Below are 65282 nucleotides of genomic sequence, written 5' to 3' on the forward strand. Positions count from 1 at the left end.
TGTGATCTTCTGTAAGGTCGAGGAACTACCCCAGTCGGGCTGCTCCATATTTTGAGCAGGAAATTCCTGCTGTGCCCTACCTCAGTTATATTTTGTGAGTTATCCCTAATAATATGTATTGTACTACAGCTGTCGATGTAATTATTTTTTCTAAAAAACCTTAGCTTACTTAATATTAAGTAATAATAATAATTTTATATAATTATAAATCATGTCTTCAATTCAGGATTATTATTGGCTTATTTGTATACATATAAACTTAATATAATTAATTATTATTTCAATATAATACGAGTATTTTAACAAAAAATAATATATTGAACTTATAGTCAATAACTACTAGTCTAGAACTTAAAGTCTTTAAATACAGTAACTTAAAAATTCAATTTAATTGAAGTACGTCTGTGTTTGTGAACGCTAGAGAGAGCAGCTGAGCAGATGGAAAGCAAATCGCAAAAGCACTAATCACAGTTGCGATATCCCGTGTAAAACTTTTACAATGACATGGTGGCAAATCCAGGATTTTTTAGGTAGTAACCATAATTCCGAAATATTAGTATTCGTTAACTTCATAGATTTTTTTTTAAATTTTAATGTTATTACACTTTATATCATGTGTAGGTATATTTGTCATTCAAATTTCAAGTGCTTACAAGGAAGTGTAGAATACTGAAGTATTTATCTTTATAACATTATGTTAGTTGCGAAATACACACAAATAAGTCAATATGTCTATACAACGTACGTAATTGTCTAATATAGATAGATAGTAGATACTTAGAAAATGACGAATTGTGTTTCTATACTGTTTATAACTTAGAATAATAGGTTTCTATCTCAATCTCAAGAAACCATTTTGCTATCATTACTCGTTACAATTCGTTTTTGTACGATTAACTTTTTCTTCTTGGAGTAACTTTGCTTCTGCCTGTAACATCCCGCTGTGGGCATAGATTTCATTCTTTATGAAGGATAGGAACTTAATTCACTACGCAGCTCCACCGCGGGTTGGCGGATATATTCCCTACTATAAGTAACGATTGCTATCAGGTATCTTTGATATCAACAGGGACCGACAGCTTAACGTGCGTGGGGAGACTCACAAGGACAGACACCCAGACCGGAAATAAATTCAGAGTAGCAATGTGTGGTTATTCTTACTAAATAAACTAAATAAAATTAAATTTAAACTAAAAACAGACCTATTGTAGATATCACTTTCTCAGCTACAGTGAAAGTATAGCTTACAATTATCTTTATAATTAATAGCCTCTTTTTAAAGTGAATGTTGCTCTATATTTATATCAAACTACAAATTTAAATATTTTAACTGCCTACTTAAAAACATAATAATAAATGTAAACATACTTTTCAGTGATAAGAAACAGGGCACATACAGTACGAGGGAGTGTTCGGTGACTAATAATGACGTAGGCTTCTGTGTAAATACTTTTTTTCAGATAATCGCGGGCCAGAATATTGAATATAAACAGACAAACGTTGCTAGTGGTTCATAAGTAGATTAATCCGCTAAGTGTATCGTTGTGTTTTCAGGCAAGACATTACATATCAAATCAAGTAAGTGCCTTTTTGTTAGTACTTATTAGTAATAAATAATTATTTATAGTCTGTTAAGAGGAAATAAATTAAATTGTTAGTATTCCTCTTTCCTGTTATCAGAAAATTCTATGTAATAATATGTTTTTGATAAAAAATCCTTATCCAGTGATGTCATCAGTAACAATTACATTATAATTGTTTTATATCGTTCTAAATTTAAAGATATGAAAATAACAATGTCGATCAGTTTTGGTTATTTACTTGTTTTTGCGGCTTTTTTATTTCTTCTATACAATATTTTGAGACCAGAAAATATTAAATTTAGTGCTTTTTTTAATAAGTACCAAGTTAATTTATAACATTTTCAACCATATCAGTACATTTTTTACGAATATTTGATAAACTGTAATCTTATTAGACCGCTAATACTGAATGGGCTGATAAGTGAAAAGATAATGCGTAAATTTATTATATTATAATAAGTTTTAATTCAAACTATACAAATAGAAAAATAAATATTTCCGTGAATCAACAATATGTAAATGTCGTAATTATCATTTAGCAAGAATTTTACAATTTAGTATTGTTTTTAGAATTTTATACTTATTTACTAAATATAAATTAAATATTACTATTATAGTAGAGATACTTTTAGTCGAATTCGGTGTTTAAAATTTTTAAATGAACCCAACTTAATTTAATTCAATAGCTTGCTATTGATCAAATCAGAGCTTAGCTAGGTATTTTTTTTTTTTTTTAGTAAATCGTGCTTTTTGGAAATCATATTTCAATACGAATTACATATTAATAAAATATGAATAATATTTTTCGATCTCACCGACATAAAAAAAATATGACTGGTTATTTAAATAAAAAATCACGAGTGCAATTAGAAAAAAAGGGGGAAAATGATCGATTTGGAGACATGAGAGTTTGAACATTGTAATTAACGGCGAAATTTACCTTCGTATTCTAATAATATTGTAGCAGTTTTTCATTATCCGAAAACACGAACAAAACGACATTTTCTAAAAATGAATTCTAGCTAGATCGATGTATCGCCCCCGAAATAATATCGCATACTTAATGTGATTCAGATTATATACACACAAGAATTGCTTTTTAAAGGTATTAGATAAAATTAAAAAAAAATCGCTTTCTGAGTATAATTACCGTTTCAAATTTACACAACAATTTAATTTGTTTAAAAAATATTTCTTATATTATAAATACCAACAATTTCGTTATTATGGTTATTCGCAGCCTTTTTGTAACTCAACATTTACCTGTATATTCTGTTCTCAAACCATCATATCAGGTCAAGGCCTCTATATATCTAAACATAAAAAACTTGAACCGGATACTCGCCATGCATTGTCATGTCTCCTAAGCGATTGTTAAGGCGTAATTTTTGCCATCATTACACGCGATCTTGATCCATTACTCTATTTAAATTGACGCACATTAAGAAAAAATTACATAAGTAATCTATCATTCGTTACTTTTGTAGTAAACGAGTAACTAATTTATTTATATTTTATATGTATATAAAAACAAACACAAAAAATTAACACAGTAAATAATTATTTCTAATACTGAAAGTATTTTAAATACAACTTAAAAATTAAAAACAAAAATTTGACAATTGTTCTATAGACCGGATATTAATACCGGAGTGTTCTTTTTTTTTATCTATCAAATAAAAAATATGCGCAGAATTACAATTACAAGCAGCAAAAGAAAACCATTTAGGCTTGTACAAGCCTGGTACAAAACAATTTCAAATAGAGTTTCAATAGGTTGAAACTACAAAAAAAAAAGAAACTCTTATATCTTAATCTTATATCTTTATTCTATAAGATATATTACGTTATTTTAATTTAAGGGAACAGCTTAATTAATTATTTTACTTCTTAAATTTATTTGCCGCTTAAGCTTTATTTCCCCTTTTTAAGAGAAAGTTTTAATGTTTAGACAGCAATCATAGAATTTGACAAGTGTACTATAAAGTCTTAAAAGAAAATAATTATAATTTACTATATTTGGAATCTATAATTATTTTACATATTATAATGTATGTTTGCAAATGATTTAATAACATTTCACTATCGTAAGAACGTCATATCAATGCAATTGAAGTGATTATATGTAGGTCAATCAATAAAAAACAATGAAATAAATAATCATACTACTGTCGTGATTATTTATAAAATACTTTTATATCAAAAAACATATATTATTATAAAAAAACAAGGCTGCTTTACTAAGATAAATTTGGATGCGCTATATAAGAACAAACTGGTTAAATATTTAAAACTCATATTGTATTTAAAGCTTTTTATTTTTATTTCTTACTCACATCTAACATATAGGTAGAATATAATTTATTAGACATAAAAAGAATAGGGAAAACAGGATGGTTCATAAATAAAAGCACAATGAAACCAAAACAATTAAAATAATAGAATAGAAAAAAAAGACTACACCTAACTCATATAAATTAAAAAATACGTATTGAAAATCACTATTACTGTTTAGTATATTGTTAGTTTCTATATGACATTATTAAACATATTTTTGGTAGCTAATTGTATTCTTTGGTACATATATTTTTAATTGTAAACGTAATCATATAATCTAGTATTATTTATTAACAACAATATTTTTTAATATTGAGAGTAAGAATAACCCTAAAGTAGATCTGACAGTTTCCATAAGAATCAATGTATTGCAAATTCAGCTCACTAAATATAATTTGGCCCTAATTTTTTAACATTTATCATTAACTTCGTTCGAATTGTGTTTATTTTTTATTTACTAATTTATCACTTCTTGCATAAATATAATCAAACACTTTTACGTAGTAAAAAAAAGAAAAAAACAACAGTACAGAAATAAAATTAAAAAAAAAAAGTAGTTACAATGACAGCATGCAAAGGCGGTCTTATTGCTTTAAGCAATCTCTTCCAGACAACCTCAGGTAAAAGGAGATTATTAGTAACAAAGTGCGGGATTGTGCAAAAGTAGATAAATATAAATAGAATGTTGTGTTTATATTATGTCTATAAAAGTTACCTAAAATAGAATTTAAACGTTTTAAAACCAATATATTATTTATTAATTGCTATAATATTGTAGTTAATTAAAATTAAATACATATTTTTACGAGGAAAATTTAATAATTGTATATAAATAGACCGTATAACAAGCGCACGGCTTACCTAATGCTAAGCAATTAAAAAAGCTTATAGACGCTTTCAGAACCAGAAAGCATAGCAAGCGCATTGCTGACGTTACCCCCAATCCCCCCAGGAGCTCTGGTCACCTTATTCACCACAGGAACATAACACTGCTTGAAAGCAGTATTATTTAGCTGTGATATTTTGTAAAGTCGAGTTACTTCCCCAGTCGGGCTACTCCAGATTTTAAGTTGGATATTTCGTGCTGTGCCTTACCTCACTAAATAAATAATATCATCACGTTGAACATTATTGTAATTCATTTAATAAAATTTATCATAAAAAATAACTTTGTTAGTATTACAGAATAATGGCTAATGAAAATGAACGCGTTGTTTTTCCCGATGAAGTGGAACAGACCAAAGAGAAGGTTGCGGAAGAAACGCAAGCCACGGAAACCAATGGTATAGAGCAACCGCCTGAGAAAAGCGAAATTCAGTTAAGAAATATGATCACAGTTCCAGGCAACTGTCCGCCAGGTCAACAGCGTGGCGCTGACGGCATTTGTCGCGACATATTTTGAAATTTAAGGAAATCTATCAATAAGGATTATTTAAATTTAGTCATAAGGTTTCGAAACATCTTATTCTTAAGACTTTCTAGCATTTTATGTTTGATGCATTGCCTTGTTTAAGAATTTTATTGTAAATTATCACATAGCAGTATTATTTGTTTACCTGTTTTTTTATGTGTTTTGTTTAAGTAAACTTACTTGTACTGTATTTAGTTTTTTTTGTGACCTTTTTAATTTCTAGTACTACTTTTTAAATATTGTTTTCTACATACTAAACTGATAATATTTTGAACGTTTACCATTACTTTTATTCATAGTTTTGCATTAAAACGTCAGGGTGTGTATGTAACACAGTCATGTAACACAGTCATGTAACACATAACATGTAACCTGACACTATTCAAGTACGCGTGAGACAGCATAAATAATATACGAGTACTGCGCCGTCTCTTTCAACTTATTCAGGTGAAGAAATGCTCAAATATATTCTAAGATGCTCGTTTAACCTTGCAAGTAAATTCACGATTTTCCTTTTTCTGTTGAATGTAGAACTACCTGTTTTACTTTTCTCCGTACAAGATTTTAAAAATATTTTTAAAAAATTCTTAAGAAACCTTCACTCATTCACATACTTCAGTCAATCGTAGTCTATCGCTAGACATAGGTCTCCCCAAGCTCGCGCCATCCCGATCTTAGCAGGAGTGTTCTAGAGTGGAGACCATGTGTTGACAAACTCACTGTGGGACGTTCTCCGACCCGGCGCTTTACCAACGACGATCTACGTAAGATTGAAAAAGAGTATCAACGAGTAATTAGATATGACCAAAAATACCCTTTAGATCATATTGTTTCTGCAAACTTATTATAATAATTAACATAATAATAAAAATATTTAAAACAGCCAGCTGAATTCTACGATTCGATATGTTATTAAAAATGCGAAGAACTTCGTTCAGATCAACTTATTTTGTTATTTTTTTTTTCAAAGGCCAGAAATACCAATAAAGCCATTCTCTTGCGACCCAGCCTTTGAGGCCTATTGATTGAAGTTAAAGTTGAAAATCGCTTCATGTGATGGCGCTTCTAATGCCATCTATACACAGAACAAAGAATTATTATAATATGAAATGAATGTCACAAACTGTGGTATGTTCGGAAAAGTTTAGATACCCTTTGCTACAGTTTTTTTTGACTCAAACTATGATCAAAAAATTTAATCATAATAATTGATCTTAGTTTTTGGTATTTTTAAGGTAGGGCATTGTGATTTCAAGGTAGGGCATTGCCCCACAATGCCCTCTATATTGAATATTGTGGGGCAATGCCCTCTTCCCCTAGCTACGACCGTGGTATGACTGTATTAAAATTTAAAGTACAAAATAAAAAACTGTGACCATAATTAAAAATTTATTGTATATATTATTATTAAGAGCTTTTATTTAACTTGCAGTGTATGTAAGTATGTTAGGTACATATGGTATATGTTTATTTCTAACAAGATTCCACCAAAATCTTGCAACACAATTTTGAGCAAAAATTTTGTTTACTCGTTTACTTTGGATGACATTGCATAGTAAGCTGTTTGACGTAATTCTAAATCCAGCATGGCGGTACATCCAAGATGGGGGACTAGTTAATTTTTAATACATTCCCACAATATGGGTATCAAATAAAAGGGATTGCTAAGAGTAACTCGACATATATAGTAGACATTACTCTAAATCCAATATGGAGACATGACTCTAAATCCAATATGGCAGACTTTTAAAGACGACGGACTAATTATTTTATAAGCACTCCTATAATATGGATATCAAATTAAAGAGTTTGCTGAAAATAACTGGAAGAATAGAGTGTCGTTTCTATTAATACCATATCCGCCATATTTAACTTTCAAAGATGGTGGACTAAGTTTGTAATGCTTTCTTACAATAGTGGTTTCAAATGAAAGGGCTCATTGAGAGTATACTCGAAAAATAAAGTGACTTGTCTCTAAATCCAATGTGGCAGACTTGTTAAGATGAAGTAGATACACAAAATACATATATGATTTTGTTTAATTTTGTAAAAATATTTTTTTTTTTAAATTATTATACAAAAATATTGATGCCCTGAACTACCGTCAAAATTTAATTTCAATACCCCTCGCAAACATCATAGAAAACCGATTATGTTCCTGCATCCTGCAACTGATGCCATTGAGGTAGGGCACAGGAGGGATTTCCTGCTCAAAATATGGAGCAGTCCGACTGGCGTAGTACCTCAACTTTACAGAAGATTACAGCTAAATAATACTGTTTTCAAGCAGTATTGTGTTCCTGTTGGTGAGTAAGGTGACCAGAGCTCCAAAGGGGGGGGGGGGATTGGGGATTAGGTCGGCAACGCGCTTGCGATGCTTCTAGTATTGCAGACGTCTATAAGCTACGGTAATCGTTTACCATCAGGTGAGCCGTACGCTTGTTTGCCGACCTAATGTAATAAAAAAAAAACCCTCCTTTGCAAAGATCAGTTTTGGGTACTAACTCGTCGGCTAAGTATTATTGGCATAAAATTTCAACATCTTAGAAGACAATCTACTATCGATTTACCATTTGCTAGACGCTGTGCTTTTAAGCGATGTACTTCTTGTAAGTTTTGTAGCATTTGTTTAATCGCTACTTGGATAACTGATCTAATGACTATCTACTGAATTGTGTTTAATTATACGCATAATACGGTGTTTACCTACATGAGTTGTTCACTGAAACCAAGCATAATATATGTTCCATTACGTAATGAATATTTTAGTGTAGTAACTGCTGGTAAATCGATAAATAAAGAAAGAAATAAATAACACTACTCTCAATTAGTGTTACTCGTATGTTCCTGTGGTGAATAAGGTGGCCAGAGCTCCTGGGGAGGGTCAGAGGTAGTTTCGGCAACGAGCTTGCCATCATCTGGGTCGTCCACTTGTTTAACAGCCTAGTCGTATAAACAAAAACTTTGTTTTTAAAAAAAGTTTGCAGACATCTATCTCATTTTGCTAATAATGTAGGTATTTTTATATAGTTATACGACTCACATAAATAATAGCTTACGATGTATGTAGTACTCTTAGTTGTTTATTGTTCTTAATGATATCTGTTATTCATAATAAGCTTTTTTCGGATTAGCATGGTGGTCATTACTTTAATTGATTGACAACTTTTAAATTATTTATGCATAATATCACATTACTATTCAAATCTCTTCAAGTAAGATTACATAGTTAAGTTTGAAATTATTTACTTAATAGATAAATGGCAAAAATATTACATAAATGAATGTTCATAAACAAGTAAATAGTACCCACTGATTTGATTTATATTACTTTTTATCCTTCTATATATATTTTAGTATCTATAATTGTGTCTGGTTTATCAACTTAAGTACCATCCGACAGTCATAAGTTGATTAACCGGCTTCGTAGTGCAACGTTGTGTTTGCAGATTGTAAATCGTTTATTTAAAACAAGTGAGTAGTAATTCTTTGTGTTACTCGGATTCCATTCAACTAAAGATAGGTATAGTTGATTAAGGTCTTACGTAATTAGTTAAGGTAGCGTTTGTAGTGACCCTGCTTTCTGCTCCGAGGGTTGTGGGTTCGATTCCCACCCCGAGTCTGGGTGTAATATAAATGTTTATTTATATATGTATTATTTATAAATATGATTATTGAAAAAAAATGTTGCTATACCAGCCGGCTGTTACCTATAACACAAGCATTAAGTTGCTTCCTTTAGAAACAGACGACTATGTGTGTATTGTGTAGATATTTATTTATTATTTCTATATAAGACGGGCAGCAGCGTCATCGGTGCGACAAAGCCAGCCCTTCGGTCACCAACCCGCCTGCCTAGCGTGGTGACTATGGGCAACACACTTGAGTTCTCGCCATTTTTGGTGCGAACTTGTGGAGGCCTATGTCCAGCAGTGGAATATATGTATATATATGAATGTTTGTCTGTGTGTCCTTTATAGACTCGTAAACTATGCATTTGATCATGTCATGATCTTCAGCAAAGTTAGAGTGTTTCCAAAAAAAAAAGCTTAAATAACATCGTTGACGATAGTTAGATTTCCTATATTGCTTTTTTACTCGTATGATTTCCAGAAAGAAGCGGGACTAGCTTTATAAGGATAAAATGCGATAGGTAGTTTCGGTGAATAGTTTGTAACTTTTTAATGCTTCTTAATGTCATATAACTTGTAATCTAATTTAGAGAAAATATACTTTTGTCAAGAAATACTAAAAAAAATAGAATCTACAAGAGTTTAGATATATTTGTTAGTATATTTGTACAATTATAATTTTAGTTATATTTTCTAATTGTAAACCAAACCTACAATATGAATTTTAATTAGGTAGGTACTATTTACATATACGAGTACGTATTTATAAGAAACAGAGTAAATTTCCGATTTAAGTTAGGTTGTTTTCGCTAAAGTCGTCAGGCATTATAAAAAAGGATAAATTAGATTAACAACATGAGTTTCGTAACATTTTAAGAAATAATTATTCAAATTTTGTTTTTTACTGAGAAGATTTGTAAAAAATGGTATTTTAACATTTATTATAAGACCCGTTTAGGTATTGATTAAAAATAAATAAATAAATGATTATTTCAAATTTCTATTAAATTTTTGCTTCTCAATATATCTTAAATATTTTTATGTCTTATCGGAAATAGAAATTATAGAACATGAAAATTGATTTTTTGACTTTTGATTACAATTATATATGATATGATTGCAATTATATTTTGTAATGTATGGTAAATTAGGAGATTAGTTCGTATTACTAGAATAACTTAGACAAGGACCTAAGGGAAAGATTATTTTTCGCACGACTGTTCCGTGAAGCGTGATCGAGAGCGAGCTCTGCGAGCAGTTTGGTAGTTGTAGCATATTAAAAAAGAAACCATAAATATAGTAAAAAAAGGGTCCTAAATTGTTTTAACCTTATGCCTTAATGTACCACTATACCAGAGCAGCTGTGTAGATTATTTACTTATAAATAATTATTACGTTACAGATATGGCAGACTACAATAATCGTGTGATTTATCCAGAAGAGGTTGATAAGTTGAAGGAGGAAGCTAAAAGAAAACGTAGACAACTTGTAAGTTTCTATGTAATATTTTTAGGCTATGTATTAGTATTACAGGTAATTTTGTCAAAAGTTTTCTATTTTAACCAAAAATTATAAGGACAAAATTTATTAAACTCTATAAACTTCTTCTGATCCGAATATACCTAGATTCGAATATACCTACATCCGAATATACACACAAATAACCCAACTGATTCCTTTTTTTAATATAAGTGTAGACAAACATTCGAAGCAATCGGTAGTAATAATAAAATTAGTAATAACCCTTCCCTTGCAGTCGGGTAAAAACATCAATAAATTGTGTTTGTTAAACCGCTGAACAATATTTATCCCATCAAAATATTTTTATGTAAAATGTTGGCAAGTCGAGACTTCATTGCTCGCACTCTCAAAAGGATATCAGATCTATATTAAATGATCATAGTCAAAATGTTCGGATTGGCTATTTCGTCATGCTTCTTGGTCGTCGTTGATGTCACCATTGCCTGTTTATGTTGTTGTTGACGTTGTTCCAAATAAATACCTACTGCAAATATGGTGAAATAGTGAAAATTTAATAATAAGATAATTATGTATTTACAGCAAGCAGAAACTAATTGCAACGCTATTTACTATTCTGACGAATGTGAAGAAAGTCAGCCAACAGAAGCACTAGAAACAGAAGTGCCAGAGGAAGAAGCACCAGAAATAGAAGCACCTGAAGAGGAAGCATTACAAGAAATAACTAAGGAAACAGTAAGAACAGAAGAATCCCATTAGTTCCGTAGTTAGTCACATGCAAACGTCAATGTAAAAGTGAACAATTTAATACGGACAAATTTGCTTTTGACTTCAATCGCAAAAGTTTTACAAATTTTAATTTGTCAAAGAGTTAATTATATAGAAATTAAACACTGTGGATTTAAATTAACAAAAAATTATTTGTTTACAGAATAAGGCAAGAAACAGCAACGCTGTTGTTTTTACTGACGAAGAGCATGAAGAAAAAATGTAGCCCTGTTTTAGAAGCTTGCTTAGCGAGTCAAGCTACAGAAATGAAAACAAAAAACTTGTTTTAAGTCACCGTCACAAGCCTCTTTATTTTTGTTACTACTTTCTAAATGATTTATCAAAAAGAGTTTCAGACCTTTTCAATTACTATACAGTTTCTCATAAATGTTTTGTAAAATATCAATTATTTGATATATCTTCTATACTAATAAAAGGAGAGCCGTTTTTTTCGGTTGTACTGCAAAAACTACTAAGTCGACCGGAATAATACTTATACCATAGGATGCAGCCTGTTACGGAGAAGGTTTTAGTTTATGATATGTTGGTGATTACTTATCGAGTAAAAAATATGAACAGATATATAGTCGCTATATATTTATAAATTATTTACACAACACAAAAACAGGCTTATGGCTCACACAACACAGGCTTGTGTGAGCCATAAGCCTGTGTTGCCATTACCACCATAATCATACAAAAAGCCACAAATATTAATAGATTTATACATAAATATCAAGAAATGTACCAGAACTATTTTAGAGTTTTTAGGCAGTTTAAATTCATGTCGTCGTAATCCATTTTTTTCTGTCTAGCTTAGTACGTTTTACGTACAATGGAAACTTATTTATAAATTTCATAAGAAGAGAACCTAGAATCTTTCCCTAACGAATACCCAGTTTTAGCACATATCCAGAAGACTTTGTTTCGTTCATTGAAACTTGTTCAATTATTGTGTATATTTTTAACCATCAAGCAATATCAAAGCTTCTTATGTTATCATGCGACACATACATTTATGTAATATAGATTTTGTGTTCAACACAATCAAATGTCTTTTATTAAACGCAAAACAAATCTATAGCAGATTTTTCCGAAGTATTGTATATAACTTTAAAAGAGCCATTCTGTTAAAAAACAACCATTGGTAAAAACCCTTTTGTTCACTGTGAAGTATTCCTCCGTCATGGGATATTAATGAACGCCTTTCTATACATATTATTACCGTTATTTTAGTGACAATATGTATATCTTTTTAGAAAATCAAAAAGAATACATCCCTCCTTTATACAATAGAAAAATCATTGTTTTTTCAAAATAGATAACAATGAAGACACATATTATGAAGCGTATTGAGGGGTAATAAAATAATATTTGTCGTGGACTTTGTTAAGGTATGATATAACAATTAATGTTAACGTCTAACTCACATATTATGTACTAGCGGACCCGACAGACTTCGTTCTGTCAAAAAGATTTGGAATGTAGCAGTTTTTTGTTCGTACCTATTTTATAGTCGGCGCAAAAAATTCTATTGAACAGAACCACCTGATGATAGGCGGTGTGTGTGGTCCAGCTCGGGTGACCAAAGTATCTTTGCTTCCACGAACTTTGGCCACCTTTCTGTGACCCACTAAAAAACCCCGACTGGGATATCTGCTAAATGGGCTTCAAACTAAGAGGCGAACTTAGGGTTCAAACCTGATTGGAAGATAATCTTAAGGGACAGTGGAAACCTAAAGGTAACAAATATTTAAAATTTGTGTGCCTCAATGACATAAAATAGAAATAGACGGGTTATTAACTGACATAATTGTATTTAAAAGTGGCGCAAGTCTACGTCACAGAACGCACGACGCATCGTGCCCGATCGCGCCGATTTGGCCCGATAGTGTCGTGATATTAAATTAATAATTAATGATAATAAAACTCTTTTTTAACGCGATTTATTTGACATATGTAATGACTGAAAACTGATGCATTTTATGTCACGTGCCGAAACTAAAACAAAAGAAATAATATCGCGAAGCCAACCAAAATAAAAATCAGTACTAACGATCAAGACATCTTACATTTTTTGACTATTCAATTTGGTCGGGTACGCGATATTATCAATTTTGTTGAGTTTCGGAACGGGACATTAGATCCTCCAACGCGAACACGCACACTGTTTTTAACCGACGTCCAAAAAAGGAGGAGGTTCTCAATTCGACTGTATTTTTTTTTGTATGTTAGTTACATCAGAACTTTTGACAGGGTGGACCGATTTCGACAATTTTTTTTAATCGAAAGGTGGTGTGTGTCAATTGGTCCCATTTAAATTTATTTGAGATCTAACAACTACTTTTCGAGTTATATCTAATAATGCGTTATTACTTGACGCTTTTTTCGTCGACCTACGTTGTATTTATACCGCGTAACTTTCTACTGGATGTACCGATTTTGATAATTCTTTTTTTGGTGGAAAGGGGATATCCCTAGTTTGGTACCATGATAAGGAAACTAGGATCTGATGATGAGATCCCAGAGAAATCGAGGGAAATTCTCGAAAATCCGCAATAACTTTTTACTGGGTGTACCGATTTTGATAATTTTTAATTTAATCGAAAGCTGATGTTTATCATGTAGTCACATATACATTTTATCGAGATCTGATAACTACTTTTTAAGTAATCTTTGATAACGCGTAGTTACTTGACTATTTTTTCGCCGATCTACGTTGTATTACTCTTCGATGTAATTGAAGTCGGTTTTTTTTCGTTTGCGAGCAAACACAATTATAATAGATATGATTGAATTTGAACTTTGTGCAGCGATAATAAAGGGCAAATTGACTCTTTGACGTTAGGAACACACCTACATTGCTTAGACAACAGTGAGAGCTAGTAATTTAATATGAACTTTATTGAATAGCAATAAATTTAAAATTGTTTCTACATTTTAGTTAGAAAACGTTTGTATGGGAAAAAGAAAAGGGCTGTTTTTAGGGTTTTCCCGGAAATTATTCGAATTTTTCTGGGACCATCCTTGGACTTCAACGAATATTTAAAAAAAAGAATTGGTAAAATTGGTTCAGGCGTTATTGAGTTATGCGCTTACCGACACATTTTGCGATTCATTTTTATATTATATATGATGAAGCGGGATGTGTGATAAATATTAGGTCACTTTTGCTCTAGTGAACATAGTGTCTAGCAGATGAGAGGTTCTTCCTCAGGTAGGTTCGTCCTCTCTGTAGGATAGGGTTACACTCCTGTTTAATTGTGAAGTTCATTCATAGAAATGTTCTTATACAATTTTACTGCTATACTTTACATATACTTTCGTTTTCAATTATTTTTTAAATAGTTGACAGTAGGTCCCGAACGTCTACAAACTTTCGTGGTCCGGGAATAACTGTCATACACAGACTATTACTATTATTGACTTACCATCTACTATTCGACGTCATTTTAAAATATTTATTTTATATATTGTTTATTGTTAGTTTTGTGACATTTGCTTAATCGCTATTTGAATAACTGATTTAATATTTGTTAACTATATATTTTTTAATTCGATTATTCATTTTATTATACATATTTACAATTAACAACTTCAGAACTAAATATTTACAGATAGCTATGGTACAAATCATGTCCGCATGGAATCGTGCCAAGAATCCTGACAGCGTTTCCCCATTGAATCGCTAGTCACCAGTGAAGGCAATAAGGCGAGGAGTTATCTCTTTTAAAAAATTTCTATTCCAAGGTCCAACTTTCGACTACAAACTATATTGAATTAACTTATAATATGCATATGGTGTTAACCTACACGAGTTTCGCACTTATTGTTAGATTACGCATAATATTATCCTCTGTTTTGTAATGAATGTTTCAGTGTAATAACTACTGGTAGATCAATAAATAAATCTGAACAATTCAATCATAAAGAAAGCATCTGGATGGCCTCCACTAAAATATAATATTTGACTTTCCAAGTATTTATTTGAAATGATCCGTTAGCTATTTTGACTATTCCAAAGTCGTCGATGAGTAATACCGTAGTGGTTTGCCATTGTTTACACATATTTCAAGCAATTGTATTATATATAAACAGACGGACAACGGTTAGACGTTCAAACGTAGATAAGGAAAAGCGCTAAGTAGACGTTGTGCTCTGTGCAGGCGTGTAGCAAGTGAGTTAATCATATTTTCGCATTAATTTAGTTGTGCTTAAGTGAAAAGGTTCTAAATCGTTCCCTTTCTAATTACAAATGTAATTTTTTGAAGTACAACTTCTTTACGCACATTTGACTTGGAGTAAGCTAAAAGCTATTAGTAAATGCGTGATGAAAGCGCTACGAAAAGTGTGATCGGGCGAGGTGAACGGAAGTTGAGAGGGAGATATAAGCTAGACGGAGTTAAAAAAGTTTTACTTCAGCCGTGTGGTCTAAAGTACACTCGTTTTTTTCCTAAGCACAGTGTGTCTTATTGCTAACGAGGATTTGATAAAAAAGTGGTATAAAAGTCCGAAGAACTAAATGAAATTGTTCGAACTGCTTGTAAATCATCATTAAAAAAGTTTAAGTATATAATAGAGCATTCGCATACATATTCAGGCTGTAACATCAAGGTTGCCTGGAAGAGATTGCTTTGAAGCAATAAGGCTGCCTTTTGTACATTTTTCTACTAATTATTGTTAATATTGCTTGTTTATTTTATTTCTTGTTTGATGTACAGTAAAGTGTAAATAAATAAATAAATAACATCCTAATGCTTGGCATAGGCCTCTTTCTCCATATAGTAGAAGGATTGGAGCTTAATTCACCACCCTACTCCACTGGGGATTGGCAGATATGTTCCTTACTATGAGTAACGATCGCTATCAGGTATTTATGATAACAGCTGGGACCAACGGCTTATCTTGCTTTCCAAGGCATGGTGAGGAGACCCACAAGGAGAAACATATAAACCCGAAAGTAATATTTGTATATCCACTCCGAGCGGGAATCGAACCCACAATCTGTCGGTGTTTTAGGCGAATACTCGTACAACTACACCATAGAGGTTTAATATTACAGTAACTTTTATAGTTCTATTTTGTTATGTTTTCTTTTACGTAATATTTGAGAGTTTGTTAATAAAATTAGTATCTAGTTTCCTGTAAATACTTATTATTGAATAGTAAGATTGCAGAAATATTTCTAAGTTTAAATGAATCCTAGCTATATCGATTTATCGCTCCTGAAATCCCCTGCATACTAAATTTCATGAAAATCGTTGGAGCCGTTGCCGAGATTCAGATTCTATATCTAATATATAAAATTCTAGTGTCGCGGTGTTTGTAGTTAAACTCCTCCAAAACGGCTTGACCGATTCTCATAAAATTTTGTGTGCATATTGGGTAGGTCGGAGAATTGAACAACATCTATTTTCATCCCCCTAAATGTTAAGGGTAGTCCATCCCTAATTTTTTTTAATTAATAGATAAATTATTTATTTTTTATTTTATTATGATTTGGCTTTGAAAAATACATACAACTCTAAATTTTCATCCTTCTACCACCAACCCCTATTTTTAAATAGCGTGTAGCGTATATATATATATATATATATATATATATATATATATACAAGAATTGCTCGTTTAATAGTATTAGATAAGTATAATTTCTTTAAACATAATTTTTTACCATTTTTTAATCTTCAAATTAAAGTATGAACAGTTTATACAACAAAAACGAATTGAAAAAAAAAAATAGTTGTATTGTTTTCAGTGTCTAGTACAAAGTATTTGCACCATACAGCTGATTGGTTATATGGTATTGTGGGATTTTCAGTAATTTATTCTCTGCATTGGTTGCTCTTGGTACGATTTCGTGCATCCAGTTTCTCCTTAAGCTGCTTGGTATGCTGTATAAAGCTCAGTTCAATATTATGATATTGTAGTAGTATATAGTTCACCCCATAGTAATATCGCTCGAATGTCATCAAATACTTATTTATTTAGAATAATACACTTAGCTCTATTAAACACAATTGGCTTGACGGGTCCTGGACCGTGTCTTGGCAAACGCAGTGTGGGACGTCCTCCGGCCCGTTGGACCGACGATCTACGTAAGATTGCCGGTGTAAGCTGGATGAGGATTGCGGAAAACCGGGATGTCTGGCGCAAACTTGGGGAGGCTTATGTCCAGCAGTGGACTGCAATAGGCTGAGCTGATGATGGCTTGCTATACTATACGGATTTGAGCGATAGGTTCTGTGCGCTGTAGATACTGAAGTCTAAATATTATATGATTTAAATACTCATTAAAAAGTAGTATTGATAGTTTTTCATGGTACACAAGTCATTGAAAGATTCTAATATGTATATTTGTACTAAGTAAAGGAATATTACCTTTGCTAAATCATCTTATTTTGTTAATAACGTTTATATTGTTCCCAGAAATTTTATGTACACTTGATATTTGTGTCATATGATGTCATTGTTGATATAATTTAATATTGTTTACCGTGTTTTGCTTAAGTAATGTCAAATAAGGTAAATTACTTACTAAAATGTTTTAGTTGTATGTTTAGGCAAACATATCAGTCTAATATCGTTGACACTTCTCCAAAATTATAATATTCACATGTTTTAAATCTGAAAGAAAAGCCTAAGGCATCGTAATATAATGGTCACTTATTCTATATACTATCTATATCTATACAAATAAATAAAATTGGAGTGTCTGCTTGTCTAATATTAAAATAAGCGCTTTTTACTGAATGTATATAGATGTAGGTATACACGGTACATATACTAAAATAACATTTTTTTACAAGTTTTGTCTGTCTGTCTGTTTGTTCCGACTAATCTCTGAAACGGCTGGACCAATTTTGACGGAACACTAGCAGATCATGTAATAAGGAGTAACTTCGGCTACTTTTATCTTAGTTTTGCAAACTGAACAATAACTTTTTTGTTAAATTCCACGCGGACGAAGTCGCGGACACAGCTAGTCGTAAATAAATCAATACCTGCGTTAAAAGTTGACTTACAACTAAGAAACATGATCTCACAGTTAAAATAAAGAAAATATTCTGAAATTCAGGTGTATATAATATCTACATTCATTCAAATAAATAATCTCAAAGTTATCTATAAATACAAATTAATTAATTAATAATTTATCTTTTGTAACAGAAAAATGGCAGATAAATGCGGCCGTGTCGACAAACCCGTTGAATTGGATGACCAGATTAAAGAAAAAGTAGTCGCAGAAGAAAAAGCCGCAGATATCGATAGCTCAAAAGTAAATTCTTTCAGTCAGACTAATTATGTCGTAGTCCCGGACAATTGTCTACCTGGACAACAACGAGGCGAAGATGGAATTTGCCGGGATGTGTTTTAAACAACAGATGATTTCTTAATATTCTTTCGAGTTTTAAATTTTCGGATTAATAAATTATAAATATTTTTAGAAATAAATATGTACATGTATTATTTATTCTATTGTGTTTTTGGACGCTGTTATAAAAACTGATTATGATTTATTTAAATCTAATTAAATTAAGATATCATTCAATTGTTTATTTTTATTTACCTGCCTATTGTACCTACTTATATACCTTTCCTCATATAAAACGCAATTAATTCTTTATTTAAAATTATACATATGTGTTTTGTTAAGAAAAAGTTATCATTTTTACTAAAAAATATTACAATTTATGTACATTTGTATATAAACACTAGCTGACCCCGCAAACGTTGTTTTTCCATATATGTTATTAACCAAATTAATACACCCCCACCTATAAATTAGGCGTAAGAAGATGTTGGCCGATCTTCAGACTTACCCGATTTAAAAAATCGCCAAACAAAATTTTAAAAAATCGGTCCACTCGTTTCGGAGGAATGTTGTTACTAACATTGTGATACAAGACTTTTATATATAAGATTTCGGTTATAAAATTGTCTGAAATAATGCTGGTTTTCTTTCACCGTGTTGTACAAATTCAAAAGAAAGTATTTGCGTTAGCATAATAGTTTTCATTGAAAGTAATATAACGTAGCAGTCGAAAAAAATAATCAATTCAATACGTCCTATTAGGAATTACTCATAAAGGAATCGTCAGATTTCAATAAAAATTAAATGGCAAAACACGAAAAGCACCAGCTTAAAATTAGAAAAAAGGATCATAAAAATCGGTGCATCCAGTAAAAAATTATGAGGAAGTAGAAATAAAATAATTGTGTTTACTTGTAAATGACAAAAAACCAACTTCAATTACATCGACATACTTGTCGACGTTTAGAATTACAACGTAGGACGACAAAAAATAGTCAAGTAAATACGCATTATAAGAGATAACTCAAGGCCTCGTCACAAGCACCCGCTTCCAAAATTAAAAAAAGAATTATCAAAATCAGCACAACGAGTAAAAAGTTATAGGCAACTAATACTCATAAAAATACATTTGAATTAAGAACTTCCTTCTTTTTTGAATTTGGTTAAAAATCTCATTGAAGATAGTTAATGCAGCTATTTAAAAAAAAGTATAAAAAATAAATATATAATATGAATATGACCAAAACAATTATGTTATATTGTGGTTTCTTAGATATATTGTTAACATAAATGTAGAAATCTACTTATATCGCTAATAGATGTGTAATAAAAACGGCCATTTCTAATAATAATTAACGATCATTTATTTTATTAAATACTCATTAATATAATTACATAATAATTTTAATCTAATTTCTTTATTACGAAACATAAAAGCTATATTTTTTTTTCTATAACTCACAAAATATTCTTGATATTTGTATAGATAAATCATAAATAACCCAAAGTTGCGTAAGTTTTCACAAACGGAGCGTCATTTTCACAGGAATTTCTGTAAAAGAAAATAAAATATATCAGTATCGTAAAATGAACTGATAATTTAACTCTTTAAAATATGACATATTACTGCTTATAACTTAGGAAAAGACTATTTGATTACCATTACAAAGGGTCAAAATGAATGTCCTTTTTTTTTGTAAGAGACTAACGCGATTGTCATTTAGAAAATCCTTATATTTCGACGACGTCGTAAATAACTAAATGTTTATCATAAGCAACATGTCAAAGTCCGTTATCCATTCTTTGTCTTGGGTAACTTATAAAAAACGATACGTAGAAAAGGGAAAACAAGTGTACGCAACGACAAAACAAACATAGCATACACCCAAACGCCAGAGATGCGTTTAGTTACCACTTTATGAGTAACTTCAACGTGGTCACTTTTACGCATGCTGCTGAAAGTGACTTGATTGATTTGTGTTCTATATAGCTTTATAGTTAATTTAAATGTTTCTAGGGACTAAACATACAATTTGTTATAACTTATAGTATATACCTATTATTATGTTAATATAAAATATAATCTTATCAATTAACTATCAAGAGAAAGTCAACAATAGGTACAATAATACTTATAAAAATATTATACAATAAGTTAATGTTTCCTATTCAGTGATATTTTGTACTTGATAGAATTAACCATCTTTCGTATGTACTGCAGAAACTTTAAGTAAAAATATTTTCTAATTAAATGAAAATGTATATTTAGACAAACTAGTGATCGCTCAGTGGTCGAAATTCGACCATAATTTAACCACAGACTTTAAAAATAAACAAAAGAGTATATATATACCTATGTATGTATGTGTGTGTCAATTACAAGGTAGTGTGTGTAATGTTTTTTATTGATTTAATGAATTTTTTCTCTCTATAAACTATAAGTGTGGAAAATTTCATATCCTCCGTATAAGCAAGTTTCGTAAAAAGGAGTACAAAGGTTTTGATTTACTTATTAATATATATATTTAGAGTAATATATAGATTTAGAGTAATCAATTATATTTACAACTTCTAGGAATAACAATTGGAATCGATCGTGCGACACACACGACCGGTCTGCTGCAACTTCAGACTCCTGATTGCATAGTATATATAGCATAGTCTCATTTTTAACCTATCTTTGAGAAATACTTATTGCGAGTTCCATAGCATGTTAAGTGACCTTAAACTTTTGGACTAGTCCATCGTCAGTGTCCACGTCTCTCCGCCGTATATCAATACAGACAAGACTCATTGATCGAAGACAAAATAATTCTAACTGTAAACTAAAAAAATAATAACTGTAATTAAGATTATAATTATTATAATTAAGATTAATACAAGTAAATGCCGTAACAGGAAATTTCTATCTCGTTTCGCATAAAATGAAGTGACAATTCTGTTAACATTAGTAACCGACATGTTTTATTACAATTTTTACTTGCTAACATTCTAACAGTTTGTTTGTTAAGCAAATTTTTTTTATATTTTACTCGTTTTTTAATTACTTACGTAAGTAGGTACTTTTTAATTTATCCATACAAATAAATAAAATTGTAGTGTCTGTTTGTAATATTAAAATAACCGCATTTTACTAAATGCTTATGGATGTATACACGGTACATATACCAAAATAACATTTTTTACAATTTTTGTCTGTCTATCTGTTTGTTTGTTCCGGTTAATCTCCGAAACGGCTGGACCGATTTTGACGGTACTTATACTGGCAGATAGCTAATGTAAGAAGGAGTAACTAAGGCTACTTTTATTTTAGAAATTGATTTATTTTATAACTTTGCGAATTGAAAAACAACTTTTGTTAAATTCCACGCGAACGAAGTCGCGGGCATAGCTAGTATATAATAATTCTGTTTCGATTATATTAGAGACTGTGTGATAAGTGTTACAAGTAGAAGATAAAATATACACAGATTTGTATAAAAAATAGAGTCTAATGTTATTAAGGACTATTGAATATCAATTTATAAAGGAAGTAACTTTATGCCAAGCAATATTCATTACTCGTAGCTGTCCATCAGCGTGAAACGTTAAGTGCAGCGTTATTTTCACTGAGCAAATCATACAATGGTATATAATCATCAAGTGCCACTTTTTCACATTATTTGAAAAGAGTTGTTGTGAATCTAGTAATGTGTGCTAGGAAGTTTGTTTTCATACTTCTTTTTCTAAATGTCGTAAAATTGTATGTAATATTGCATCATCATCCTGTTATATCTTTCACTTAACCTTTTTTGTTGATCTCATTGTACAAGGGTACTGTGTGGTTACGGCTGTAAGAATATAACCACACCCTCTCTTCCCGTGGGTGTCATAAGAGGCGACTAAGGGATAACACAGTTCCACTACCACATTGGAACTTAAAAAGTCGACCGATGGCGGGATAACAATCCAACTACTGGCTTTGAAATACAAAGGCCGAAGACGAGTAGCAGCATCTTCGGTGCGACAAAGCCAGCCCCGCGGTCACCAACCGGCTTGCCCAGCGCGGTGACTATGGGCAAAACACATGAGTTCACGCCAATTTTGGCCATTTTTTTAAAAATACAATTTAATTATAAAATATATTTTCCATTTTTACCATTAATCAAAGTGTGCTTATATGCCTGCGTTTATTAAATTTAAAGAATAAAAGGAACTTCTAGTTTTATCATAATATCGCGTCAATACTAGCTGTGCGGCGCGGTTCCACCCGCGTCAATTTGAGAAAAAAAGATATTAAAATATTATATTGTCTATAGCCTTCATCGGTAATTAATTAGTTAATTCTATACTTCATTATTAATTTAAAGTTTTACGTTCAGTTATTCAAATTATATTAATATATCCTTTATTTATTATTTTATTTTGTTCTTGAAATTTAGTTTTCAAATTACCAAATTTTATTACAGTTATATTGCTATAATAGTCATATTGTTTTTCCTTATGAATTAGAACAAATGAAAGCGAAGATAGCTGCAGGAAAAGGCACAAAACAAAAACACACTGTTGTAGATTTGCCTGATCATTTGCAAAACAGAAATATGATAATTGTGCTACCAAATTGCCAGCCTGGAGAATCTTTAAACGCTGATGGCGTATGTCGCGATATTTTTTAAAACTTATCTTAAATTTCTATTATAAAAAAAAAAATACAGATATCGACTTGGTTATTTTTCGCTGATCTTCAACTTAAATATTTTATGGGTATAGAAATAATAATTTAATCGATATTAAATATTAACGGTTTTCTATGTGCGTTTTCAGCACGATGCGCAAAACGACCTCTAGTCTGTCGCCGAGTGTTCAATTTCCGTGCTGATAACCGATACTTGTACCTTGGCCCGTTAATATGGCTTTTAGAAATTATTTTTATTTATTATCTTCTGTTATTAGTCTAAGATCCGAAATAGATACGTTCTTCACCATTCTGCTTATTATATAAAAATTAAATGATTACCTTCTTTAGTATGTTAAAGATAAATAGCGAAGGGGTTGGCTGGAATATTCCTGGCCAGGCTATATTATATTTAGCAAAAGCCAATCAAACCAGACTTTTAGCAGGCAATATTAAAATACGTTCTCGAAGTTGTTCTTACGGTATGAAAACAGCAGAAAATTGGAAATTATCTGTAAACAAAACTTTTTTTTCCAAGTTCGTGAAGTTTCGTTTGTTTGACAGTTTTCAAGATATGACAACATCTGTCAGGTTACTTATTAGCACACATAAATTTGAATCTTTGTGAATGCTGTATGTAACACAGTAGCGTATGAACATTACCTATAATTGTGTATCAAAATTTCTAACAGTATAGAATAACTTTAAATTGAAAATTATACTAAAATATAATAAGTTAAAGAATCACAATTTTAGGACAATTCTTGAATAGTACGTATAGTACGGAATATTGCACCTAATTGGTAACTAAGATTAAAAAAATAAGCATTATACCTCAGGATACGTACAAACGCATTGTATTCGTTTGTAGTTATACATTTTAAAGCCACGTTTTAGCTGTTGATGGTAAACTAACATATAACGATCCAATGGGTAAAAATATATGATAAACTTTTATTTTTCACCATTATTGTTCAGTTTATTTGTCAGATAAGATTATTTGTAATCTATGAATGTAAACATTGTAATTTCTTACATAAATATTGCTATTTAACCTCCTACTGATTAAACAAGTACATTTTTTTTACGCACACTTGACTTGAAGAGTAAGCTGGTGAATGTTCACCTGATGGTAAGCGAATATAAAAGCATCGCAAGCGCGTTGTCGCAAATGTCTACCAAGTATGTAATTAGTACTCACTGTATCCGCATTTCATTTGCTTTATGTTTAAAAAAAAAGATAATTAAATTGAATAAAAGGCTGAACTTTCTAATAGTTAACGATCATTTACTTCAAAGTATTCGTATAGTTACATAATTATAATAATTTAATCTACATTTTATTACTGAAACATAAAAATTATTTACTTAAACCCTGACATTACAACATTCTGATTTTTTATCTACATATATAAACTATAAGTAGCCGAGTGTAGCGTAAGTTTTAACGAACGGAGTATCGCTCTCGCAGGGATTCCTGTAAAAGAAAAACCGTATCAATTGCATGGAGCATACGTAAATACTGATAAATACTACATTTTGCTTCTATCAAATTGAAATCATAATTGAAAAGTTAATTTAATATTATGTTTGTGATACACTTACTTATCAATGGTCTAAAACCAGTTTAGACCAGAAATGTATCTAAAAAACATTTGGAGAAATTATTTTATTCATGACTCGCGCATATTAAATGTTTCTTTTAAACTACATATTTATATATTCCTTTGGTTCTGTTTCATATAACTCCACATTTTTTATAATTTTGATATGTCTTTCCCGATTTGTTCTCATTTGATTTATAAAGATGTACATTAATAAACGTATTAAAAGAGCCTCGAGGTTTGGTTACGAGGTTGGTTCTTCTTGGTTAGTTACGTATGCATAAAATATATAAATCTTGAATAAATAATACAAAAATATACTGTTTAAATAAAATCATACTGTATATTAAGGTAAAATATATTGTCAATAACAATTTTTAAATAAGAAGCATAAGCAAAATAATATATATTTTTTAATATTTTAAACAAACTGGTACTAAAAGGATAAAAACAAAACAACAATTTTAAATAAAACATTTTATACTATTATTGCGTGGTATAAAATTACTTTATACGTATTACTCTCTAAAATTATTATATATTTATGTTAAATACTCATACCATTATTTAAATTATGTTTTTTCATCCCTTAGGTATTAGAGTAGTAATAATAATATAATGAAATTAAAAATAAAACCGATACAATAACGAAACATGTTAAAATAAATAGCTAATAATGTGATACTCAAAATAAGAAAACGCAATTGGGAAAAATAAAACTATACAGGCTTGCCTAAGTTAAATTTATATGAACGTCCGCACGTTGTTGTTTTTTTTTGTTTTTTCTTTACAACGATTATTGTCAACTAGTAACTTGTAAGTCTTGGTATTTTCTTAAAATTGCAGATGTTTTGATTTTTCTCGACCTAAAAGTAACAAAGTGGCAAAAGAAACTTTTAAGATAAATTTTAAGTAACTGTTTAAGCTAAACTAACGGTTTTGTGTTAATATAGTGCATTTAACAAGCATTTCCAAAAAAAAAGATCTAAATATTAGAATTGAAATTACTTTAAGCTAATTTATATATTATTTTATTTGTCATGTGATTCACTAAACCAGTGACACTAAAATACATTATTACGAGCTTATATATATTCTAGAGTTAACCCTACCCGCGCTATACAGTGCAAAAAATGTACCAACAGTTTGACGACTAACTACATTTCTACAAACAATGATTAGCGAAAAACCGTACTTACTCGTCCTCCCAGGGACAAATGTCGTTTCGCTGCTTACGCTCACTGACTCCACTTTTACTATCACGCATAACAATATCGGATTCAGAAACCGACGACAGTTCGTCTCTATGAGCAATTTTTTTTGTCGCGTCTGACTCGGACGCCGCTTTGGAATCTACGGAGAGTCTTTGCGGTGGCACCGAAGGCACTTTGTCTACGTTGTCATCGTCGACACCGATGTCCTCGCAGACAGCAAGCGGCGCCACGGGCGCTCGCCCTGCCGAAAGGGCACCAGTTGTCACCTCCGGACCTTCCGTCTTACTACACTCCGACACCGATACAACACTCGACATAACACTTGCGGTCTCGCCTTCCTTCTCTTTCTTTTTTACTTCCTCTTCCTTTCTTTCTACAATTTCTTCCTTGCTGGTCGTCGGAGGAATATCTCGCGTCTCTGACGGCTCTCGGGACGGCAGACGTACGGACGCAACATCATCCTCGGATGATTGCGTTATTTCCTTTTTCGAGTCCGTCTGTGAATTTGCCTTTGGCTTTTCACAAGTCTTGTTCGATTCTGTATGCGAGTCAACGTTAGATTCCACCGATGCGGTAGCTGTCGGCACCTCGATAGATGACGTTCGTACATCCACGCTTAAAACATTAGTATTAGTATTGCCGGCCTCCTTAGCGTCTACAACCATCGCGCAACGTTCAGCGAATACTTGAGCAGGTTCAGTGGGCGTTACGTCTGCGGAGGCGAACACCGACGATGGCTCCTCGGAGTGAGCTATAGAGCGACGGTCGTCGGGCGAGGCTGTTCTGGTAGGTGACTCTGCCGATTCGTCGTCTGGTGCCGAACTGACGCTTATTGTGGGTGTCGGATGGTGCGGTAGTGGTGCCGCCACGACGGGTGGAGCGGGCGCCACGCGCGGCTGCCGCGGGGAGTGCGGGGGCGACGTGAGCGGCGCGAGGTGGCGCGGCTCCACGGCCGACAGGCGCCGCAGCGGCGGCGGCGCGCCCCGCAGCCCGCCGTCCAGCGTGCTCTGCTGCGGCAGCCGCCGCGTGCGCTCGCTCGCCACCACCGCCGCGCTGACGTCCGACGAGGAGCTGCCGGAATCAGCTGTCGAATCTTGTCTTCGTCTCGTCGTTCCGTATGACGTATCTCGTGTTGCACTCTCCCAAGGAAGCACGTCAGCGGTATCATCGTCGAGGGGATCCCTGAAATAATAAAACGTACATAATTATACAGCATAAAGGTTTTTTTTTAAAGAAGCTATTTACACCGAACAAGGTACGGTTAAATATTGAAATTTGGAGCATGTAGACTAAAGAGTAACCTTACCTAGATCTAAAATTTTATTAGCTTTACAAGTTATGGGCAATCTCAATCAGTTAAAATCATCAGAGGCTTAGTGAGTTAGGGCACAGCAGTAAATATCGTAATCAAAATTTTAAGCAGCCTGATTGGTGGAGCAATTCAACCTTACAGAAGATCGCAGCTAAATAATACTGTTCTTAAATAATTTGTTCTTGTTGTGAGTAAAGTGACCAGAGCTCCTGGGGAGAGCTCAGGGGTAAGGTTAAATGCTTGCGATGCTTTTGGTGTTCAAGGCATCTTTAGGATACGGTAACAACATCAGGTGGACCGTGCGATTGTTTGCTTACCTAGTCGTATTAAAAAAAAAACTCTTTCTGCACTATGTAAAGCCGTAATTTTCCGGATGAGAGGAGTGAACGTAAATACTGCTAGATATGTCTACCTAAAGGGGATATCGCAGAGGTTGGACTGGCTGTGGCTGTGAGGCGGCGGGTCGGGTGCGCGAGGGGGCTGCACCGCGCACACGGCGAGCTCGTGGGCGGAGCCTGACAGCGAGCGGTCGGAGCCGCGGCGCCGAGAGAGCGCCGCGCTACCACTGCCACCGCTGCCGCTTGTAGAACCAGGCTTCTTTTTCACCTGCCCGCCGAAATTGAAAAATCTGTGGACAAGTTTTTTTAGACATTAAATAAGATTTTTTTTTTCAGTATTGCATAAATGTATTAATTAAATTATTAAATTATTTCGCATATTAAATACGAACTTGGCTTTCTTCTGATGAACATTTCGTCCCTCAGTGAGTAGCCGTTGAAAATGGTCTGAACGGATGAAACGCGGATAGCAGTCCTTTTTGAGCAGTAGTCCGTAGACGTGATCCGCTGCGTGGTCCAAAGCATACCGAGAACCACTGCGGATACCTTCCGCTACCCGTTCCGCTGTTGCACCGTCGATGTTTATCTCGCAAGGTGCGCCTGGCTTTAGGAACTCCCTGAAAATTGATAAATATCGTTGCTAGACTGTAGAATTTATACGTGATGACAAATTTAGCACTAGTGTTGTAAGGACATAAATGTGACAGATATACAGTGCATCCCCTGTATTGAAATATCGGGAATTCAAAAATGTAGAACATGCTAAATATCCTGTTTTACGTATAAATTACAGATATACGTACCCAGTAAGCTGTACCTTTACTAAATTTAAGTAACATGGCAGATAGAAGTTAGATATCGGTACTTTATAGATCGGTTGATCTAAGTCTATTTTGTCTACCTACTTTTTTAAATATACGGTATACCGGCTGACAAAAGCAAATATATATTTAAATGAAATAGTAGATCGAGAGGTCTAGAGGAGGACAAAAATACTAAAACAAAATAATGTTAAGTTATTTTTTAACATCTTCAAAGTTCGATGATATTTGAAAGTTTTACTTACTCATAAATGTCATCGAGTTTTTTGGGAATTTGTTTAGTACTACTTCGTCGTAAATCCATTACAGCCAGCCAAAATCGAATATTCTCATGAGAATATTCTTTTCGAAGGAAACTAGTAAATTCTTGTAGTCCAGTTGGATCCGATACCAATTCTTCCATGGAAAGTGCCCATCTCTGCACGCGCTTTTCACTTGGAACTTCCACACTGCCAAAAAGTATACCATACCATGTATATAAAACGATTACTTTTATTATTATTCTTTATTATCTATTGTAAGATGTAGTTTAATTTACATAGGACTGTTGATCTGCCAGAAGAGTGTGTCGTCACTTATCCAAGGATTAGAAGGTTGTGGTGGTGTTAGCCAGGTATCGTATGCGGCGAAGGTTTCTGTGTACGCTACTAGGGCATCAAGTGCGATAGAAGTTTTTACTCTCGTACGATCTAAACTAGCTTTAAGAAGCTCGATCTGAAAAATGAAATCATTAGTTTTAGTAGATAAGACATATTTAAACATTGCTCCTAACTTAATAACTCAGAATCAGTTCCATAAATATTTATATGTAAACTATTACAAAAAGAGAAAGAAAAGGATTGCAGATAAAATACGATTTTGGATTATCAGCATAGATATTAAATCTTTATTTTTTTTTTTCATTTGGATGTTCTCGGACTGTATTGTAAACTAATTATCATATAAGTAGAGCACATTTTAATTATCGAGTATTGTTGAGAAATTAAAATCTATTGAACATTTTTAAGTCAAACGAGATTACTTTTGGTCACTATTTAACAACAAAACTAAACTAATATTATAAAGCTGAAGAGTTTGTTTGTATGATCGCGCTAATCTCAAAAACTACACGTTCAAATTGAGAAATTATTTTTGAATTGGATAGTCCATTTATCGAGGAAAGCTATAGGCTATACAATTTTTAATACGTTTTTCTTTTCAAATTAAGGCGTGTGAAATCGCAGGGCTATCGCTTCAGCCTTTACTATCCCACTTCTGGGCATAGTCCTCTTTCCCCATGTAGGAGAAGGATCAGCGCTTAATCCACACGCTGCTCCAATGCGGGTTGGCGGATATATACCCTACTATGAGTAATCGATATCAGGTGTACATGATAACAACCGGGACCGACGGCTTAACGTGCTCTCCGAGGCTCGGTGGGGAGACCCACAGGGACTGCACAAACACCCAGACCAGGGCAAACACCTGTATGGCCAATATAAATGTTTGTCATGTGCGGGGATCAAACCCGCAACCACCAGCGCAACAGGCACAATCCATGACTGTAACCGTTGCGCCAACGCGGCGTCATCGCAGAAATCGCAAAATCGCAGGGCACAGCTAGTTAACTATATAAAATCAGTTTTATTTCTAACCTCTCGTGTAAGTTGCTGCATCGAGCGCTTCTTGAGGCGCGGATGTCGAGCGCGCACCGGTACGGGGCAGGGTTCGAGCGCGCTCGGCACACCGGGCGGAGGGCGCGCCACTCGCCAGTAGGCGCGTTCTTGACTGTCGCTCACTATCTTGTCACCTTTCTTCCGATCTTTTGCCAGTCGAACCTAATTCAAAACATACTTATGATTTATTTCATACATTGTGTTCTTTAATGTTCACCAAAAATTAAATACAAACAACAAAAACAAAATAAAAAGATGTAGAAACTCGGTCTTATCAATAGTAAAGCATTTTTTTCGAAAAAATTTAGGACACGACATAAATCAGTAATTAGCGTATTGAAAATTTAGTTTTTAAATAGGAAGCTTCTGAGAGCAATATGTTTATTAAAATTCTAATGATATAAATGGAAAAGCGTGACATATATTTTCTCGTAAAAAGTTATTTGGTTTGTAATTACATTTAACCTTTATTTAATAGTGACTAACAGTAAATAAAGAAAGTTAGTCCACATCTGCAATGAATTATATGTACCTACCTAATAACTCTTTATTTTGAGTTTATGTTAGTTAATTATCAATTATTTTGTTCGTTTTAGATACAGTTACAAAATATATCATTTAAAGTCAAATAAATCTCTAGCGAAAATCATTAAAACGATTGCGATGAATGTTAGTTAATTCCTATTTATATAGGTTTGGAAAAAAAAGAAAAGGTCAACAATCCACGACAATCCGCTAGAATCGTATAATTATTCTGCTCTATAATATCACCTGCTCCTCCGCCTGCATAGTAATGAAGTCCCATTTGGCGGCAAGGTTCTTCTTCAAGTTAGCGAGCGCTTCTTGCTCATAGTCTTCAAGACCGTGGCGCTGTTTGTTTCGTAGTGTGCGCTTGACGAGGTAGATGGCGTACTCCACGTTGTCGGGCCCGAGCGTGGGCGCGCTCGAGCCGGCTCCCGCAACGCGTGGACCTTGCCATGGCCAATAGTAAGGACTCTAAGAAATACACAAATTAAATATAAAAATGTAACATTGTAAAAATTCGCAACTTCTGTTTTTATTTAAACTAACCCAAACTGTTACATTTAACAAATAAGTGCAAGAGAACAATATCAAAGTGTTACTTACTCGTGATCTTTTAATACTTAAGAATTATTCTCAGTACATAGTTCTAAAAAAAAGACTGCACTCCAAATGGGAAATAGTGAAGTACATGCAGAACATATTACAAAAATACGAAACGATATAGGGGACTTAGACTATCTGTTCAGATGTGTTGAAAGTGTTTATGCCTGGCATTGTTATATTTCTAATTATACTCACTTGAAATCTATAAAGAGAAGAATCATCCTTTAACACAAGGTTTTTCGAATCGTTGACAGGAAAGAAGTAACCATATTGACATAGTTGATTGGCTAAATGTATTGCTTCAACTGAAAAGGAATAAAATAGTTATTGATGAAATGATACAGTCCTACGATTTTTGTAATATACATTTATTTCTAAGGGTATCACATCAGCCAAGAAGTGGAAGAACCAGATTAATTTTAGGATGGAACATCTAATAGTACTGAAAAATACTATGATGTTTAAAGAAAGGGTTTTACTTACCGTTACTAGTTTCATCTAGGTTAAATCGCTCCATAAGCCATTCAACAAGATCATATCCTGAAATAAAAATAAGCGTATTTAATTTTTTTTAATGGCTTTTAGTTAGAATACAAGAGGGAAAAAATTTGGTACTTATTCTGTAACATCGCTTTCTACAACAAACTTTTTATAACATAACATTTTTAATTTGTAACATTATTCAATACATACTAGTGTAAGTTTAGTCATTTAAAAAATATAAAAATTGGTGACATATACGTAGGTATAGTAACAATTTTTTGTGGCATCATAATATCAGTAGAATTGAATATCATATCAAAAATTGACCGCTCCAGCGGGGTTCGAACCCGCGTCTCCGACGTACCGTGTCGGCGCTCTAGCCAATTAAGCTATGGAACGATGCACCCGCTCGAGCGAAATTTTCGATATGATACTTTTTAATTTCGGTTTAAGCGAACCGTGGCGCCGTCTATAGTGAGCTCTTTACAGAAACCCGTAACTATTCAAAGTTTCATATTACAATGAAAATCTTTGACAGGAGACGACACCGTGCTATTTTTAATATCTAAGATTTTTATTATCGATTATATTAAGCGGGTGTATCGTTCCATAGCTTAATTGGCTAGAGCGCCGACACGGTACGTCGGAGACGCGGGTTCGAACCCCGCTGGAGCGGTCAATTTTTGATATGATATTCAAAAAAATGTTTAGAATTCCTAATGTGGGTAACACAAAAATAAAAATCTTAGATATCAGTAGAATTGTTTTATACTCAGTCTGTTTATAACAATAAATTAAGAGAATATTATTATTATTGTATTTTAAAATAAAAAAGCCAATTCTTAAAAGCAGGATTATGAGTGAATATTAATAAAATTTGTAAAAATTGTTTTAATTTTGAAAAGTTTACGCTAAATATTTAAATCAACTCTTATCTGATTCGTTGAACAAAGAAATATTGGTTTTGTAAATTGAACATGAAATGACGCGCGAATCACATCACACATCAAATAATTTACATTGTCTATACATTTCTTAATAATCAATGCAATCCAGAGTAAGAAATCATGTGTGCGCGTCTCGGTGAATGTCCGACGCAGAATGTCGATGCGTTCACTATTGATTTTGCAATTAGACCCCGCAGACAGTATTGAGACTTCCACGCAATGCCTAGACTAAGGCTTAAACAACATATTTATTTCATATCGATTTAATAAACATAATTCATTCAAAATTCAAATCAAGTAATTATAATTAAAATTAATTTATTACAACATAACGTTTTGGCAATGTAGGTATAGTTTTAATTACTGAATTATTGAGTCATCTACGTTTTTTGTCCTCTTGTTGAATTGATCTGTGGGTAAATTTTACGTAAATAACCTATACTTGCATAAACTACACATATATCTGTAGTCGTTTTACTGCTTTTGTCTCTCCTAGCTGTTAGGTGTCAATTGTTTAATTATTTAATTTATTTTTGTTACTATATTAAGTAATATAATATATACTTTACAGTCAGTATTTATAACTTATTGATTTTAGATAAATAGGTAATAGTATAAAAAATAAAAATGTCTTACCCATAAAAGCCGAAGGTATAACACTAAGAAACAATTTTTGACTCCGAACTGGTACGCCGGTTTCTGGATCCTGCATCTCTTTTATCAAATTTTCCATCTAGAAAAAAATATTGCTCATCAAAAAAAGCTACGAAGCCTTTTTCTCATTTAACGATGCGTTGGCGCAATGTTCACAGCACTGGCTTGTAGCTGTTGCGCTGGCGGTTGCGGGTTCGATCCTCGCACATGACAAACATTTGAATTGACCACACAGATGTTTGCCGTGGTCTGAGTATTTGTGCAGTCCTTGTGGGTCTCCCACCGTGCCTCGGAGAGCACGTTAAGCCGTCGGTCCCGGTTGTTATCATGTACACCTGATAGCGATTGTGACTCATAGTAGGGAATATATCCGCTAACCACATTGGAGCAGCGTGGTGGATTAGGCATTCTCCTACATGGGGAAAGAGGCCCAGAAGTGGGATATTATAAGCTGAAGCGAAGCGAGGTACTTAGAATATCGAAACCCACAATTGCATTTCACATCGAGTTTTGTTGCTATACAATATGCAGGGTTTGTTAGTTAGGAGTCGTCCATTTATGTCTCAAGGAGCGGGAGGGGCAATATTGAGATATCACGTGGTTTTATTTTCCGTTGAATACCTACGCGATTTCTAAATAAAAAAAATAACAAAAACAACTAACAATCCTGCATCCTGCAACTTTAAAATTTACATCTCGATAACTTAATTATAAGTAATTTTTTTTGTCAAATCTACCTATTTAAAGATAATAAACAAAAGTATTTTTTGTACAATGTATTTCGAAATTTCAAGAATATAATTTAAATGCTTTTATGGTTATGGGTTTTTGTGTACATGGGTTAGCCTTAAACCTCAATACTCACATAGGGGGCTTAAAAAGTTTGCTATAAATATCACCCTTACCTAGGACACTGTGATATCTCCATGAATATGATGTTAAGGAATTGAGTAAAAATTATTAGTTATATGTATATTCGTATTTTATACGTCAAACCACATTATCTAACAACTTGATATACTTCAAAAAGATTATATTCATAACTCGCTGTGTTGGTTCTTTTGGTTCCGTCATAATAATAACTAGCTGTGCCCACGACTTCGTCCGCATGGAATTTAACTAAAAAGTTGTTGTTCAGTTCGCAGAGTTATAAAATAAATACATTTCTAATATAAAAGTAACCTTAGTTACTCTTTATTACATCAGCTATCTGCCAGTGAAAGTCCCGTCAAATCGGTCCAGCCGTTTCAAAGATTAGCCAGAACAAACAGATAGATAGACAAAAATTGTAAAAATTGTTATTTTGGTATATGTTCCATCTATTCATCCATATGCATTTAGTAAAAAACGATTATTTTAATATTACAAACAGGCACTCCAATTTTATTTATTTGTATAGATTACATTTAATAGAGCTGTTTGATTAATTGTCACATTTATGACCATAAATTATACTACAGCACTATACAAATCACTTTTATGGACAAAAAAAAACTTAAATAAAAATAAAGCCGACTTAAGTACGGAACGACGTCAATCATTGTATATATCCTTTGGACCCGAGTTGAAGAGAGGCCTAAAGCAAAAGGCTGTCTCTTATGATCATGATAGCCTCTCAAGTCAATAAGACTTCACAATAGCGAGGACAATGATGTATCACTCTCGATCTATAAATATTTCAAGAACCCTTACTGTAGCCGAAGGTTAAAAAAACTTCATAAAAAGTAAAATTCTCTGGTCGAATGAAAATTTTTAAGAAAAATTCTTTCGTATTTTTCTTTTAATTGAGAAAAGATTATTATCACATTTTCGAGAGCAGAGTTTTATTACTTATTATTTTTTTAATGAATGATTTGTTTTTATTGATTATTACTTGAATAAGAAGAATATTTAATATAAACCAATATCTAGTTTCAAGTCAATTTTCTTTCTAAAATACATGTATAATCTTAAATCTAATATTCCCATATTTAATTTTAGGTGACATGGTAGGGCGTAGAATAAATTTTATTTACAAAAAGTTTTGTAATAATTTAATAAACGACAAATTCGCAGAGATATTCGTAGCATGAAAGTAGCGTTTAATATTTCTATGCGCAATATTCTCGCTTCTAGCGTTGATAGGAAATAAGAGGATCGATAGGAACGCGCAGAAGAAAACCAGCTGACTCATATCCACCTCCTGATCTCGCGGAAAATTTAGCAGACAAATAGTGAATAGTTGTAAAGTGATCTTTATTTGAGAAGGATTTAGTTCAAAGTAATAACTGAAAACAGTTAACAAAATTAATGTTATAGATAATAATCGTTAAAATTATGAGGAAGTCCCGAATATATGAAAAAAATTATGAAATAAAAAATTTATATAATAATAAAAAAATTGTCAAATAAATGATGACTTTTTCAATTTTTGCGTGATAAAAAAGAATTTATACTTTTTTTGGGTAAACAAACAGTATTAAAATAGGTATAAAACAATCAGCGTTTAACGCGGATTAAAATACTTGTAGAAATATAAAGAAAAAAAAATCTATTTTAAAAGTTATTTTTTTCTGTTTTTACTAGCGATAATTAGGATGAATAAAAATATTTTCTGCGACTCAAAAACTAACTATGAAAATAATTATTTTTGTCTTTATTCTATAAAATAATGTTTTAGGATTTAATGTAGAAATAATTTAATGTTTAATGTTACGTATTATAAGTGTGTTTGTATCAATTATCAATTTTTATGAAATTTCACCACCAGAGGTCGAAATTCGACCATAATTAAAAATTTAAATGAAAGAAAACCAAAAAATAATGAAACAAGAGAACCTTTTTTACAACTTATTATTATACTTAAAAAAAAAAAACAAAAAAGTATAATAAGCGTGTGTGTAATGTTTTTTGTTTTTATTGATGTAATGTATTTTTTATGGATAATTAAAAAAAATGAGCTTGTTGCACTTCTTCTCTATATAATTGTGTTTGCTCGCAAACGAAAAAAAAACCGACTTCAATTACATCGACAAGTAATACAACGTAGATCGACGAAAAAATACTCAAGAAACTACGCGTTATCAAAGATTATTTAAAAAGTAGTAATAAGATCTCGATAAAATTTAAATGTGACCACATGATAAACATCAGCTTTCGATTAAATTAAAAATTATCAAAATCGGTACACCCAGTAAAAAGTTATTACAGATTTTCGAGAGTTTCCCTCGATTTCTCTGGGATCCCATCATCAGATCCTGGTTTCCTTATCATGGTACTAAACTTGGGATATCTCCTTTCCAACAAAAAAAGAATTATCAAAATCAGTACATCCAGTAGAAAGTTATGCGGTATAATACAACGTAGGTCGACGAAAAAAGCGTCAAGTAAAAACGCATTATTAGATATAACTCGAAAAGTAGTCGTTAGATCTCAAATAAATTTAAATGGGACCAATTGGCACACACCACCTTTCGATTAAAACAAAATTTGTCGAAATCGGTCTACCCGGTCAAAAGTTCTGATGTAACATACATAAAAAAAAAAAAAAAAAAAAATACAGTCGAATTGAGAACCTCCTCCTTTTTTGGAAGTCGGTTAATAAACTATAAGTGTGCGAAATTTCATACTCCTCCGTCTGCGTAATTTTCGTAATAATTATTTGAAAAAATAAACTGACTTCAATTACATCGACAAGTAATACAACGTAAGTAGACGAAAAATATTAACAAACGCACTAATCTTCACTACGATTTTCGAGGGTTTCCCTCGATTTCTCTGGGACCCCATCATCAGATCATGGTTTCCTTATCAGGGTACCATTTAAGATATCCCCTTACAGGGTTACACTTGATATATCCCCTTTCCAACAAAAAAATAATTATAAAAATCGGTTCATAAGCAACGAAGTTATCCCCGAACAACCATAAAAAAAATTATATAAGTATATGTATATATATATATATACGGTCGAATTGAGTAACCACCTCCTTTTTTGAAGTCGGTTAAAAAGGGGTACAAAGTTTTTGCTTTACGTATTAACATATAGATAAGTGCGATGTTGTGGTTATACGAGTGTAAAATATGGTCGAAGAAGTTTCAAGCGTAAGGCTGACCTAATATAAAATATACGTAGTGCCTTTGTTTCATACAGGAAGGACGCTTAGCGTTATTGTAAAACATACATTATTTTAATTAAAAAATATTTTGTTTTATTGTTAACCGAGACATGAAATTCCGGTTAGGTTTAAAAACATACTACCTAATTAAAATATGTACTTTTTCGTGCAATATATTCATATAAATAAAAATTAATAGTAAAATTTTTTGTTAGGCGCAAAACTCGAGAACGGCTGGAACGATTCGGTTAATTTTTTAACGTTTCTAGTACTTTGGAGACGGTAAAAATTAACACACAGCTCAGTTCAGTGCCATATGCAAGTGATTTTAAATGATAAACAAATTTTTACATTTTAAATGTCCACCTTGTGTAGAAAACTTACTTTCTTACATCTAACCTTACACCAAAAACCTTAGGACTAGACTTCAACGTTTTCCACAACCATAGATCGTTGCTTGTGAAATAGAAAATTTTAAAAAACGATCTGCTTCTATTACTATAATTCTGCATTTCAAAATTTTCGAGAATTTATATCTTATAATTACGTACTTTGAATGCTATTATCTGTTAGATTATAATAGATTTTGATAGCTCATTTGCTCTTTACGCCTATGTCATTATGTCCAGTGCCTGGGTATGTCATTTGTGCTTATGACGTTATTAAAAAAAATTATGATAAAAACTATGAATTTTATTACAAATATTAGTAAAATAAAATAAAGGTTTGGTAGATACTGAAATAAATATAACACGAGTAGAGAAAACTGCGAAAATTTACCATTTACACAAAAACTTGTTGCAAAGGAAAAAACTCATTACTTACCGAAATTTGTTTCAATTTACGGCACCCTCATAAATGAGAGAAGTGCGTTCAAATTTTGGTAGGTTATTGAAAACCATGAGGGTCACTTGGTAATCTGGTACTAAGTTTCCTGTACCACCTATTTGGAATTATGGGCCCTGTAGCGTTTTTAGCCGACTTCTAAATTATTGTATGCGAGTATAGAGTGAGTATAGAGCGAACACATTTATGTACACACGTATATGTTTCCCCTAACTATTACTTTAATTTCAACTTCATGTTGTTGTGACTTTTGATAGCTAGTTTTAAACAAATCTCATATAAATAAAATAATATTGGTACGAAATTATCGACTCTTAATCGGATTTAACTGTCGATGCTCCGAGTAATTTGTTACGCTATCGGGCTAACGACCGATTTGCGACGTTGATGAGAGAGCCATCAAACGCGAACTAGACTTTAATTGATATGCTATCAAATTTATAATCATTATGCTGCGTGAACTTTTGTTCTTTAAGAATTGCTTGTTTCAAATGTTCTTGTGTTATTTTACAACTTGTACTTTTTATTATTATTGATAATTGAGTTTTTTGTAAGTTACTTATTTGATTTTTTTTTTGGTTATTAACTAGGTCAACAAACAACCGTAAGGCTCATCTGATGGTTAGCAATTACCGTAGCTTATAGACGCCTGCAACAACAGATGCATCGCGAACGCGTTGTCGACCCAATCCCCAATCGTCCTCCCCCAGGAGCTCTGGTTACAACAGGCACAATACTGCTTGAAAACAGTATTATTTACCTGTGGTCTTCAGGAAGATCGAGGTACTACCCCAGTCGGACGGAAATTCCTGCTGTACCCTTAAATTTGTAAAAAAATGTCAATGATTTAATGTCTGTGTTTATTTGCACTACGAGTATACTATCACCATTGCTTTAACACCAATCACGAGTATTACAAAAACCTTTATGTTTAGTAAACGTCTATAGAAAAAAGATTTTTTCTACTTGCTGACATTGCTTTTTTTATATTTAAGTTAATTGAAAACAATCAAAATACCTGCTATACTAAAAAGAATAAAATATAAATAAAAAAGAAATAAAATTTAATTTATAAGTTTTTTTATCATACCAGTAGTCAAAGGCAAATGTTTATTACGACCAAATTTTATAGATACCGTGGATATTATTTCTATAAAACAGTCGTTTTCTTATATTTTTATACGTCGGTTAATTCGTGACAGTGTTCGGGGTTTACTTGCAAGCGGGTCTGCGTTGATTCGTCCCCCAAGAACGGAGAAGGCGGTGACGTCACGTGTCCGATCAATAGATAGCCGGTTCTGAGTCCGCTAATACCTCATAAGGATATTGCTACAGATTTTTGTGCGTTATTTTCATTATAAATTCGTAGCAAAATTTTAAACGCGATATTCAAAGATAAGTTACCATTTGCAACTAATAATTTTTTTACTTGTACCCGAAATTTTTGCGGGATTTGAACTTACACGAGAAAAACCGTCACAACTCACAGATATTATTAAATAGCTATGTCCCGCGGTTTCACTCGCGTTAATAATTTGAGGAAAAAACGTACTAAGATATTATTATATCCTTTCTCGGTAATTGACCATTCAACATAAAATATATTTTTAATTAAAACCAGTAGTTTCTGAGATTAGCGTGTTCAAAAAAACAAACAAACTCTTCGGCTCTATAATATTACTATAGACAAAACAGCGACACTATGAAAAACAAATTTCTGAAGTAGGTACGGTAGTAGGTATACAACAAATAAAATTTATAAAATTTTAAATTGCGACGTCATCCTGGTGCCTACTGCATGGATAAAAATATATAAAATAGAGCACAGGAGACACATAGGAGAAGATTTTTGTAATTTTTATTAATGTATTTAGATTGTATTTTTATAATTTCGTATACCTACTTACTTATAATTGGCATGCATGTATTATTATCGAATTAATTTTTTTAAAGTAAACGGTTTTTTTGTAATTGAATTTGAATTTTTCTGTCATCAGTTATAAACAAATGACATAAATAAAGTAGTCTTAGAATTCAGCGATTATACATATATACTAATAAAATAGAATAATAAAAACCAGATTGCTGTTTAAATAATGCTAAGTACCTGGGTGACCGAACTTAGCTCGGTATTTTTAGTAAATCGTGTTTTTTGAAAATCATATTTAAATACGAATTACATATTTATAAAATATGAATAATATTTTTTTCCGACAATGATTTAAAAAATATATATATATAAAAAATCAAAAATAAAAAAATAATTAATAAATAATAATGGTAAAATATTTTTCGATTTCACATACATTATTAAATAAAAAATAACGAGTGCAGTTAGAAAAAAAAAGAAAAATAATAATCGATTGAGGATTTGAACTGTAGTCTATTGGGACGATCGCGACCGGCCGATTTTCCACCTGAGCTATTACAACTTTACTGACATTCGCGAAATTTACCTTCGTATTCTAACAATATTTTTTTACTCCCTAAAAACAAGGATAAAATGACATTTTCTAAAAATGAATCCTAGCTAGATGGATTTTCTCTCCCCCGAAACCTTCTATATACTAAATTTTATGAAAGTCGTTGGAGCCGTTATCGTATTATCCTTTATATATATATATATATATATATATATATATATATATATATATATATATATATATATATATATAAAGGAATATATTCCTTTGAGTTTGTATATTTGTATAGTACCTTTTTTATAGAAGTAGTAATATGTATTGTTTTTACAAAGAGATTTTGACATTGCGTTATAGTCACATATAAAAGAAATATTTAAGTTTAATTTTATGTATAGGAATTGGTAAATAGCTTTAAATGTCGTTTCTTTGTTTTTTCAGGTAGATTAAGGGTTTTTATAATTAATTTTGTATCATAATGTATAAAAAAATTGTATAATAAAATCTTTGTTTTTTCAGAGCAACACATTGTATAATTTTCCAATTCCAATTCTAGCTAAATAACTAATGTGTTATAAAACGACATTTTTAGTAAAAATATAAATAATAAAAACATGGAAAAATTGCGATTCACGTTCGCATTATTAGCAGCATCAGATAAAAAAAACCAATGTGATCTGCATAACATCAATAGAGATAAAATGATTAAAATATGATTAAAAAAAAATATATATATTTTATAATTTTATAACAAAGTAAAAGCTAATAAAATTAAACCTTACAAAATATGTGAAAATTTAAATAAAGGTATACGTTTCCATCACGAAGAAGAGTGCTGGTTTAAACAGAGTGATAATTATAAAAACAAGAGAAACTATAATAAGAATGTAAACAATACGATATTAGATGTTGAATTGAGCAATAATGAGCAAAAAAAACGAATAATAACACCATTAATTAAAGTCAAACTAACATTAGAAAAAAATTAACATATTTGGTATATATGTTTCAGGCTCTAATGTTTCTTTAACAAATTCAAAATTATTAAGAATAAAGAAAGGGGAAACAAATGAGAAAAAAAAATTAATTAAAGCCAATTTAATAACAATTAATGGTGTTAAAAATACGAAAGGTTTGACAACAATAAATATTAAAGTTTTTGATATAGAAAAAAAAGTAGATGTTTATATTGTAGATAGAAAAGATTTTAAATATGATTTCCTAATTGGACAAGACATGATAAAAGAATTTAATTTGATTCAAAACGAAAATTTGGAAGTGACTCAGAAAACAGAAAACAATTTTACAAAGGAGGAACTATATAATAAAAATTAATGTAATGATAATGAAGATAAAAGAAACTTTAATTTTATAAATTTTAATGAACATGTCAAAGAAGAAGAGTTTACAATGGATTTGAGTCATTTAAATAATCAACAAAAATCTGAAATAAATAAACTGATTGCTAAATATAAATCAAGCTTTGCAAAAGATAAATATGACATTGGAACAGTAAAAGACTACGAGGCACGCATTGATCTGACAGTGGACAAATACTGTAGTAAAAGGCCATACAAATGTTCAATAGAGGATAAATTAGAAATAGAAGAACAAGTAAGAAAATTACTAGAAAGAAATCTGATAGAGGAATTATATAGTCCATTTGCAGCACCAGTAACCTTAGCTTACAAAAAAGAAGACAATAGAAAAACCAGATTGTGTATTGATTTCAGAGATTTAAATAAAATAGTGATACCGCAGGCTCAACCGTTTCCATTAATTGAGGACTTAGTGATAAAAACCAGAAACTGTAAGAACTTTTCAACATTTGATATAAACTCTGCATTCTGGTATATTCCCTTGCGAATCGAAGATAGAAAAAAAAAAACAGCTTTTGTAACACAGGACGATTATCAATGGAGATGCTTACCTTTTGGTTTGAAAACCTCTTCAGCTATTTTTCAAAGAATATTAAGTAGTATACTAAGAAAGCACAAATTAACAGATTTTACAGTTAATTTTATTGATGACATTCTGATATATGATGTGCTGTGTGGCTACGGCACTAAAGAATTTAGCCACCCCCTCTCTTTCCGTGGGTGTCGTAAGAGGCGACTAAGGGATAACAAGGTTCCACAACCACCTTGGAACTTAAGAAGCCGACCGATGGCGGGATAACCATCCAACTGCTGGCCTTGAAATACACAGGCCGAAGACGGGCAGCAGCGTCTTCGGTGCGACAAAGCCAGTACTGCGGTCACCAACCCGCCTGCCCAGCGTGGTGACTATGGGCAAAACACATGAGTTCACGTTATTTTTAGCGTCAACTTGTGGAGGCCTATGTCCAGCAGTGGACTGTATAGGCTGTAATAATAAAAATAAAAAAAATTCTGATATACTCTAAATCTTAAGCATATAAACCATATATCACAGGTTTTGGAAGCAATAAAAAAAGAGGGTTTCAGATTAAAATTCACGAAATGTACATTTGCCTCAAATTCGGTAAAATATCTTGGGCATATAATACAGGAAAATACAGTTAGACCAGTAAGAGATAACTTAATTTCAATAAGGAATTTCCCAACACCAAAAACTCAAAAAAATATTAGGCAACTTTTAGGAAAAATTAATTTTTACCGCGAATATACACCAAACAGCTCAATAATTTTAGAACCACTTCATAATTTACTAAGATAAAATCAAAAATTCATTTGGTCAACGGACTGTCAAGAAGCTTTTGAAAAAATGAAACAGCTACTATGTTTACAACCAATATTAGAAATATTTGATCAGGATTTGCCAATAAATATATACACAGATTCATCATTAGAAGGTATTGGAGCGGTTTTAAAGCAAGTACAGCCAAATAATAAAGAAAGACCTGTTGCATATTTCTCAAAAAATTAAATGAAGTACAAAAAAAGAAAAAAGCTAAATACTTAGAATGTTTAGCCATTAAAGAAGCAATAAAATACTGGCAATACTGGCTAATAGGTAAAAAGTTCACTGTATATTCGGACCACAAACCTTTGGAAAGTTTAAATATTAAGTCTAGAACGGATGAAGAATTAGGAGAATTAACATATTATCTGTCACAATATGATTTCACAATAAAATATGCTCCAGCAAAGAAAAATTTAGAGGCAGACTGCTTAAGTAGAAATCCAGTATTGGAAGCCAATAAAGATATAAATGAACAATTAAAAATAACAAATTTAATAACATTAGAGGATATAATAACCGATCAAGAGAGAAATGAGGATATTAAAAAACATAAACATAACTTAATACAAAGAGATAAAATATATTACAAGAGAGTAAATAAACAAGAAAAAATTATATTATCAGAGGAATTCAGTAATTTTTTTTTAAATAATTGTGTTTGCTCGCAAACGAAAAAAAACCGACTTCAATTACATCGACGAATAATACAACGTAGATCGACGAAAAAATAGTCAAGTAAGTAACGCGTTATCAAAGATTACTCAACAAGTAGTTATCAGATCTCGATAAAATTTATATGTGACCACATGATAAACATCAGCTTTTGATTAAATTAAAAATTATTAAAATCAGTACACCCAGTAAAAAGTTATTACGCATTTTCGAGAGTTTCCCTCGATTTCTCTAGGATCCCATCATCAAATCCTGGTTTCCTTATCATGGTACCAAACTAGGGATATCTTCTTTCCAACAAAAAAGAATTATCAAAATCGGTACACCCAGTAAAAAGTTTTACACATTTTCGAGAGTTTCCCTCGATTTCTCTAGGATCCCATCATCAAATCCTGGTTTCCTTATCATGGTACCAAACTAGGGATATCTTCTTTCCAACAAAAAAGAATTATCAAAATCGGTACACCTAGTAAAAATTATTACGGATTTTCGAGAGTTTCCCTCGATTTCTCTAGGATCCCATCATCAGATCCTGGTTTCCTTATCATGGTACCAAACTAGGAATATTACCTTTCCAACAAAAAAGAATTATCAAAATCGGTACACCTAGTAAAAATTATTACGGATTTTCGAGAGTTTCCCTCGATTTCTCTAGGATCCCATCATCAGATCCTGGTTTCCTTATCATGGTACCAAACTAGGAATATTACCTTTCCAACAAAAAAAGAATTATCAAAATCGGTACACCCAGTAAAAAATTATTATGGATTTTCGAGAGTTTCCCTCGATTTCTCTAGGATCCCATCATCAGATCCTGGTTTCCTTATCATGGTACCAAACTAGGGATATCCCCTTTTCAACAAAAAAAGAATTATCAAAATTGGTACATCTAATAGAAAGTTATGCGGTATAAAACAACGTAGATCGACGAAAAAAGCGTCAAGTAAAAACGCATTATTAGATATAACTCAAAAAGTTATTGTTAGATCTCAAATAAATTCAAATGGGACCAAATGACACTCATTACCTTTCGATTAAAAGAAAATTTGTCGAAATCGCTCCACTCAGTCAAAATTTCTGAAGTAACATAAAAAAAAAAAAAAAATACAGTCGAATTGAGAACCTCCTCCTTTATGTCATATAGGTATAAAACAAATGCAGAAAAAAAAAATAGGAAAATGTTATACAGCAAAGAATTTAACAAAAAATATTAATGATTTATGCAAAAAATGTGAAATATGTTTAAAGCATAAATCAAGAGGACTAATAAAATACGGTTCTATGTCGCACTTAGGTCCTGCCTCAAAACCATTAGAAATTGTCTCAATAGACACAATTGGAGGTTTTGGCGGCTCTCGATTAACAAAAAAATATTTGCATCTTTTGGTTGACCATTTTACTCGATATGCATATATAACAACATCGAAGACACAGAGTGCTAAAGATTTTATAAAGCTAATAAATAAAGTTCCGAATTGTAACGAAATTGACATGGTACATACTGACCAATATCCTGGACTGAACTTAAAAGAATTTAAAGATTTTTTAAATGAAAAATCAATTACCCTTATTTTCACTGCAGTAAATTCACCATTTTCAAATGGTCTTAATGAAAGATTAAACCAAACACTTGTAAATAAGATAAGATGCAAAATAAATGAAAAACCATATACTAAAGCATGGATTACCATTGCTCATAACTGTGTGGATAGATATAATAACACTGAACACACTGTCACAGGATTCGCTCCGAGATATCTATTAGATGGTACAGATCTTTTATTCATACCAAATGAAATAAAAATAGAAAAAAGTACAGATGACTGGATTAAAGATAAAAAAAATAGCATTTGAACGATCTGTTAAGTCACATATCTTATACTATTAAACGAGCAATTCTTGTATATATATATATATATAATCTGAATCTCGGAAACGGCTCCAACGATTTTCATAAAATTTAGTATACAGGCGGTTTTGGGGGAGATAAATTCATCTAGCTAGGATTCATTTTTAGAAAATGTCGTTTTATCCCTGTTTTAGGGAGTGAAAAAATATCGTTAGAATACGAAGGTAAATTTCGAGTCTGTCAATTCAGTTGCAATAGTTCGATGAGAAGTCGGCCGGTCGGGATCAACCAAGAAGATCATGGTTCAAATCCCCATGTCCCTGATGAATTATTTTTCCTTTTTTTTCTAATTGCACTCGTTATTTTTTATTGAAATAGGCAGTTCTTATTTTTTATTATTATGTCGTTAAAATCGAAAAATATTATTCATATTTTATCATTATTATTTTTTAATTTTTTTTTATTTTTGATTTTTTATTTTTATTTATAGTTTTTATTATTGTCAGTAAAAAAAATATTATTCATATTTTATAAATATGTAATTCATAAATATGATTTTCAAAAAAAACACGATTTGTTGGAGCGCCTATCAGTTTTTGAGAAGCAATTACTCTCAATCTTGTAATTGTGTATTTTATATCAATTTTTAATTTATCGTTATTTTTTATTTTTATTTTGTGTTAATTCATTATTAGTAATTGTGTTTGCAGGCAAACGAAAAAAAATCGACTTCAATTACATCGACAGGTAATACAATGTAGGTACACGGAAAAATAGTCGAGAAATACGCATTATCAAAGATTACTCCAAAAGTTGTAATCAGATCTCGATGAAATATGACCACATGATAAATATCGGCTTTCGATTAAGTTAAAAATCATCAAATTCAGTACACCCAGTAACATACGTTCAGTGAACATACGTTCAGTATTATGTAGTTAATGTAAAGTTATGTGGATTTTCGAGAGTTTCCCTCGATTTCTCTAGGAGCCCATCATCAGATCTTGGTTTCATTACCATGCTACCACACCAGGGATATCTTCTTTTCACCAAAAAAAGAATTATCAAAATCTTTTCATAAACGACGAAGTTATCCCCGAACATACATTAATATTTATACTAGCGACCCGCTCCGGCTTCGCACGAGTATAAACTATAATTATAGCCTATGTCATTTACTAAAAAAAATGATTAAAATCGATCCAGTAGTTTTGATTTATTCATTACTGCCCGTGGCCCGCACGCGTTAAGAGCCATTTCACAATTTTACGCTCTGCAAGTTTAGGTAAATTTGGTCGCATCGCGCGAGTCGTACGAGCCGCGCGATCTTTGTGCTAGTACGTATAGTGTGACAACCAAAAGACCATCGTGATCATTTTCTGATGTATAATAAAAATTATAACTATGGTATAAAATGTTTTTTACATAATTAATTTGTTAAAAATTTCAAGTATGTTATATAACAACAGTCAATAAATTTAAAATAAAATTAAAAAAATCAATTTTATGAAACAATTTTTTTAAATTGATTTAGTTTTTTCAGTTTACGAATGAATCTAATATTTACGATATGAATAAAAAAGCATTTAATGACATCGACACCAACAAACATATTAATTAACAAATAACAAGACAAACAGATTGAAATGCCTATTTGTATTGATAGTGTGAGAAAAGAAAATTAAATTATACATTTGTTTACAGAAATTATCATTATATTATTTTACAGTCATTTTCGTAATATGTTTATTTTATTTATATTTTATTATGAAAGTATCAAATGCGTTTTATCCGCTATAACAACAGGCGCTTGGCGCGTGTGAGCGAAAGAGACGGCTGCGCAGAATTTGGCGTGGACCTTACCTCTAAGAGCGCTAGCGCTCGACTGATTTACCGGGCTTGATGCGTGGCAATAAATACTATCTTTTTATTATTTAATATAAAATGTATTAAAAATAATTACATCTTTTAATTATTTTTTTTTGTATTCCTTAATGATGTAAGTTTACTTTGATGAAGATAGTTCGTTAAAATTTCTTAGTTTTCTAAGAGAAATATCGCTTTTAAAATTGTACTTATTTGGAAAATATTCGTAACTTTAAATTTTTTTTATCGTTTAATAGAGATACAAATGGAATAAAAATCTATGATAGTGGACAACAAAATTATATTCCACATATTATGATATATTTTTAAAATGGTTTCAACGTAGAGGTTATTGAAAAGTAGGACTTCAAAGTATACATTGCGACCGTTTACCCAGGGAGGAGGCTGATGAAAAGGTTAATAATTTTATACACATAATATAAATCAAATGTGTGGCTACGGCACTAAAGAATTTAGCCACCCCCTCTCTTCCCGTGGGTGTCGTAAGAGGAGACTAAAGGATAACAAGGTTCCACAACCACCTTGGAACTTAAGAAGCCGACCGATGGCGGGATAACCATCGAACTGCTGGCTTTGAAATACACAGGTCGAAGACGGGCAGCAGCGTCTTCGGTGCGACAAAGCCAGTACTGCGGTCACCAACCCGCCTGCCCAGCGTGGTGACTATGGGCAAAACACATGAGTTCACGTTGTTTTTGGCGTAAACTTGTGGAGGCCTATGTCCAGCAGTGGACTGTATAGGCTGTAATGATGAATATAAATCAAAATTCTGATCTGACTATGGACTACAACAAAGGTTGCTCTATTATATTTCAAGAATATAAATTACATTATTGCATCCAACACTGAGATTAACGACGTCAAAATATTACAATTTCGAGGATTGTTACCGATTTTTGTGAAATGGCTCTTAACTTTAGAGTAAAAGCCGGCAGGAACTGCCGCAAACGCTACGTACCGCAATTTTTAAATCTATAATATCTTCAAAAATATTTATTTAAATTATATAGGTACTGTAAAGGGCCATATAGATCTATATTAAGTCAACAATGTATTTAAGGTATTTAATTAGATAAGGATTAATGCTGTATTGATTAAAATCGCTTTGAAAATTAGCCATTATTTGTCGTAAAAAGTAAATGACATATATACCATAGCGGAGTTTTCTGTAGAACTTTTCAATGTGTATAATACTTAGTACATTATTTTGATAAATCTCGTAGGGTTCAGGCTGCGTTTGCAATGTAAGCGGAAAAATTGTAATTATTTACGACATCACAATAGAAACCTCAAAAATAACAGTATATCTCCACTATTTAATGGATGTTATTATAGATATAAACCTCCCTCTTCAATCACTCTATCTATTAAAAAAAACCGCATCACAATCCCTTGCGAAGTTTTAAAGATTTAAGCATACATAGGGACATAGGGACAGAGAAAGCGACTTTGTTTTATACTATGTAGTGATATATATATCGCAAATTCGGTGCAACAAAGTCACAACAGCTCATTTCTTAATTTTACAGGAGAGGACTTTTAATTTTTTTTTTCGCTTTTACTTCCTCATTTCTGGATTATTATTTATGGTACGTTTGAAATCTTTATAAAATTAATAGTTTATCTTATATTAAATTATCAAAAAGTCCTAATAAAAGACATAACAAAAAAAGTGTCCTGAATTGTGACTTTGTTGCACCGAAGTTGCGATATATATATATATATATATATTGAGTTTCCTTCAGCCGAATTGAGTAACGTCCTCCTTTTTTTGAAGTCGGTTAAAAAAGACTTCATCCAAACCGGCAGCGAATCATTTTAACTCTCTCTTCTACTACTAATCCTTCAAGATTTACTAAAAATACCGAGCGGAGCTCGGTCACCCAGGTACTATATATTAAGATGATATTTGATAAATATAGAACACATCACAAGTTTAATGAAGGTGAAATGGTATATGTCGAAAATAGGCCTAAATTAAATAAAAAAAAATTAGATGAATTAAGGATTGGTCCTTTTAAAATAAATAAAAAAATATCAGATTCAATATATGAGGTTAATACAGGTCATAGAAAATTGGAGTCAAATTTATTTCACATTACTAAACTTATTCCTGTCCCTGCTGAAGAAGACAGTGGCGAAATGTCGGAGGAAATTTTCTAACCTAGGGGGGGAGATATGAAGGAATAAATTCCTTTGAGTTTGTATATTTGTATAGTACCTTTTTTATAGCAGTAGTAATATGTATTGTTTTTATAAAGAGATTTTGACATTTCGTAATAGTCACATATAAAAGAAATTTTTAATTTTATGTATAGAAATTGGTAAATAGCTTTAAATGTCGTTTCTTTGTTTTTTCAGGTAGGTTAAGGGTTTTTATAATTAATTTTGTATCATAATGTATAAAAAAATTGTATAATAAAATCTTTGTTTTTTCAGAGCAATACATTGTATAATTTTCCAATTCCAATTCTAAGTAAATAGCTAATGTCTTATATATATATATATATATATATATATATATATACAAGAATTGCTCGTTTAATAGTATTAGATAGATAATAATACCTACTGTACTAATAATGGTATTATAGAGCGCGTAATTAATATCTGAATATGGATATTAAGTGATAAGCGTTTGGTTAATATAATAAAATCAAGAGTTCTAGTAAAGTACGTTCTGGTATAGTGGTGACGAAAATTCCATTAACTTATACTATTTAGTATCCATATACAATGTATAAATTTTCCTGTCTATATAGTCAAGCTTGCTCGACGCAGAGTAATCAATATAATCAGAGTTCGCGTACAATATGAGTATATTGTTATCATTTGTGTTTGTTGTCCCGAGGGACGCAACAAAAGGAGTAGCGGCTCGTATAGGGCTCCATTACAATGGCAATAAAGGTTAGCCGTAATAAAAGATAGCATCGGAAATAATTAATAAACGCAAATTCAGGTATTGTGGTTTACCTTTATATAATGCGAAGTGAAGGTTTTGCCCACATGGGGTTACTGCTCTATTTTAAGAGTATAATAGTTATATTTTTTGTGATAATACACAAAGAAAGTCAAGAAATTTTCGTCGATAAATATGCTTTGTTTTAAAAAATGTTGAATAGCCCATAAAATTAATATAATTAAAATACTACACACATCAGCCTATCGAAGTCCACTGCTGGACGTAGGCCTCGCTAAATTCGCGCCAAACATCCCGGCCCCTCGCAGTCCCCATCCAGCCTCCACCAGTAGTCAAAATAGTCGGGAATAGTGGGGCTGCCGGGATCTAAGGGTCGAAATTTTTGGCGCGTACTCATGAGTTTTGCCCATAGGCACGACGGAAAAAGAGGGAGAAGGGAGGCTATATTCTAAGCTGCCGTAGACACACACCAAATGATTAATATACTAAGTACATACGATACGTGATCGAGGTTTTTCCCTTATGCGGCTTAGTTAGGTTATGTTAGTTAGCATACTGTTTTCCAGCCTATTCCTTCTTCAATGAACATATTTTTAACGTAAATTTTTTTATCCGACCAGTTGGTCATATGATGGTTTTTTTTATATCCTCGAGCTTTTGAAACCCATGTCCTTTTTTATTCCTAAAACATGCTATGTTTTTTATCAAAGTAGGCATTATTCAACAACATCATTGCTTAACTTAGACTATCTTAATGTACGCAAATTCCGGGACCCTCCAATTAAAGCGGCTGAAGGCTCCCGCAGGGGTTTGGTCGATATTGCACCCCCAAGTGCTGGAAACTGAAGGACTGCCTACCCGGGCGTCCTGGATATCACCCGTAAATGCAAGGGTCCTCTGCGATACCAAAAAAAAAAACTATCTTAATGTCTCTAACAGAGACATGAGTCCACCGAACGGTTCTTATTCTAACGTATACGATGCAATTTTTTTTTATTTTACAACTATTCTATTTATTTATTCAAGATATATAAATTTATCTATATGTTAAAATTAAGTATTTTATATAATTATATCTTACATTATCTACACGAACAACACATTTTCCTAATAAAAATATATTTATATCTATCATATAATATATACATATTTTTACATTTTATCCTATCCCACTTCTGCCCCCAAGTAAAACAACCTATTCGCATTTTACTTTAACACTTGTGATTGATTGATTGAAAATCGCGTTTTCAAACATAATTTTTTTTACACTTTACACTATATCGGATATGTACTTACATCATAGATTTGAATGTGGTAAAAAAATTAACTAATTTTAAAGTAACAAAGGCATTTTTTAAATCTGTTTTTTTTTTTTATATATAATTACTGCAATTATTTCACAAGAAGTACATTTATTTATAGTAACGACTAAAACTCAAGTAGAGTCAAAAGTTGAACGAATCGGTGGCGTATTTTAAGATTCAGTTTACTTCCCTCGAATTTTTCAGCTGACCTTTTTTTAGGTCGCCCATTTCATAAATTCATCATTTTTACATCCCTAGTACATATGCTCGGCTTGCGCCGCCCCTCCTGGTCGGCCTATGCGGCCCCTCGCAGTACGCTGCCCCGGACCACGGCCCTTTTAGACCTAGAGTACGCCAATGAAACAAAGATACAACTAGCTAAATAGAACTTAGCTTCCAATGAAAGTCATTAATTTTCGATTTGCATTAGAGTAAATATTTAAATTTGAAAAGTATCGTAAAAATTTTCATTAAACTGAATACATGATGTTTTGAAAAGCCTCATTTTTGAAGTATTTCAAAAAAGTGAACAACATAATTATTATGTATTTTATTTGCCATCAGCCAGATAGCTAAATATTTACATAACCTACACTCTAATCGGTCATCTATACAGTAAGTATGGAGACTTTTGGTGAGTAATCATCCCGTCTCTAAGCATACAAATGGGGTGACATATTTACTTTAATAATTAAGTTTGTGAATCAAACCAACCATACGCAAATTGATTATTATTGGATGTTATCCGGTATGATTAGTTTTAGTGAAAATAAAAATGTTTAAATATAAACTTTATAGTTTAGTCAAAAAGTTTAAAAACGTATTAAATAGAGAATAAGCCTCTAAAAATATGAGTCATACCTCATTCGACTCGGAATGACAATAGAATGAATAAATTCCCTTCGGAAGAAAGTTTTAAAGTCCATTTTTCAACAAATAGGGCTATTGTTAATTAACAAAAAAATTCCCGACCTCCCGTCTTCATTGCTGATAACAAAAAAATGTTTAAGTATTTACTTTATAAGTTTTTCGCTTTTTGGTGCCTTTCTTTTATATATACACTAAAAGGGTGACGTTGTCAAAGTTTTTAAAAGTTTGAAAAGTCGTGTATTTTGTTTGTGATAGTTTTGAAAATGATGAGTAATTCATTTTTCGTTAACTGGAAAAAATAATACAGAATCTTATCAGGATCCAAATACGTCCAAAATAATAATAAATTAACGTAGTATTTTGTACTATAATTAATCAATAAAGCTAAACACTTAAAAATATCACTGAACTAGCTAAGTACTTATTTATTTTTTATATTCAAACATAGAAAAAAATATTAAATGTAGATAATATAGGCTACCAGTAAAAAAAATTACAATAAGTTTTAACTGATATGTACTATTTTAGGGTATTTTTTTTTTGGTATTGCGAAAATAAGAACATAAAATTAACAAAGAGTCCAATGTCTGATCACCTAACCTGCTTCTTAATTTTACGTTTCCTTACAAAAATGAAAATTAAAAAAAGAGTGCGCGCGTAGTTTTTTTCTTATGTACGGGTATTAACAGAACTAACGTTATAGTGTATATTTCTTTTATAATTCTGATAGGTTAAAAAATTATGTGTTTTTTTTTATATATTTCAAATCCTGAAAATCCCGGGTCTGTACAAATGTATTTTTTTCATTTCACTACCGAAAAATGACCAGGATCGAATTGCCTCGGTATGGCTTATATTTTTAGAGATAATTCTGTATTTACCACGTTTTTTATCTTGATGACTAGACTATTAAGCATAAATTGAATTTTAATGTGTTATCTGAAACCCGTTCTATTGTCTACATTGTTATGAAATTAATAAGGTCCAGTTTTACCGATTGCCTTTGAAGCTACCTGACGTTTGACGATATCCAACAGATAAAAAATTACGAACTATTTTCCTTTTTCACTATCGAATTCAAATTTATTACGAAATAATTATTATTCGAATCAAAATTGTGTAACTTAAAGTTTTAGTTTACTAATTGAGGTGAAATAGGCTGAAATGATCTACGAACTCCTGTTGTTAAAGTCTACTATCATTAGCTTATAATGCTTATGTGCAGGGTAAACTTTATCCAGAACAAATTAAATTTTTGTGTTATCTCGTGAATAATGCGTGTTTGTCTTCTCATTTTACATGTCTAATTGTAATTAACTAATTGTAAGTCGGCAAACAAGCTTTCGGCCCACATGACGGTAAGCGGTTACCCTAGCCTATAGACGCTTGCGACACTAGAAGCATCGCTAGCGCGTTGTCGACCCTACCCTTCCCAGGTATCTCTAGCCACCTTACACACAACAGAAAGACAATTTAGGAGCAGTACTATTTACCTGTAAAAATTTTAGTGCTAAAAATAAAATATATCATTAGTTTTACCTTATCGAAAGCGAGGGGTCTGTGCCTCGGCACGTCCGCGAGTTCCATGTTGTCGTGAGGGTGGGGCGGGGGGTGCGGGCGCGGGGGCTGCGCGCGCGCCGCTAGCCGACCTCCATGGGCGTCTGCCGCAGGGGCCGCATGCCGCTCGCGCCCGCGCTGCGCCCCCGACACCTATAACAAACGGTTTTATTTGACATTTCATGCTTCCTTACTCGCCGCTAAGAACCGTAGTGTTCGATAGCAATCAAAAATTCTTTATTTCTCATAAAATTATAATATACATTTTAAGTATAACATTTAAAATATACATTTTAAGTTTAAATCTATGTATAGAAGACAACAAATTTATATATTTAGACAATTTATATAAAGCATATATTAGGGTACGAAATAAATAAATATTACAATAAATTCAGTAGTTTCAGGATACACTATAATACTTAATTTATAAAATAAAATAAAAAACTTTTCATAGGAAAGTATAAGTATAAAATTTATAATGACAGATTAAGCTGAAATGATTATTTACGCTGTTGATCTCAGTCAATCTACATAGTCAACTAAGTATATGTTTATTACAGCTATATTTTATATAATCCAGTACGCGTATAATATATACCTCTAATTGTGGTAGGTATTGTGGTAGGTACACAGCTAAACGGCCGTAAACGTGTAATTAGTACTGACCAACACATTGCATATATTTTGATTCTCTATATTTGGCAAGTATTAGATATTATAACATTATAATCTTGCGAAAATGGCAAATTAGTTAAACATAACTAATTAATCTATAACTAATTAATCTATAACTACCGTACCAGCTAGACAGATGAGCGGTATTTAATTAATTTAATGTGGGCTCATATTTGTGGTCTAATGTTGCGTACCTATACAATGTTATAGTCGGGAATTAAGCGACAGTATAATTACATGGAGAATAATGATAACAATCAAACACGTTTAAACGGACACTTTATCACCCATATTTTTAATTGAAAACAACAAACGTTTCACATTCCTGTGTAAAGTCAATATCTTTTTTATAGGCTAATTATACAAATCGTTCAAGCACTATTGAAGCAAATCCAAGCATCAGACGCTAAGATAAATAATTCAAAAGAAATAATCTAGTTTCTCGAATAGCACGACAAGCAATCGATTACTTAAACAGCTTAAACGATCGACGCGATGGGAACATTAAAATTTATAAGAACAATTACCAACCGTGTCGCATTATCTCATTAACTGTTTCATTCACTATTTGGATTCACATTCATAATTAAAATAGAATTCATCATTTTCAATGTGACAATACAATTACAAACATTACGTAAGCTGGTTTTAAAATGTAATATTTATCTGAGTTAAATACTGTTAGCCATACGGTGAAAAGTGTAGTTTTTTTAACCGACTTCCAAAAAAGGAGAAGGTTCTCAATTCGACTGTATTTTTTTTTTATGTATGATACTTCAGAACTTTTGACTGGATGGAGCGATTTCGACAAATTTTCTTTTAATCGAAAGGTGGTGTGTGTCATTTGGTCCCATTTAAATTTATTTGAGATCTAACTATAACTTTTCGAGTTATATCTAATAATGCGTTTTTACTTGACGCTTTTTTCGTCGATCTACGTTGTATTATACCACATAACTTTCTACTGGATGTACTGATTTTGATAATTATTTTTTTGTTGGAAAGGAGATATCCATAGTTTGGTACCATGATAAGGAAACCAGGATCTGATTATGGAATCCCAGAGAAATCGAGGGAAACTCTCGAAAATCCGCAATAACTTTTTACTGGGTGTTTCGATTTTGATAATTTTTAATTTAATCGAAAGCTGATGTTTATCATGTGGTCACATTTAGAATTCATCGAGATCTGATAACTACTTTTTGAGTAATTTTTGATAACGCGTAGTTACTTGACTATTTCTTCGTCGATCTACGTTGTATTACTCGTCGATGTACCTAATTAAAGTCGTTTTTTTTTCGTTTGTGAGCAAACACAATTATTATACGATATGCTCGGCTAATAAGCGTACGGCCCACCAAGTAGGGTAGGTAGTTACCGTAGTTTATAGAAGCCTGCAACAATAGAAGCTTTGCATTCCTAGGAGCACTGGCCTCCTTACTCACTAGAGAAACACAACATCACTTGAGAGCACTATTATCTGCTGTGATCTTCTGCAAGGTCGAGGCACTTCTCCAGACGGCCTGCTCCAGATTTTGAGCAGAATATATCCTGCTGTGCTCTGCCTTAATAAATGATTACCTATGTCTTCATTTCTGTCTTAATTTCATTACGTTTTCTTGTTTTATGGAAATTAGCTCAAATATTAAACTTCCTATCTGCGTTTTTGTAAAATTTTATATTGTCGTTAATTATTCTCATTAGTATGGGTATGTTAATTCAGATATTAATTATTTTAGGATAATTGAATATAACCTGAAATTAAACGTAACAAAAATCAAACAGAAAATCGAACATTAACGATTTAAGTCGAAAAATTAATCAGAACTGTACAGTCATAATAGTTTGAGGAGATGCGATTATAAAATCGATAATTTGAAGTTGAAATTATATCAGGCTAGCATAGCCCACAACTTCTCTTCATTAAAATCTATCCATGATATTCATTTCACGCCACCTCTAGACATTTAAAGATACATGCTGTAATGGTACGGAACGAGCAAATTCGTAGACATGGTAGGAAATTTCTCAGCTTTCCACTTGGTTTACATTTATTGGTCACATACAAAAGCTGTGCAAGGAAATTTCTATCACACTTTTCTACCCATTTTGCGCGATCTAATAAGCATGCGTAGTGGTCGTGCGTAGTAGTATAGATGCTATGCTATTTCGTTACGACTAACACAACCTATGACGACGTGGCAATAACAATAACAAATTTACAGCAAAGAATCACCAAGAAACTAGTTGCCAAACGAGAAATTTAACTGTATCCACTAATCGAACAGTTTGTATAGCTAAGGATACCTTAAGCCTCCGGTGATGCTCTATGTACGTATTCAACCATCTGTACATTGAGACAGTTTCAACTTTCAACTTTTGTCGACTTTTTTACCTTCACAACCCTCACTGTAAAAACGGATAATATAAGAGATCTTACTCTTCTTAGATGTTTAGCATTGCACATGTTAAAGCTGTTGTACATGTGAACTGAATCGTACTTGCAGACTTTTTAAAGGTACTCAAAGCATTAAAAACATCCCTTATGCCTCAGAAACCCTCGAATGCCTTAGCTCCTTTGCTGTCATAATTAAAGATAAAAAATAGAAACATTTTTTTTCTCTTACGTTAACGGTTAAATTCATTCCCTCAACAAAGTTTTTAAAGTGGTATTAAAAGATTAAAACCTTCTTCAAATTTTCGTTTAAAAGTTTTCGTATTACACTTGATTTAGTGTTTGTCCTATTTTTGAATTAATTATTTCATATTTTGGGATGACTACAGTAAAAATATGATATATCGATAATAATTCATTTTATTTTGGTTGTAACTAAAATTTCAAAAGAGTTATCAATCTCTACCTACAAGCGAACTTTCAATTTGGTATAATATTCGTCAAATCGTGACTGAACTAAAACTAAAACTGACGTAAACATTTATGACTATAGAAAAAATGATATATATTTTTTATTCTTTCATTCCATAACTGCCTTTACCAGTGAGACATATTATATGAATAATGTGGTTCCTTGATTCACATATATCTTACACAATAAACGCCTTTATTATTCCGAAATTCCCATAAAATTGGAACTTCCAAGGGAAATCCGCGGGTAACGTTTAGTATTAAAAAAAACATATCAAGTTTTATATCTCAATACGCATCGAGTAATTATACACTGTACAAGAAACATTAAGATCGTAGAGTGTGGAGTGGCGCAATAGTATTAACCGAAAGCTATAAAGATTCTATATTCGTACAGAGCGTGTTTAAGCGTCGATAATTAAAATTACCTACTTCCTATCATACAGTAGATTTAGTTGCGGATATCACTATACCGAAATACGGTTACAAATTACGTTTTATAAATCTAATATATAAAATTCTTGTGTCACAGTTTTAGGGGCCAAACTCCTCCAAAACGGCTAAAATTTTTGAATATATTTGGTAGGTCTGAAAATCGATTTTAAACTGTTTTTTTTTTAAAACCCCTAAGTTTTAAGGGTGATCCTAACATTTTTTTTTCATTTTTTTGGCAATGTTTTTTATTTTTATTTTATTATGATTTGGCATTGAAAAATACATACGATCCTAAATTTTGATCCTTCTACCACCAACCTCTATTATTTATAGTGTTATACGGCAAAATAACGTTTGTCGGATCAACTAGTAAATATATACAAAAAGAAATAAATGTACGAACCAATTCACCGAATTGAATAACCCTTTTTTGTGTTCGTTATGGTCAGAACACGGTTTTTACAATTTAAAAAAATCGATATGTTTACGATTAAAAAAATATTACAGTACAAATTTCGACAGTTCACCTAGTTATCGTAGTCACCTATGAGATTTTATTTAAGATTCACCTCAGAGCGCATTATATAATCTTTACTCGTTTGAGAACAACAACAAACAGGCGCGGATCGATAGAGTTTTGCAGAGGAGGGGGGGGGGGGGTGAGTAATTTTCGTGTGATTTTGTTTGGTTATATTGCGGGGATATGATTTGTATATTTCTCCTAAGATTAATTTGTTTTTCTAACACAAACAAATTATATTATATAATACTGTTGGACAAGACATTTAGTGGTTAAAAATGTTTTTATAAAAATGTATTTCAATAAGTGAAAAAAAAATGTTTTAAAGTATTTCATAAAGGGTCATTATAATAAGGATATAACATCTTAACTTTATGAGTATAATGTACCTACGTAGTTACGAGAACATTCTTCCCGATTATTATTGTTGATCGTATACAAAATGTCATTTAATTACAATCATGATTTGGAAGACAACCAATTTAGTCTTTGAAATAGAAATTACACTGAACATTTGTAAAAAGTTTTAGGCGTACCATTTGAAAAAAAAACGCAAACAAAGTTTTTTACCCCCAGAAACCACTCAAGGGTTGAATTTTGTGAAATTTTTAAAGCATGTCGTCTCATTATTTCTATTGTAACTCTTTTGTATGCTAAGCTCTAAGTAACTCGGATTAAAAACATTTTTATCAAACATAAGTTTAAGCCCCATTGTACAATCCATTAAAGGAAAATAGGCGACCTATATTTTAAATAAAATTGTATTTTTAATTTGTAGCGAAATTCTTGCATAATATTTCTTTAAGTTATAAATACAATATTCTCAATTATAATGGGTGTATACCTATATATGTATATTGGTAATAGATTTGTGAGATAAGATTTTTCAGTGGATTAAACAAGTGGATATAAATTGAAAGTTTGTAAATTGAAATACGATAAATTGAGATACAATAAATCTTTATTCAACCTGTACCTAACATCCCACGATGGACATAGGCTTCTTTCGCCATGTAGGAGAAGGATTGAATATTAATTCGCCACGTTGCTCCACTGCGGTTTGGCGGATATATTCTCTACTACGAGTACCGATCGCTGTCAGGTATTTATGATAACAACTAGGAAGCTTAACGTGCTCTTCGAGGCACGGTGGGGAGACCCACAAAGACAGACATCCAAACCGGAAAGAAATATTTGTACAAATACAAATATCCAATCTGAGCGGGAATCGATCCCGCAAACCGTCGGTGTTTTTGGCAACTACACGCACCACTACACCAGAACGGTTGCTACTCCAGAGCGGTTGCTTACTGCCAAATTTATTTAAAATTTACGCTGTTCTACAATTAAAGAAAAGATCATCTGGTAAGATTTACTCTGAGGAGTTATGTATGCATGTCATTAAAAAACCTATAGTTAATTTAAGTATCAAAATAACGATCGAATGTTTGCAAACTATGAATACCACATTTTATTACGATTTTATTTATGCCATAAATCCAATGTTTATGAGTGGCACTAAACATGTATTCGAACTGTGCCAACTGATTTTAGGAATAAGTGACACATTAAAAAGTAAATGAAAATAAAGATATTAATTACTCACCACCAGATATTACAACACATAACTGATGATCTAACTAAATAAGGTTTAGCTACTGCTAGTTGCAACGTTTTAGTTCTTTAAAGATATATATATATATATATATATATATATATATATATATATGATAAGTGACGTGTAGTAGACTACATGTCACTAGACTAAGTGCATATATAGAATTTTATAATTAGGATTTTTTTATTATACTTAGCGATTTATTTGTCTATAGATATTTTGGATTTAATTTTGTTACGCTTTTGTTCGCTCTTACGAAAATGGATTAAAATTGGAACACTAATACACGAAATTTTATTAGAGCTTAGATGCTTGAATAGGTGAACTGCGGGAAAAACCAGTTAAATTATTATTAACTAATTTAGCAATTCGTATATTGCTTAACTCCTTAAAGCTTACGTTTACGTAAATTTACAGTTTCGTATCTACTATCACCTAATCGTTAAACGTTCACTACTAGTTCACACTTCTATTTTAAGAATGATAAATTGAACTCAAAAATTAAGCTATCCGTGCGGTTTCATCCGCGTTTATGTTTGTTATTTCGCATCTATTAGGTGTCTCTGGGTGTTTATGCAGTCCTTGTGGGTCTCCCCACCGTGCCTCGGAGAGCACGTTAAGCCATCGGTCCTGGTTGTTATCATGTACACCTGATAGCGGTCGTTACTCATTGGCCTATGCCCAGGTATCATAATCACAAATAAATAAAGTTTTACGATATTAGCAGATATTTACGAAAATTTCCCACATTAGGTTTTATTCACTTTTATAATTTTCGAAAAAAAAAACAAAAAAAAAACAAATCATTTATCTACGTAAGAACAAATATATGTCATTTGACATAAAACATAACTTTTATGACATGTATTTTGAATTTACGATTTTTTTTTTCGATCAAGACACGTGACTAAAAAAGGACAGAAGCTGAATGTATTTCGTAAGGTCTGTCACTACAATTAATTAATAAACTGAAGCTTTTACATAGTATTGTCAAATTTTAATAATCATATTTCGTTTTGTATCCGGGCGCGTTATCATAAACGTTCACAAATAAAAACGGCACAGTCGGTACCTTGATAAGCCATGCTGATGAATTTACAAATTCATCTACCGATGTCATTGATTCGTCTTTATCTGAAAATATTATTTACATCGTAAACAAATGATTCGATCAATTAAATTATATATAAAAACATATTCATAAAATTATTACAAATACGTCAATTATCAACAATTATACTACTAGGAATTATTATAATTAAATAAGTATCACCAGTTATTACTATATCAATGACTTACCTCGACTAATTAATCGAAATGGTCATCTAATCGTGTGTACACAGTATTGTGCGTCACCTTGTCAGACTTCATTGATTCAACTGATGCCCACGCGCCGAGAGTCAGTAGACCCGCCTATACGCGAACCTCGAAACATACCACAATGCACTATATATAAGAAAACACAGACGCTTCTAACTATTCCATTGCATAGCGTTGCAAAACGACAGCCATGAAACACCTCATAATATCATCTGATAAAATAGATAAGAACGCTTAAAATCTCTTCTTGTATCGTAAATTTAAGAATCATGAGGGAATTTTAGGGGCTTAAGCACCTTTAGATAATGGAGATAAGTGGACTCTAAAGCAGAGGCACACTGAGAGGATAATGACGGAGTGCGGCCTCGTTAGTGAGAACATCATATATTCATAGCTAAGTTGCTCTCCGAGTCGCGGTCATTTAATTTAGTTGATATAAACCATCAATCTTTATTAAAGTATTCTAATTGTTTCTTTATTTTTTATTGTAACTTTTTTTTTTTTTTTGTTTATTTACGTGTCGTGTAATTTTTTTGTTTCGAGTAATTTATTTTATAGTACCTATTTGTTCATTTACGTTTCGCATTAATGTTTGTGTAGAAGTTAATCTTGTTTATTTATTTATTTATTAGGATTACCAACAGAAATTACAGCAATAAAAACAAAAGAATTATTTTACACAACTGATTAAAGAAGTTTAATTGTATTTCTTTTTAAAGGTTATCACAACATGCAATAATCAAATAGTAAATATGAAATAAAAATATACATTAAAAAATTAGATTTAATTATTGAATTAGATTATATTTAATTTTGAATTAGATAAAATGATATAGATTTTTAAAAAGAAATATAATTATTTGACAATTTTATATATAAATAGCTTCTCAAATACACGTCAATAACTTTATGAAAGTAACAAATTGGAATCAAAAAAATATCAACAATTAAATTACTCCAGTAAACAATTAGCAATGAAGAAACGGATCAATCTAAATCTAAAGACATGCAAGCCATCAAAAGTAATGTCAAGGCCAGAAATGTTTGACGACAGATCGTTATAAGTACGTGCCAGTCGAGCCAAAGGGGAATACTTGCCCAAGTTGGATTTATAGAGGGATACATTTATCAAGACGTGCGGTACCCTGGGTAATCTGGATGGTATATTATAATTAAATAATTGAAGTATTGGTGGACAATCAATGCTATTATTGAGTATTTTGTGCAGAAACATCATTTCTGAAAAAATTCTTCGTGATTTCAGTGACAACATATTATATTGTATCAATCTACCCCCGTATGAACTACTACTATGACTGCCGTTCGAGCGGTACGCGAGATGACGTAGTAGTCTCTTTTGTATTCTTTCAATTTGAATCGAATGGATTTTGTGGTGAGGACTCCAAATTTGACTGCAGTATTCTAGCTTACTTCTGATCAGACTATTATAAAGCTTAATTGTAGTAGCTGGTTTTTTGAACTCTTTGGAATTCCTCAATACAAAACCCAGGGACTTTGTAGCTGAGGTGACTATGCTATCGATATATTCGGTAAATTTTAATTCGCTATCTAGTATGATACCCAAATTACGTACCGATCGAACAGCAGCTAGTTTTTCAGTATCAATATAGTATTGACTCTGAACAAAGTTATGTTTTCTGGTGAACCTGATGAGGTGACATTTTTTGGCATTGAGAAACATTTGGTTGTTATTACACCACTGGGAAAGACGGTTGAGGTCTTGTTGCAATAGTTCAACGTCAAAGATGTTTCTGATGGTTTTAACCAACTTGAGATCATCAGCAAACAGATACACGTTCGAGTGTTGAAATATCGAGGCAATGTCGTTTATGTAGATGTTGAAAAATACTGGTCACAAAGTAGAGCCTTGTGGAACGCCGGAATAGGCAATATAAGACTGTGAAACGTATCCGCCTATCACAACAGTCGAAGATCTCCGCTGAAGATAAGATGCACACCATTTCAGCAAATTCTCTCCTACACCAAATGTTCTCAGCTTATTAACAAGTAATGCGTGATTTACCCTGTCAAAGGCCTTGGAGAAGTCTGTGTATATAGCATCAACTTGCAGTTTGTTATCAATATTCTCAATAAGGTTGGTTACGTACAAGAATAAATTTGTGAGTGTAGATCTACCAGATATAAAACCATGCTGATGCCAACCAATGTGCCGTACCAAGTCCTTGAAAAATGATTTATAGACCAATCTCTCGAAGACCTTTGACACAGTAGATAAAATTGATTGTTGAATTGTTTGAGGCGTTTGTATTATTTTTATATTTTTTCTGTATTAGTGTCACTCAATTATTTTTATTAATATTGTACGTTCATACGAATTTCGAAATATTGAGGAATTTATAAAAATGTTTATTGGAATAATAAAGCACTGTTCTATAAAGATACTCTCTAGCAGTAAAACTAACGGTCGGCTTCAACGTAAATCTACAATCTTACGCATACTGTTTATTTGCCAAGTATTTAGTTACTCCGGCGTTTTACTTTTAGACAACATGTTGAATTGTTTTCAAACGTAAGCCGTCGAGAATTTTAAATTAATTTTAACTATAAAGTGAAACGTCGCTCCGTTTATAAACAATACTTTACGAAAATAAAATAAAAAAAAACCTGTGATTGTTGGGAAAGGACAAAAGCTTTAGAGTTGGAGAAAATAACAACAAATTAGATTTTAAGTTTGATGGTGTGAATGTAGAGTGGCCTCGTAATTAAAAACATTTTACAAATGCTAATTTATTAGACCTAGTTATGTTAAAATGGAAAAAAATCTGACGGTAAGATTTATATACGTTTACAAGTATTTATATCGTGATACACAGCGTTTATCTTTTACCTTCCAATTAAATTAGTTCCACATGTCATGTGTGTGTTTTTATGTCACTAGGTCGGCAAACAAGCGTACGGTTCACCTGATGGTAAGCGATTACCGTAGCTTATAGAGCCTGCAACACCAGAAGCATCGCAAGCGCGTTGCGGACCCAATCCCCAATCCCCCCAGGAGCCCTGGTCACCTTACTCACCAACAGGGATACAACACTGCATGAAAACAGTATTATTTAGCTGTGATCTTCTGTAAGGTCGAGGTACTACCCCAGTCGGGCTGCTCCATATTTTGAGCAGGAAATTCCTGCTATGCCCTACCTCAGTTAATAAGTTCTCAGTTAATATATAATATTATATGTGGGACTAGTTTAATTGGTAGTTAATACGTTTAAATTTTCCGGGGTAGAAGTTCCGAATATATAATCATTTTGATAATAATTCTATAATATCCATAAGAGATGTTACCATATATTTTGGAGTTTGCGTTCTTATACAATAAGAGGAA

The 65282-nt window shown here is 32.0% G+C and overlaps 1 protein-coding gene and 3 long non-coding RNA genes across 4 annotated transcripts; 2 read left to right on the top strand and 2 right to left on the bottom strand.

Moving 5' to 3' along the window:
• The first annotated feature begins 1468 nt into the window (after window positions 1-1468).
• LOC123653988 lies at window positions 1469-5521 on the top strand. Its single transcript, XR_006743170.1, has 2 exons — window positions 1469-1578; window positions 5106-5521. It is a non-coding gene; the product is annotated as an uncharacterized LOC123653988 (long non-coding RNA).
• Window positions 5522-15299: 9778 nt separating this feature from the next.
• LOC123653989 lies at window positions 15300-18762 on the top strand. Its single transcript, XR_006743171.1, has 2 exons — window positions 15300-15387; window positions 18381-18762. It is a non-coding gene; the product is annotated as an uncharacterized LOC123653989 (long non-coding RNA).
• Window positions 18763-24446: 5684 nt separating this feature from the next.
• LOC123653461 lies at window positions 24447-54526 on the bottom strand. Its single transcript, XM_045589458.1, has 12 exons — window positions 54464-54526; window positions 33318-33414; window positions 31735-31791; window positions 31447-31556; window positions 30895-31119; window positions 30103-30285; window positions 29007-29182; window positions 28714-28917; window positions 28040-28264; window positions 27722-27937; window positions 25983-27179; window positions 24447-24656 (listed from the first exon to the last, which is right to left on the bottom strand). The coding sequence occupies exons 1-12, from the start codon at window positions 54509-54511 to the stop codon at window positions 24596-24598; spliced, it is 2799 nt and encodes a 932-aa protein (XP_045445414.1). The 5' UTR covers window positions 54512-54526; the 3' UTR covers window positions 24447-24595.
• A 7041-nt stretch (window positions 54527-61567) lies between these two features.
• On the bottom strand, window positions 61568-62056 carry LOC123653462. The gene is made up of 2 exons (XR_006743104.1): window positions 61898-62056; window positions 61568-61732 (listed from the first exon to the last, which is right to left on the bottom strand). It is a non-coding gene; the product is annotated as an uncharacterized LOC123653462 (long non-coding RNA).
• Between the last annotated feature and the right edge of the window lie 3226 nt (window positions 62057-65282).

Source organism: Melitaea cinxia, chromosome 5 (assembly GCF_905220565.1).
Source record: "Melitaea cinxia chromosome 5, ilMelCinx1.1, whole genome shotgun sequence".
In the NCBI taxonomy this organism is placed as follows: Eukaryota; Metazoa; Arthropoda; class Insecta; order Lepidoptera; family Nymphalidae; genus Melitaea; species Melitaea cinxia.

Bases quoted from the DNA above. Each gene is read 5' to 3' on its own strand.
- LOC123653461 (XM_045589458.1), bottom strand. From the start codon at position 54,511: ATGGAACTCGCGGACGTGCCGAGGCACAGACCCCTCGCTTTCGATAAG. The intron at 29,183-30,102 runs GTTAGAAATAAA...TTCATTTTTCAG, and splicing joins TGCAGCAACTTACACGAGAG to ATCGAGCTTCTTAAAGCTAG. The intron at 24,657-25,982 runs GTAAGTACGGTT...TTTCTTTTACAG, and splicing joins ATTTGTCCCTGGGAGGACGA to GAATCCCTGCGAGAGCGATA.